Source organism: Ranitomeya imitator, chromosome 1 (assembly GCF_032444005.1).
Source record: "Ranitomeya imitator isolate aRanImi1 chromosome 1, aRanImi1.pri, whole genome shotgun sequence".
Classification (NCBI taxonomy): domain Eukaryota; kingdom Metazoa; phylum Chordata; class Amphibia; order Anura; family Dendrobatidae; genus Ranitomeya; species Ranitomeya imitator.
The window spans coordinates 176,549,469-176,621,557 of NC_091282.1; positions in this window are offsets into that span (position 1 = coordinate 176,549,469).

Below are 72,089 nucleotides of genomic sequence, written 5' to 3' on the forward strand. Positions count from 1 at the left end.
CACAAGCAGGGTGCAGCGGACCCAAACAAAATAGCAAGTGCACAGGTGCAATACCTAATGAAACAGCCAGCCTTCAATAAGGGTTTGGCCGTGTGGTACACCAATGCACTAAGATAAAATACTCTGTATGTGGCGTGTTCACACAAGGAATACAAAGCGTCTGGCTACAGCCTATTAATGACGCCATATGGCGGGCTGCCCAGTGCTAAAAATGCATCCCGTGCGAACAGAGGCCACAGTGTACAGAACAATTCGGGCCCAGCTGCACCCTGCAAAAAATATACGTGCAAAAAAACATATAAATATATGTAAGGTCTTAGTTGATATTAGGGCCATAATATGGAAGCTGGCAACCCACGCCAAGGGTCCTTACGTATTGCCAGTCCTACTCTAACATGAAAAACACCAAAAAAGGACACATTCAAGAAAAAACACCAAAAAACAGGCAAAGATGCTTACCTGTCTAAATAGGCCTCAATACAAATGCACAAGCAGGGTGCAGCGGACCCAAACAAAATAGCAAGTGCACAGGTGCAATACCTAATGAAACAGCCAGCCTTCAATAAGGGTTTGGCCGTGTGGTACACCAATGCACTAAGATAAAATACTCTGTATGTGGCGTGTTCACACAAGGAATACAAAGCGTCTGGCTACAGCCTATTAATGACGCCATATGGCGGGCTGCCCAGTGCTAAAAATGCATCCCGTGCGAACAGAGGCCACAGTGTACAGAACAATTCGGGCCCAGCTGCACCCTGCAAAAAATATACGTGCAAAAAAACATATAAATATATGTAAGGTCTTAGTTGATATTAGGGCCATAATATGGAAGCTGGCAACCCACGCCAAGGGTCCTTACGTATTGCCAGTCCTACTCTAACATGAAAAACACCAAAAAAGGACACATTCAAGAAAAAACACCAAAAAACAGGCAAAGATGCTTACCTGTCTAAATAGGCCTCAATACAAATGCACAAGCAGGGTGCAGCGGACCCAAACAAAATAGCAAGTGCACAGGTGCAATACCTAATGAAACAGCCAGCCTTCAATAAGGGTTTGGCCGTGTGGTACACCAATGCACTAAGATAAAATACTCTGTATGTGGCGTGTTCACACAAGGAATACAAAGCGTCTGGCTACAGCCTATTAATGACGCCATATGGCGGGCTGCCCAGTGCTAAAAATGCATCCCGTGCGAACAGAGGCCACAGTGTACAGAACAATTCGGGCCCAGCTGCACCCTGCAAAAAATATACGTGCAAAAAAACATATAAATATATGTAAGGTCTTAGTTGATATTAGGGCCATAATATGGAAGCTGGCAACCCACGCCAAGGGTCCTTACGTATTGCCAGTCCTACTCTAACATGAAAAACACCAAAAAAGGACACATTCAAGAAAAAACACCAAAAAACAGGCAAAGATGCTTACCTGTCTAAATAGGCCTCAATACAAATGCACAAGCAGGGTGCAGCGGACCCAAACAAAATAGCAAGTGCACAGGTGCAATACCTAATGAAACAGCCAGCCTTCAATAAGGGTTTGGCCGTGTGGTACACCAATGCACTAAGATAAAATACTCTGTATGTGGCGTGTTCACACAAGGAATACAAAGCGTCTGGCTACAGCCTATTAATGACGCCATATGGCGGGCTGCCCAGTGCTAAAAATGCATCCCGTGCGAACAGAGGCCACAGTGTACAGAACAATTCGGGCCCAGCTGCACCCTGCAAAAAATATACGTGCAAAAAAACATATAAATATATGTAAGGTCTTAGTTGATATTAGGGCCATAATATGGAAGCTGGCAACCCACGCCAAGGGTCCTTACGTATTGCCAGTCCTACTCTAACATGAAAAACACCAAAAAAGGACACATTCAAGAAAAAACACCAAAAAACAGGCAAAGATGCTTACCTGTCTAAATAGGCCTCAATACAAATGCACAAGCAGGGTGCAGCGGACCCAAACAAAATAGCAAGTGCACAGGTGCAATACCTAATGAAACAGCCAGCCTTCAATAAGGGTTTGGCCGTGTGGTACACCAATGCACTAAGATAAAATACTCTGTATGTGGCGTGTTCACACAAGGAATACAAAGCGTCTGGCTACAGCCTATTAATGACGCCATATGGCGGGCTGCCCAGTGCTAAAAATGCATCCCGTGCGAACAGAGGCCACAGTGTACAGAACAATTCGGGCCCAGCTGCACCCTGCAAAAAATATACGTGCAAAAAAACATATAAATATATGTAAGGTCTTAGTTGATATTAGGGCCATAATATGGAAGCTGGCAACCCACGCCAAGGGTCCTTACGTATTGCCAGTCCTACTCTAACATGAAAAACACCAAAAAAGGACACATTCAAGAAAAAACACCAAAAAACAGGCAAAGATGCTTACCTGTCTAAATAGGCCTCAATACAAATGCACAAGCAGGGTGCAGCGGACCCAAACAAAATAGCAAGTGCACAGGTGCAATACCTAATGAAACAGCCAGCCTTCAATAAGGGTTTGGCCGTGTGGTACACCAATGCACTAAGATAAAATACTCTGTATGTGGCGTGTTCACACAAGGAATACAAAGCGTCTGGCTACAGCCTATTAATGACGCCATATGGCGGGCTGCCCAGTGCTAAAAATGCATCCCGTGCGAACAGAGGCCACAGTGTACAGAACAATTCGGGCCCAGCTGCACCCTGCAAAAAATATACGTGCAAAAAAACATATAAATATATGTAAGGTCTTAGTTGATATTAGGGCCATAATATGGAAGCTGGCAACCCACGCCAAGGGTCCTTACGTATTGCCAGTCCTACTCTAACATGAAAAACACCAAAAAAGGACACATTCAAGAAAAAACACCAAAAAACAGGCAAAGATGCTTACCTGTCTAAATAGGCCTCAATACAAATGCACAAGCAGGGTGCAGCGGACCCAAACAAAATAGCAAGTGCACAGGTGCAATACCTAATGAAACAGCCAGCCTTCAATAAGGGTTTGGCCGTGTGGTACACCAATGCACTAAGATAAAATACTCTGTATGTGGCGTGTTCACACAAGGAATACAAAGCGTCTGGCTACAGCCTATTAATGACGCCATATGGCGGGCTGCCCAGTGCTAAAAATGCATCCCGTGCGAACAGAGGCCACAGTGTACAGAACAATTCGGGCCCAGCTGCACCCTGCAAAAAATATACGTGCAAAAAAACATATAAATATATGTAAGGTCTTAGTTGATATTAGGGCCATAATATGGAAGCTGGCAACCCACGCCAAGGGTCCTTACGTATTGCCAGTCCTACTCTAACATGAAAAACACCAAAAAAGGACACATTCAAGAAAAAACACCAAAAAACAGGCAAAGATGCTTACCTGTCTAAATAGGCCTCAATACAAATGCACAAGCAGGGTGCAGCGGACCCAAACAAAATTGCAAGTGCACAGGTGCAATACCTAATGAAACAGCCAGCCTTCAATAAGGGTTTGGCCGTGTGGTACACCAATGCACTAAGATAAAATACTCTGTATGTGGCGTGTTCACACAAGGAATACAAAGCGTCTGGCTACAGCCTATTAATGACGCCATATGGCGGGCTGCCCAGTGCTAAAAATGCATCCCGTGCTTGTGCATTTGTATTGAGGCCTATTTAGACAGGTAAGCATCATTGCCTGTTTTTTAGAATCTTATTGTGCCCTATTCTTCTCAATGCACAGTGATAATGCGCTCACTTGATTGTCTGATGAGAATTGATGAGCCAACAAAACAGTGCACTGTCAGTGCACATTGTAAGGAGAGAACGACTGAGCAGAGACCAACACCACCCCTGAAAGTAACATATAAGTAATTTGTTATCTCTTTATAATGTGCATTAAGAGTGGACTTTCTCGCCTGTTCGTCACTTCATATCAGAGTCGACAAGTGAGCACATTGGAATTGTGCATATTACATAGTGACAACATTATACTTACCATACACCGGAATTGACAACAGTAGAGCAGGGACTAGCCCAGTTTCTGAAGCGGACGTCACTGATGATGCTTCAGTTCAGGGTGGGGGCAGGGGCTGTGGCTCTGACCCCTGATAATGACTCATTTGAGCATCAGGCATGCACTTGGATCCTCAAACAAAGCATCAGTAAACAGAATATAGTAAAAAAAAAAAAGCTGTTAGGTAGCGCAGAGAGTGAATGATAGGGACTTTTTAATTAAAGTGTATTAGAAGAAAAATAATAGATTATGACATTAAATAGATTAATAACATTTAAGATAAAATAAATTACAGGCGCTTCTGACAAAATTAGAATATCATCAAAAAGTTAATTTACTTCAGTTTTTCAATACAAAAAGTGGAACTCATATATTATATAGAGTAATTACAAACAGAGTGATCTATTTCAAGTGTTTATTTCTGTTAATGTTGATGATTATGGCTTAAAGCCAATGGAAGCCCAAGAGTCATTATCTCAGTAAATTAGAATACTCTATAACACCAGCTTGAAAATTGATTTTAAAATTCAAAATGTTGGCCTACTGAAATATATGTTCAGTAAATGCACTCAATACTTGTTCAGGGCTCCTTTTGCATCAAATACTGCATCAATGCAGCGTGGCATGGAGGAGATCAGCCTGTGGCACTGCTGAGGTGTTATGGACCCAGGTTGCTTTGATAGCAGCCTTCAGCTCATCTGCATTGCTGGGTCTGGTGTCTCTCATCTTACTCTTGACAATACCCCATAGATTCTCTATGGGGTTAAGGGCAGGCGAGGTTGCTGGCCAATCAAGCACAGTGATACTGTTGTTTTACAACCAAGTATTGGTACTTTTGGCAGTGGGGACAGGTGCCAAGTCCTACTGGAGAATTAAATTTACATCTCTAAATAGCTTGTTGGCAGAGAGAAACATGAAATGCTCTAAAATTTCCTGGTAGACGGCTGTGCTGACTTTGGTCTTGAAATAACACAGTGGACCTACACCAGCAGGTGACATGGCTCCCCAAACCATCATTGATTTTAGAAACTTCACACTGGACCTCAAGCAGCTTGGAGTGTGTGTCTCTCCACTCTTTCTCCAGACTCTGGGACCTTGATTTCCAAATGAAATGTAAAATTTCCTTTCATCATAAAACAACACCTTGGCCCAGGTAAGACGCTTCTGGCGTTGTCTATTGGTTATGAGTGGCTTGACACAATGAATGCGACATTTGGTGCCCATGTCCTGTATGTGTGTGATGGCTCTTGAAGCAATGACTCCAGCAACAGTCCACTCCTTGCATATCTCCCCCCCCCAAGTTTTTGAATGGCCTTTTCTTAACAATCCTTTCAAGACTGCGTTTATCCCAGTTGCTTGTGTAACTTTTTTATGTGCTTGGATACAGAACTTTGTGAAGAGCCAGCTTCTTTAGCAATGACCTTTTGTGGCTTACCCCCCTTGTGGAGTGGATCAATGACTGCCTTCTGGACATCTGTCAAGTAAGCAGTCTTCCCCATGATTGTGGAGCCTACGGAAACAGACTAAGGGTCCTTTTTAAATGCTTAGAAAGCCTTTGCAGGTGTTTTTTGTTATTCTAATTTACTGAGATAATGACTTTGGGTTTTCATTGGTTGTAAGCCATAATCATCAACATTAAGGGTATGTGCACACTTTCAGGATTGCATCAGGATTTGGTCAGGATTTTTCATCAGGATTTGTAGCCAAAACCAGGAGTGGGTGATAAATACAGAAGTGGTGCATATGTTTCTATTATACTTTTCCTCTAATTGTTCCACTCCTGGTTTTGGCTTACAAATCCTGATGAAAAATCCTGACCAAATCCTGATGCAATCCTGACGTGTGCACATACCCTAAGAGTAATAAACACTTGAAATAGATCACTCTGTGATCAATGACTCTATATAATATGAGTTTCACTTTTTTATTGAAGAACTGAAATAAATTAACTTTTTGGTGGTATTCTAATTTTGTGAGAAGCACCTGTATAGCTTCAGACTGCCCATTTACGATTTTAAGGAAAGCAAGTCAATAATAGCTATAATGTTCGCTTTATATAAGGACCACCTTCACACATCCTGATTTTCCGGGTTTTGGAAAAACCAGTACCGGTGATATCTGTGTCCACATATGACATACGTATACCATCCGTGTGTATGTGTATGCCATTCTTGTGCATCATCTACATGCTGTATGTGTGACACATACCAGAATAGAGTGCAGAATAGAAATTTCAGATATTTAGTGGTTAAAGATGTGCAAATAGGTAAATAGATATCCTTGATATGTTAGTGCTTCGCATGTGTAGCTTACTGTAAATGGATAACCTAATAAATTAACAAATAAAGAAAAAAATCACATGGGATCCCCCTTATTTTTGATAACCAGCAATGGTAAAGAAGACAGCTGTAAGCTGATATTAATCCCTTCCCGACCTTGGACGTACTCAGTATGTCCTGGTTGGGAAGTACTTCCTGGCCTTGGACATACTGAGTACGTCCAGGTGATTTTGCATGCACAAGAGCTGAGTGATCAGCTGATATCACAGATGACACCCGATACTCACTGTCAGGAGAGGTGTCTGCACCGTATCCAGCAGTTTAACCCCCTACATGCCAAGAATGATAGCAATCGCAGTATTTAAAAGGAAGGAAGAGGGAGGGAATGTCCTCTGCCTTCCGATCCGCACCTCTGCAACGTCATCATGACAACATCCGGGTAACCAGGCTATGGTGAAACCTTCAGACCATGTGCAGAGCATGGTCTAGGGGACTTGTGTCGGTGCAGAACTGACAGTTATAAAAAAAAAAGTTCACCATTCTCAAAATCAGCACATTCGGATTCCTGAGCATTTTACCCCGAATTCGGCAAAATTTGGCCAAAGTTCAGTAAATGATTGAGTTTACACTAATGCTTTTGTTAGGACTTTGGCTAGGATAGTGGTGCTGTATGATGAGCGGGGTGGGGGACATGTTTGATGAGGGGTAAGGGTGAGGAGAGGTCAGAGGAGCAGTGGACTGTTATTCTTTTTTTAATTAGAGTAATGTGTGGAGATTCCAGCAGCCAATCAGGGCATAGAAACTATCCACAACATCCAGACACAAGGCGGCCCTACATCGGGGCAACTTCACACACATTCCTTGCATGGCTCACATAGAGTCTAAGGGGTAACGTTTCTCCTTATGGAGAGTGACATACCAGCTCTGGCTTGTCCAGGTAAGGAGGCTTATTCGCCGTGCAATGCTCCTCTGGGAATTTTAATATGCAAATTGCCGAAACACTGTGTCTGCGAATTGAGATACTGATTTGGCTTTTATCCTAAGTCATAATGCACGACTCGCTAAAGGGTTGATTGTGACTTGTAGGATCGCTACTTCCAACAGGTGGCACTATAGAGTTTAAGTTCTCTTTTTCTTGGAAGAGGCAATTTGCATATGGCTCACATACTCAGTCTGGTGGTACAGCAATTTTTCCACCACTATAACGGCGTGGATGTGCTTCTTCAGAAAGAATGGTCGCTTTGTACTCACTTTAGCCAATCACACCTGCAGGTAATTGACTTACAGAGGTCTTTCGTCCTACGTGTTAACCAGTTGATATGTGATATGCATTGGAATTTCACTCTGTGCATATTGCAGCAATTGTGGCAGCAACAATGAGCCCTGGTGAAGTATGTCATTTTGCATAGCCTGGGCCAACACAGAACAGACGTGGTACAAATCATGTGCCACGATTCAACTGGCTAGTGACCTGGGACCAGGGGCATCTTAGCTCACCTTGTTCCCCGGGATACTTCAGAAGGTGAAGATGCTGGGGCCTTTGCCCTTGCCCTATCTCCTAGATTAGCCCTTCCTCTGTCTCCTTCCCCCACACAGGGAAGAGGGGGCACTACTGTACACCGCAGAACACCAACCCAACAGACAGGGTAACAAAGACAAGGGTAAACTGAAAACTACACACACACAAAATATACACTCACATATAACATAGGTATTCACGAGGGTATGTAGGGAAGGGAAAGAAAGCAAAACAGGGAAGGATAAGAAATTTCCAAGCATACAAACTAGGCAACAGCCGCTAATATATTCCTCCAGCACTTCTTTACAAAATCAACTTCTCCCACTCCTATGTCTTGTAGCAATTGCTAAGTCAGAGAAGGATTTGGTAATCAAGCCCAGATTATATAGGGGAAAGGAGTGGCTAATCGAGCACAGCTGAATGCAGGAATTTCCAACATGGCCGATTAACCCATGTTCTGCTGAAAGAAATAAACACGATTAACACACTGGAGAAGTGCTTCTTCTCAACATCAGAGTAGGAGCCACCAGATGCCGTGGTCTTCTAGCTACGCTCCATTGCTGTGATCCTGTGACATCATGCTTGCGGAGTGGGCACAGATGAAGGACCTCTTCACCAATCTGTACATGTTTCAAAATGGCTACTAAGATGGTAACCGCTGATGATGCCGTCATCAGCATCACTATTCCAGTCATGTACATGTTGGAGCACACCATAACCCCTTTACCCCCAAGGGTGGTTTGCATGTTAATGACCAGGCCAATTTTTACAATTCTGACCACTGTCCCTTTATGAGGTTATAACTCTGGAACGCTTTCATGGATCCCGGTGATTCTGAAACAGCTGTCTCATAACATATTGTAATTCATGATAGTGGTAACATTTCTTTGATATGACATATGATTTTCTGTAAAAAAAATGGAAATTTTACAAAAATTTTGAAAATTGTGCAATTTTCCGACTTTGAATATTCATGCCCTTAAATCACACAGATATGTCACACAAAATACTTAATAAGTAACATTTTCCACATGTATACTTTACATCAGCACAATTTTGGAACCAAAAATGTTTTTGTTAGGGTGTTATAAGGGTTAAAAGTTGACCAGTGATTTCTCATTTTTACAACACCATTTGTTTTTTAGGAACCACATCACATTTAAAGTCACTTTGAGGGGTCTATATGATACAAAATGCCAAAAAGTGACACCATTCTAAAAACTGCACCCCTCAGAGTGCTCAAAACCACATTCAAGAAGTTTATTAACCCTTCAGGTGCTTCACAGGAATCTTTGGAATGTTTAAAAAAAAATAACATTAAAACTTTTTTTCACAAAAAAAATAATTCAGATCCAATTTTTTATTTTCCCAATAGTAACAGGAGCAATTGGACCAGAAAAGTTATTGTGCAATTAGTCCTGAGTGTGATAGCCCATATATGGGGGGGAAACACTGTTTGGGCGCATGGGAAGGAGCGTCGTTTGACTTTTCAATGCAAAAATGGCTGGAATTGATATCGGATGCCATGTCGCGTTTGGAGAGGTCCTAATGTGCCTAAACAGTGGAAACCCCCACAATTGACACCATTTTGGGGAGTAGGCCCTCTAAGGAACTTATCAAGATGTGAGGTGAGCACTTTGAATCCCCAAGTGCTTCACAGAGGTTTATAATATAGAGCCATAAAAATAAAAATCATTTTTTTTTCACAAAAAGGATTTTTTCACCCCCAATTTTTTATTTTCCCCAGGGTAACAAGAGAAATTGGACCCCAAAAGTTGTTGTGCAATTTGTACTGAGTACGCTAATACCCCATATGTGGGGTAAACAACTGTTTGGGCACATGGCAGAGCTCGGGAAGAGAAGGAGCACTGTTTGACTTTTTCAATGCAGAATTGGCTGGAATTGAGATCAGATGCCATTTATTTAGAGGAAATTGGTGCGTTCACAACCCGGGATCCACCGTACAGGAAAGCACCTGCAGCTAGATATGGCGGTACTATATATTGGTATAAACAGACTCTGTTACTTCACAGAGCCTGTTAGCAAAGACAACGCTGTGCCCTGTTTGGCTCACAGAGGCACACAGCTACTTAGTAGAGCAGATGGTGGTCATGCAGTCAAATGCAAACATAAAACTGCTCGCTGGAGGTGCCAACATTCTAGGGGCTTATTTCAGCTGGGTCCCTGACTGCATACAAAACATGACCACACTGGCGCTGAGCTCATACATAAATTGACACTAGCGCATGGCTGTGCGGTCATGAGAACCCTTTATAGCTATAGCTATAGCACCTCCAGGACCTTCCAAGAAGGACCAATGGAAGGCTGCCACAGAACTTGATCAGGTACAGGGCCTTCCTGGAGGACCAATGGAAGTTGCTGCAGTACCTGAGCATGTGGTATTGGGATGGAGTAAATCCTGTGAGGGTAGATGTCAGAGGGAGTGCGTTCAGGTTGCTACAACAGAGGTACCCGCAGATCTTTCCTCTCTCCCAAAGCACTATTGGCCCTATGCGGACGTGTTCTCCAAATGGGCTGCGGAGACCCTTCTGCCTCACCGCCCCTATGACTGTCCTATTGACCTCTTGCCTGGTGCTGAGCCTCCCCGGGGTCGAGTCTATCCATTATCTCTCCCGGAGACAGAGGCAATGTCTCAGTACATCCAAGAGAATCTGGCAAGAGGATTCATTAGGATGTCAGTGTCACCTGCAGGGGCTGGGTTCTTCTTCGTGCAGAAAAAGAGTGGAGACTTACGTCCATGCATAGACTACAGGGGTCTTAACGTCATCACCGTTAAGAACAAGTACCCATTACCCCTGATATCTGAGCTTTTTGATAGGCTACGGGGAGCAAGGGTATTTACTAAATTAGATCTGCGGGGTGCTTACAACCTGATTCGCATCCGTGAGGGGGACGAATGGAAGACGGCTTTTAACACCAGGGATGGGCACTATGAATATCTGGTGATGCCCTTCGGGCTCTGTAATGCCCCAGCCATTTTCCAAGACTTTGTGAACGACATCTTCCGGGATATGCTCACCACCTCGGTCGTAGTCTATCTGGATGATATTCTCATCTACTCTCTAGATATTGACTCCCATCGGAGAGATGTTCGCAAAGTCTTCGACCTCTTACGTGCAAACTCCCTCTACGCCAAGTTGGAGAAGTGTGTGCTTGAGCAGGAGTCCTTGCCTTTCCTTGATTATATCATCTCTGCCCAGGGTTTGGCTATGGATCCTGCCAAGCTACAGGCTGTGATGGACTGGCAGGAACCCCATTCACTTAAAGCGGTGCAGCGCTTTATGGGGTTCATTAATTACTATCGTCAGTTCATCCCTCACTTCTCAACTTTGGTAGCTCCCTTGGTTGCCCTCACCAAGAAGGGAGCAAATCCCAAGTTGTGGTCGGAGGATGTCTCCAAAACCTTCCTCTCGGTTAAGTCACACTTCACTAGCGCTCCCATTCTACATCGCCCCGATGTAGATAAGCCATTTATCATGGAGGTGGATGCCTCATCTGTTGGTGCTGGAGCAGTCCTTTTCCAAAAGGATGCTCAAGGTCAGAAGCATCCTTGCTTCTTCTTCTCCAAGACCTTCACACCAGCGGAGAGGAATTATTCCATCGGGGACATGGAGTTGTTAGCCATGAAGTTGGCTTTCTCAGAGTGGAGACACCTCTTGGAGGGAGCTCGCTTTCCCTTCCTGGTATTCACTGACCACAAGAACTTGGTATATCAACAGACGGCCCAGTGGCTGAATTCTCGCCAGGCTAGATGGTCCCTGTTCTTCTCCCGGTTTCATTTTACTCTTCATTTTCTCTCCGGGGAGAAGAACATTCGCGCCGATGCTCTCTCCCGCTCCGTAGTGTCATCTGAGGAGGAGGAGGAGCCTCGGCTTATTGTCCCTTCTGAGAGCCTGAGAACTGTAGCTCTGGTTTCGCTAGAGTCTGTGCCCTCGGGCAAGACTTTCGTGCCAGCGAATTTGCAACTGGAGGTTCTCGCTTGGGCTCACTCGTCCAGAGTGGGGGGGCATTTTGGGACCAAAAGGACATCTGAGCTTTTGGCGAGAATGTACTGGTGGCCGCATATAGCCCGTGATGTCGGGGACTATATTCGGGCGTGCGTTTCCTGCGCCCAGAATCGGTCTCCTTGGCAACGGCCTGCTGGGCTACTATACCCCCTACCGGTGGCACACAGGCCCTGGGAAATGGTCGGGATGGACTTCATGGTGGGCTTATCCAAGTCTCGTAGCTGCACCGTTATCTGGGTTGTCACCGATCATTTCTCTAAAATGGTGCACTTGGTGCCTCTTCCACGGTTACCTTCTGCACGGGCCTTGGCGGCGTTGTTCATAAAGCATATTTTCCGTTTGCATGAAATGCCTGATAAAATTGTCAGCGACCGGGGTCCCCAGTTCGCGTCTCGGTTTTGGAGAGAGCTTTGCCGTTTACTCAGCATAGAGTTGAATCTCTCTTCTGCATAACATCCCGAGATGAATCAGTTGGTAGAGAGGACCAACCAGACTCTGGTGACAAACTTGCGGCATTTTGTCTCTGCTAGGCAGGATGACTGGGCATCTTTGCTACCTTGGGCGGAATTTGCCTTGAACTGGGAAGACTCTTTTTCTCCTTAATTACGGCCAGCATCCGCGTGTCCCTGTGCCCATGCCCGTGTCATCCACCGATTCTAGGGTGGCAGACTGGGCGGTGGAGGCTCGTGATATTTGGGACCACACACAGGATGCCATCTGGGCCTCCAAGGAGAGAATGAGGGTTTCTGCTGATACACACCGGCGCCCCGCTCCGACCTTTGCTCCTGGCGACTTAGTGTGGCTCTCCGAACGTAACATCAGGCTGTGAGTTGAGTCCACTAAGTTTGCGCATCGCTATTCCTCCACGCCTTGGTATCACCAACACTTTTCACGTTTCCCTCTTAAAGCCCGTTCATATGTCCCGGTTTTCCGAGTCATCTGCTGGGACATCAGGTTCTTCCACGGATGAGTTTGAGGTGAATGCTATCGTGGGGTGCAAGGTGGTATGTAGCAAGAAATTTTATCTGGTGGACTGGAAGTGTCACGGTCCAGAAGATAGAACCTGGGAACCTGTGGAGCACATTCGGGCTCCGCTGCTCATTGCAGCTTTTGAGCGTAGCGAGGCTCAAGGAGGGGGGCCCTAGGAGGCGGTGATGTTAGGAGTCAAGTTCCCGCCGCTGCACAGGGGGAATCTCGAACCATGTCTGCTGTGGTCTCTCATTCTGCATCGGCCGCTGTGGAGCCTGCTCAGCGGAGACATCGGTCCCAGCGTCTCACTGAATCTGATACTGTGCAAAGGGTTACTGCTGCCTCTCCAGGCTTTACCATTGTACCCTGCACTGGTCTGCGGCGAGCAGGCTGTTCTGGGACTAAGTCCTGCTTTGCACATACTGAGCATGCCCAGGGCAAGATCTCTCAATTGAGATCAAACACCACATGCTCAGTGAAAATAAAAAAAATCCTTTTTTTTCACAAAAATGATCTTTTAGCCCACAATTTTTTATTTTCCCCAGGGTATCTGCAGAAATTGGACCCCAAAAGTTGTTGTGCAATTTGTGCTGAGTACGCTGACATCCCATATGTGTGTGGAACCACCGTTTGGGCGCATGGCAGAGCTCAGAAGTGAAGGAGCACCGTTTTGGAATGCAGACTTTGATGGAATGGTCTGCAGGCATCACGTTGCGTTTGCAGAGCCCTTGATGTACCTAAACAGAAGAAACTCCCCACAAATGACCCCATATTGGAAACTAGACCCCCCAAGGAACTTATCTAGATGTGTTGTGAGAACTTTTAACCCCCAAGTGTTTCACTAAAGTTTATAAAGCAGAGCCGTGAAAATAAAAAATCTTTTTTTTTCCAGAAAAATGATTTTTTAGCCCTAATTTTGTATTTTCACAAGGTTAACAGGAGAAATTGGACCCCAAAAGTTGTTGTGCAATTTGTCCTGAGTATGCTGATACCCTTCATGTGGGAGAAAACTACTGTTTGGGCACACGTTGGGGCTCGGAAGGGAAGTAGTGAAGTATTGGAATGCAGACGTTTATAACGCAGGGCCGTGGAAATAAAAAGTAATTTTTTTCCCACAAAAATGCATTATAGCCCCCAAATTTTTATTTTCACAAGGGTAACAGGAGAAATTGGACCACCAAAGTTGTTGTCCTATTTAACCTGAGTACACTGATGCTCCATATGTGGGGGTAAACCAATATTTGGGTGCATGGCAGAGCTCGGAAGGGAAGGAGCAATGTTTGACTTTTTCAATACAGAATTGGCTGGAATTGAGATCGGATGCCATGTTGCGTTTGGAGAGCCCCTGATGTGTCTAAACAGTGGAAAACCCCAATTCTAACTCCAACCCTAACCCCAGCACACCCCTAACCCTAATCCCAACCATAACCCTAACTACACCCCTAACAGGAAAACACCCCTAATAGTGATGAGCGAGTGTACTCGTTGGTCGGGTTTTCCTCCGAGTATTTGTTATTGCTCGGAGATATAGTTTTCATTGCCTCACTTGCATGATTTGCGGCTTCCAGATAAGCTGAATACATGTGAGGAATGCCTGTTTGTTAGGGAATTCCCACATGTTTTCAGCATATCTGGAAGCCGTAAATCATGCAACTGAAGGGATGAAAACTGAAAACTCATGCAACTGAGGCGATGATTTGTTATCTCCGAGCAATAACAAATACTCAGAGGTCACCCGAGCGTGCTCAGGAAAACCAAAGCAACGAGTATACTCGCTCATCACTAACTCCTAATCCCAACCCTAAGCCCATCACACCCCTAACCCCCACACACCCCTAACCCTAATCTCAACCCTAACCATAACCCTAACCACACCTCTAACCCTGACACACCCCTAATCCTAATCCCAACCCTAACCCTAATCCCAACCGTAAGCGTAATCCAAACCCTAATTTTAGCCCCAACCCTAACCTTAACTTTAGCCCCAACCCTAATCCTAACTTTTGCCTCAATAGTAACCCTAATTTTAGCCCCAACCCTGACCCTAACTTTAGCCCCAACTGTAACCTTAGTGGGAAAAAGGAAATAAATAAATTTTTTAATTTTACTATTTTTCCCTAACTAAGGAGGTGATAAAGGGGGGGTTGATTTACTATTTATAGTGGGTTTTTATGTTTGGCAGCTGTCACACGCTAAAAGACTCTTTTTTTGCAAAAAAAATAGTTATTGCATCACCACATTTTGAGAGCTATAATTTTTCCATATTTTAGCCCACAGAGTCATTGTGAGGTCTTGATTTTTGTGGGACGAGTTGACGTTTTATTGGTACCATTTTTGGGCACATGACATTTTTGATCGCTTTTTATTACAATTTTTGAGAGGCAGAATGAACAAAAAACAGCAATTCATGAATTTCATTTTGGTGGGGCATTTATAACATTGCGCATGTGGTAAAATTGATAAGGTAGTATTATTCTTTGAGTCAGTACAATTACAGCAATACCGCATTTATATTTTTTTATGTTTTGGTGCTTTTATACAATAAAAACTATTCTATATAAAAAATAATTGATTTTGCATCACTTTATTCTGAGAGCTAGAACTTTTTATTTTCTTGCTATATGGTGGCACACTTTTTGTGGGACAAGATGACGTTTTCAGCGGTACCATGTTTATTTACAGTTAGGGCCAGAAATATTTGGACAGTGACACAAGCTTTGTTATTTTAGCTGTTTACAAAAACATGTTCAGAAATACAATTATATATATAATATGGGCTGAAAGTGCACACTCCCAGCTGCAATATGATAGTTTCCACATCCAAATCGGAGAAAGGGTTTAGGAATCATAGCTCTGTAATGCATAGCATCCTCTTTTTCAAGGGACCAAAAGTAATTGGACAATGGACTCTAAGGGCTGCAATTAACTCTGAAGGCGTCTCCCTCGTTAACCTGTAATCAATGAAGTAGTTAAAAGGTCAAGGGTGGATTCCAGGTGTGTGGTTTTGCATTTGGAAGCTGTTGCTGTGAGCAGACAACATGCGGTCAAAGGAACTCTCAATTGAGGTGAAGCAGAACATCCTGAGGCTGAAAAAAAAGAAAAAATCCATCAGAGAGATAGCAGACATGCTTGCAGTAGCAAAATCAACAGTTGGGTACATTCTGAGAAAAAAGGAATTGACTGGTGAGCTTGGGAACTCAAAAAGGCCTGGGTGTCCACGGATGACAACAGTGGTGGATGATCGCCGCATACTTAATTTGGTGAAGAAGAACCCGTTCACAACATCAACTGAAGTCCAGAACACTCTCAGTGAAGTAGGTGTATCTGTCTCTAAGTCAACAGTAAAGAGAAGACTCCATGACAGTAAATACAAAGGGTTCACATCTAGATGCAAACCATTCATCAATACCAAAAATAGACAGGCCAGAGTTAAATTTGCAGAAAAACACCTCAAGAAGCCAGCTCAGTTCTGGAAAAGTATTCTATGGACAGATGAGACAAAGATCAACCTGTACCAGAATGATGGGAAGAAAAAAGTTTGGAGAAGAAAGGGAACGGCACATGATCCAAGGCACACCACATCCTCTGTAAAACATGGTGGAGGCAACGTGATGGCATGGGCATGCATGGCTTTCAATGGCACTGGGTCACTTGTGTTTATTGATGACATAAGAGCAGACAAGAGTAGCCGGATGAATTCTGAAGTGTACCGGGATATACTTTCAGCCCAGATTCAGCCAAATGCTGCAAAGTTGATTGGACGGCGCTTCATAGTACAGATGGACAATGACCCCAAGCATACAGCCAAAGCTACCCAGGAGTTCATGAGTGCCAAAAAGTGGAACATTCTGCAATGGCCAAGTCAATCTCCAGATCTAAACCCAATTGAGCATGCATTTCACTTGCTCAAATCCAGACTTAAGACGGAAAGACCCACAAACAAGCAAGACCTGAAGGCTGCGGCTGTAAAGGCCTGGCAAAGCATTAAGAAGGAGGAAACCCAGCGTTTGGTGATGTCCATGGGTTCCAGACTTAAGGCAGTGATTGCCTCCAAAGGATTTGCAACAAAATATTGAAAATAAAAATATTTTGTTTGGGTTATGTTTATTTGTCCAATTACTTTTGACCTCCTAAAATGTGGAGTGTTTGTAAAGAAATGTGTACAATTCCTACATTTTCTATCAGATATTTTTGTTCAACCCTTCAAATTAAACGTTACAATCTGCACTTGAATTCTGTTGTAGAGGTTTCATTTCAAATCCAATGTGGTGGCATGCAGAGCCCAACTCGCGAAAATTGTGTCACTGTCCAAATATTTCTGGCCCTAACTGTATATCCGTCTTTTTGATCGCGTGTTATTCCACTTTTTGTTCGGAGGTATGATAATAAAGCATTGTTTTTTGCCTCGTTTTCTATTTATTTTTTTACGGTGTTTACTGAAGGGGATAACTAGTGGGACAGTTTTATAGGTCGGGTCATTACGGAAGCATCGATATTAAATATGTGTACTTTTATTGTTTTTTTTTATTTGCATAAAGAAATGTATTTATTAGTACAATATTTTTTTTCTTTATATAGGGATTTAAAAAAATATATTTTTATACAGTATGTTTTTTTTCTACTTTTGTACATTGTCCCAGGGTAGGATATCACTGTATAAAGTCAGATTGCTGATCTGACACTTTGCACAGCACTGTGTCAGATCAGCAATGTGACAGGCAGTGAAGAAGACTTCTCAGGTCCTGCTCTTAGCAGGCACTGAGTAAGCCACCACCCTGCAGGACCAGGTAAGACCCCGTGGCCATCTTGGATCCGGGGGCCTGCAGGGAGGAGACCCTCAGAACAATGAGATCACATCACGTTGTTCTGAGGGTCTCGTGGAAGCTTCTCTATGCCACCAAAATGCTGCAATCTTGTTTTATCGCAGTGTTCTGGGGGTTAAAGTGCCAGGAACGGTCCATGACTGCTCCTGGCTCTTAGTACCTGGTGTTAGCTGTGATAATCAGCTGACACCTGGCCGCAATCGGCCACGCTCCCCCCCCCCCCTGAGAGTGCGGCTGATCGCATGTGACGTACTATTCCATCCATGGGAATTAGGGCCCAGGTCACATGGATGGAATAGTACGTCGGATGGCAGAAATGGGTTAGATAGTCTGCAGGTTGAAGATGAGAAAGCAGGGAAGGATGCAAAATGGATAATAGAATATGTAATATCTCAAAGTTCCGGACTGTCGTTGCACAGGTGTGTGTCATGGTTGGGTGGGTTACAGCGATTGAGGGAGGCTCATGGAACCAGACAAACTGTTAGTGAAAGTGCATCAGGAGAACAAGGAGGAAGAATTGATGGTCTCCGCAACAGTCAGGAGATGAAGAGGATAATGATCCTCTCTCTGCTGTCTGTGATTGGTGCGAGGGGTGGAGGAAGAAAGTGAGTGTTACCCGGCCACCAAACACACCATGGACTTGGACCTCATAGAAGCACCCAACACATGAGGGACTTCTTGCTTTCTGCAACATGATGCCCACATTGTTAGGATTAGAAATAGTGCTGACTACTGGGTTGCCACTCTTTTAGATCCTTGGTACAAGAGTAAATTTTAAATTTTGCTGGATGCTTTCCCCTTTGGAAAGTGATGCGCATGCTGGAGTATCGAAACACGCTTGTAGACAATCTTAAGCATGGATTTCCCCAAGACAGCAGAAAGGCACACAGTATGCATCTCAGTCATAGACTCCAACGTCATGAACGTCGAGTTGTCAACTTTAAAATATTAGCAGCGGCAGCAGTGTAAGTGGCAGAAGCAATTTCTGTGAGTTGTTGCACACATATTTTATTTATGCCTATGCACCAGCAGAACAGAGTACAAGTCTGGCTTGCCTGTCAAGCCTTGGAGGTTTTGTCATGCCCGGTAGCCAGGGTTCTCTCAGAACGAGTCTTGAGCGCTGCTGGTCGTGTCCTGACTGATAAGCGCATCGGCTGTCCCCTGAAGGTGTAGACTGCCTAACTTTTATCAAGATGAACAAGTCATGGTTCTCCAATGACTTTTGCAACCCTGTGGCAGACTAAGCAGACTAGGAAAGGTGTAGTATTTAGAGTGCTGCATTGATATTTCTTTATTGCAGTCTGTGACACCTTTGTCATGGCTGCTGTTGCTACTGCTGCTGATGTTACTAACAATTTTATGAAATTTGGAGACTCCAAGTTGTGTCTCTATCTGTTGGGTTTCCTGTAGTGGAAGGGGTGTCATAGCTCCATTATAAAACTTCTACTGTAGGTCAATTGAAAAAACTTTTCCTGGTGTATGTCCCTAATTTTTGAAAATGTTTGGACTCCAAGTTGGGTATCCTGCATGTGTGTTGCTTATAGCATTTGGGCTCCCAGAATTTTTCCAACAATAGTAGTCTACGAAGCTGATATTTACACAACCTGAGTGTGGCTGAGTAGAAAAACAGTTTGAGCTGTTACATGAGGGATCAGGTTTCCCAGTAGAGCAGGCCTACACCTGTCCCTCATCCACATCTTAATTTGAACTGAAATTCAAAGCTGTAAATGCTGGCCCAGACCCTATCTGATGCATGGCCCATGCCTGACTGCTGCTGTGCCATTATAAAATGTATACTGTGGGTCAATGTATGCCACTTTTCCTTGTGACAGCCCCTAATTTGAGCTGTTTTGAAAACTTTTGGGACCCCCTGAAGGTGTTGTCTGTGTGTTTGGCTTTGCCTCCCATTGAATTCAATGGGGCCTGGTTATTTTCGGCGAACTGTTCGGGAAGTTCGCTGCTCCAAACTACACCGAACCTTGAAAGTTTCGCACATCTCTAGTTGTAAGCCATTACACCTGTGGGGGTCAAGGTGCTCACCACAAATTTAGATAAAATCCTTGAGGGATATTTCCAAAATCTGGTCAATTGTGGAGGTTTTCCACTATTTAGGCACATCAAGGTTTCTGCAAACCTGATATGGTTTCCGCTTTTGATTCCAGCCAATTTTCCGTTCAAAAAGTCAAATAGTGCTCCTACCCTTCTGAGCCCTGCGATAAGTCCAAACAGATCTTTTCCCCCCACATATGGCATATTGGCGTGCTCTGGAGAAATTGTACAACAAATTTTGGTGTCTATTTTTTTCCTGCTTCCATTGGGAAAATAAAGAAATTTGGGTCTAAAGTAAAATTTTTGTGAAAAAAAAGTAAATGTTCATTTTTGAAAAAATCCTGTGAATCACCTGAAGGATTGATAAATCTCAGAATGTGATTTTGAATACTTTGATAGGTCCAGTTTTTAGAATGGTGTCACTTTTGGATATTTCCTGTAATATAGGACCATCAAAGTCTTCAAATATTATGTGGTTTCTAAAAAAAATGGTTTAGTAAATTTTTGGGGAAAAATGAGAAATTGCTGGTCAACTTTTAACCCTTCTAACTTACTATAAAAGAAAATTGTTTAAAAAATTGTGCTTACATAAAGTTTACATATGGGAAATGTTATTTATTAACTATTTTGTGTGGCATACCTCTGATTCAAAGGCATAAAAATTAAAAGTTTGAAAATTTCAATTTCTGTTTTTTTCACAAATAAACACAAGTCATATTGAAGAATGGTTACTACTGTCATGAAGTATAATATATAACAAAGAAAATTATCTCAGAATCACTGAAATTATCTCAGAAACCAGGGATTCAAGCTTCAGGAGGCTAATTTGCATATTCCAGGTGCCTTCTGGGAGAAGCGAAGTCTCCCTAAGCTAGAAGATCGTTGGGTACAGCCGGGACCAGCTGCTTCGAAAGCATCACCAAACCAGGGATTCAAGCTTCAGGAGGCTAATTTGCATATTCCAGGTGCCTTCTGGGAGAAGCGAAGTCTCCCTAAGCTAGAAGATCGTTGGGTACAGCCGGGACCAGCTGCTTCGAAAGCATCACCAAACCAGGGATTCAAGCTTCAGGAGGCTAATTTGCATATTCCAGGTGCCTTCTGGGAGAAGCGAAGTCTCCCTAAGCTAGAAGATCGTTGGGTACAGCCGGGACCAGCTGCTTCGAAAGCATCACCAAACCAGGGATTCAAGCTTCAGGAGGCTAATTTGCATATTCCAGGTGCCTTCTGGGAGAAGCGAAGTCTCCCTAAGCTAGAAGATCGTTGGGTACAGCCGGGACCAGCTGCTTCGAAAGCATCACCAAACCAGGGATTCAAGCTTCAGGAGGCTAATTTGCATATTCCAGGTGCCTTCTGGGAGAAGCGAAGTCTCCCTAAGCTAGAAGATCGTTGGGTACAGCCGGGACCAGCTGCTTCGAAAGCATCACCAAACCAGGGATTCAAGCTTCAGGAGGCTAATTTGCATATTCCAGGTGCCTTCTGGGAGAAGCGAAGTCTCCCTAAGCTAGAAGATCGTTGGGTACAGCCGGGACCAGCTGCTTCGAAAGCATCACCAAACCAGGGATTCAAGCTTCAGGAGGCTAATTTGCATATTCCAGGTGCCTTCTGGGAGAAGCGAAGTCTCCCTAAGCTAGAAGATCTTTGGGTACAGCCGGGACCAGCTGCTTCGAAAGCATCACCAAACCGCGCGCCTTACGGCGCGCAAATTTTTGCCTGTAGGACATTATTGCAAGAGAGCTTGGCTGAGTAGATTACACAAGAAGGAAAACACACAGCAAGTCAGCAGGATCTAGGAGCAACATGGCAGATGTGACAACCTACATGGTGAGCTGCAGCATGTGCTACATGTTCACAGATCGACCAGAAGAAGAATCCAATTTCACCTGTCAGAAGTGTAGACTAGTGGCCCTTTTAGAAGAAAAGGTGCGGGGTCTGGAAGAAAGAATAGCAACTTTGAAACTCATCAAAGAGAATGAAGACTTTCTAGACAGAACAGAAGCATCTCTACTGGTCACAGAAGGTGCAAAAAGTGTCAGAGAACCTCCAAAAGCAGATGAGTGGAAGCATGTGACCAAAAGAAGCAAGAAGACCATGGAGAAATCACCAACCACACAACTGAAGAACCGATATCAAATCTTTGTAGAGGATGAAGATGGCACACCTAAGAATGAAGCAATACCAGCAAGCAAAAAAGAAAAGGGCATACAGCAACAAGTGACAGCAAAAAGTACAGCCAAGAAGCAACGAAGAGTGGTGGTGGTGGGAGACTCACTACTGAGAGGCACCGAAGCAGCCATCTGCAGACCGGACATAACTGCAAGAGAAGTATGCTGCCTTCCAGGTGCGATGATCAAGGATGTGACCGATAGGATACCAAAGCTCTTCAGCTCCAAGGACGTCCACCCATTTCTTCTGATACATGTTGGCACCAATGACACGGCAAGGAAGGACCTACCGACAATCTGCAAGGACTTTGAAGAGTTGGGGAAGAAAGTAAAGGAACTGGATGCACAGGTAGTTTTTTCTTCTATCCTTCCAGTAGACGGGCATGGCACCAGGAGATGGAACAGGATCCTTGATGCAAACAACTGGCTAAGACGATGGTGCAGACAACAAGGATTTGGATTCCTGGACCACGGTGTGAATTACTGGTATGATGGACTCCTCGCCAGAGACGGATTACACCTCAACAAACCTGGGAAACACACATTCGCCAGAAGACTCGCTACACTCATCAGGAGGGCGTTAAACTAGAAGAAGAGGGGACGGGAAGAAAAACATTAGACTCGAACAAAGACGACCCAGGAAAACATACTCAGAAGGGAGGTAAGAACATTTCTAAAACAATCCACAGTGAGGAGATTGGAACAAAACAAAATCCTCTAAACTGCATGCTCGCAAATGCCAGAAGCCTGACAAACAAGATGGAAGAACTAGAAGCAGAAATATCTACAGGTAACTTTGACATAGTGGGAATAACCGAGACATGGTTAGATGAAAGCTATGACTGGGCAGTTAACTTACAGGGTTACAGTCTGTTTAGAAAGGATCGTAAAAATCGGAGAGGAGGAGGGGTTTGTCTCTATGTAAAGTCTTGTCTAAAGTCCACTTTAAGGGAGGATATTAGCGAAGGGAATGAGGATGTCGAGTCCATATGGGTTGAAATTCATGGAGGGAAAAATGGTAACAAAATTCTCATTGGGGTCTGTTACAAACCCCCAAATATAACAGAAAGCATGGAAAGTCTACTTCTAAAGCAGATAGATGAAGCTGCAACCCATAATGAGGTCCTGGTTATGGGGGACTTTAACTACCCGGATATTAACTGGGAAACAGAAACCTGTGAAACCCATAAAGGCAACAGGTTTCTGCTAATAACCAAGAAAAATTATCTTTCACAATTGGTGCAGAATCCAACCAGAGGAGCAGCACTTTTAGACCTAATACTATCTAATAGACCTGACAGAATAACAAATCTGCAGGTGGTTGGGCATTTAGGAAATAGCGACCACAATATTGTGCAGTTTCACCTGTCTTTCACTAGGGGGACTTGTCAGGGAGTCACAAAAACATTGAACTTTAGGAAGGCAAAGTTTGACCAGCTTAGAGATGCCCTTAATCTGGTAGACTGGGACAATATCCTCAGAAATGAGAATACAGATAATAAATGGGAAATGTTTAAGAACATCCTAAATAGGCAGTGTAAGCGGTTTATACCTTGTGGGAATAAAAGGACTAGAAATAGGAAAAACCCAATGTGGCTAAACAAAGAAGTAAGACAGGCAATTAACAGTAAAAAGAAAGCATTTGCACTACTAAAGCAGGATGGCACCATTGAAGCTCTAAAAAACTATAGGGAGAAAAATACTTTATCTAAAAAACTAATTAAAGCTGCCAAAAAGGAAACAGAGAAGCACATTGCTAAGGAGAGTAAAACTAATCCCAAACTGTTCTTCAACTATATCAATAGTAAAAGAATAAAAACTGAAAATGTAGGCCCCTTAAAAAATAGTGAGGAAAGAATGGTTGTAGATGACGAGGAAAAAGCTAACATATTAAACACCTTCTTCTCCACGGTATTCACGGTGGAAAATGAAATGCTAGGTGAAATCCCAAGAAACAATGAAAACCCTATATTAAGGGTCACCAATCTAACCCAAGAAGAGGTGCGAAACCGGCTAAATAAGATTAAAATAGATAAATCTCCGGGTCCGGATGGCATACACCCACGAGTACTAAGAGAACTAAGTAATGTAATAGATAAACCATTATTTCTTATTTTTAGTGACTCTATAGCGACAGGGTCTGTTCCGCAGGACTGGCGCATAGCAAATGTGGTGCCAATATTCAAAAAGGGCTCTAAAAGTGAACCTGGAAATTATAGGCCAGTAAGTCTAACCTCTATTGTTGGTAAAATATTTGAAGGGTTTCTGAGGGATGTTATTCTGGATTATCTCAATGAGAATAACTGTTTAACTCCATATCAGCATGGGTTTATGAGAAATCGCTCCTGTCAAACCAATCTAATCAGTTTTTATGAAGAGGTAAGCTATAGACTGGACCACGGTGAGTCATTGGACGTGGTATATCTCGATTTTTCCAAAGCGTTTGATACCGTGCCGCACAAGAGGTTGGTACACAAAATGAGAATGCTTGGTCTGGGGGAAAATGTGTGTAAATGGGTTAGTAACTGGCTTAGTGATAGAAAGCAGAGGGTGGTTATAAATGGTATAGTCTCTAACTGGGTCGCTGTGACCAGTGGGGTACCGCAGGGGTCAGTATTGGGACCTGTTCTCTTCAACATATTCATTAATGATCTGGTAGAAGGTTTACACAGTAAAATATCGATATTTGCAGATGATACAAAACTATGTAAAGCAGTTAATACAAGAGAAGATAGTATTCTGCTACAGATGGATCTGGATAAGTTGGAAACTTGGGCTGAAAGGTGGCAGATGAGGTTTAACAATGATAAATGTAAGGTTATACACATGGGAAGAGGGAATCAATATCACCATTACACACTGAACGGGAAACCACTGGGTAAATCTGACAGGGAGAAGGACTTGGGGATCCTAGTTAATGATAAACTTACCTGGAGCAGCCAGTGCCAGGCAGCAGCTGCCAAGGCAAACAGGATCATGGGGTGCATTAAAAGAGGTCTGGATACACATGATGAGAGCATTATACTGCCTCTGTACAAATCCCTAGTTAGACCGCACATGGAGTACTGTGTCCAGTTTTGGGCACCAGTGCTCAGGAAGGATATAATGGAACTAGAGAGAGTACAAAGGAGGGCAACAAAATTAATAAAGGGGATGGGAGAACTACAATACCCAGATAGATTAGCGAAATTAGGATTATTTAGTCTAGAAAAAAGACGACTGAGGGGCGATCTAATAACCATGTATAAGTATATAAGGGGACAATACAAATATCTCGCTGAGGATCTGTTTATACCAAGGAAGGTGACGGGCACAAGGGGGCATTCTTTGCGTCTGGAGGAGAGAAGGTTTTTCCACCAACATAGAAGAGGATTCTTTACTGTTAGGGCAGTGAGAATCTGGAATTGCTTGCCTGAGGAGGTGGTGATGGCGAACTCAGTCGAGGGGTTCAAGAGAGGCCTGGATGTCTTCCTGGAGCAGAACAATATTGTATCATACAATTATTAGGTTCTGTAGAAGGACGTAGATCTGGGTATTTATTATGATGGAATATAGGCTGAACTGGATGGACAAATGTCTTTTTTCGGCCTTACTAACTATGTTACTATGTTACTATGTTACTGGTATCCGTTAAAGTGTTCCAGAGTTATTGCCTCATAAAGCTACACTGGTCAGAATTGTAAACTTTGGCCTGGTCACGAAGGTGAAAACTGTCTTGGCAGGCAAAGGGGTAAATAGGCTGGGAATGTCCATGGATATTTGGCCCTTATAAACCTAAAAATGCCAGCCCACAGCAGCCCCAGAAGTGGCTCATCACATTAGATGCGCGCATACTGGCCTACGCCTGGCTTTTCCCAACTGCCCTGGTGCGGTGGCAATTGGGCAATGGGGCTTGGGGTTGATGTCAGCTGCTAATTGTCAAAAAATTCAGCTGGCATCAAGCCCTGGTGTTTGTAATGCAGAGCTGTCTATCAAATTCAGTCCAGGGAATCCAAAATAGTGAGTCTTCTTCACAGTCACCAGGTCTCTCTGAGCACAGTGCGAGCCGACGACTCTGATGAGCAGTGACATCAGTATCCAGTGACTGTGAAGAGTGGTACTTATGTCAGTAAGGTTACTACTATTCACAGTCACTGAGAGCAGCGTAAGCCAGATGCAGGGAGCATCGTGGGAAGCACTGGACCTGCATGGTAACTTTTTTTTACAATAAATTAGTAAACGAGGGACAATGTCTCTTTTGTATTTCTCTTTTTCATGTTTCTCAGGTTTGCATTTGTGGACAACATCGGATTCCTTGGACTATGTCAGGCTGGCATTTTGTGCGGACGGCAGGTGCATCAAAATGATGCATCCGCATACATCCGCATGTCCTGCGTACCCAATGTTAAAGATAGGTACGCAGGACACATGCAGAAGCATGCTGAAGTACAGTACCTTGCGAAAGTATTCGGCGACCTGGAACTTTTCAATCTTTTCCCACATATCATGCTTCAAACATAAAGATATCAAATGTAAATTTTTGGTGGAGAATCAACAGGTGGAAAACAATTGTGAAGTTGAACGAAATTTATTGGTTATTTTAAATTTTTGTGTAAATTCAAAAACTGAAAAGTGGGGTGTGCAATATTATTCATCCCCTTTACTTTCAGTGCAGCAAACTCACTCCAGAAGTTCATTGTGGATCTCTGAATGATCCAATGTTGTCCTAAATGCCTAATGATGATAAATATAATCCACCTGTGTGTAATCAAGTCTCCGTATAAATGCACCTGCTCTGTGATAGTCTCAGGGTTCTATTTGAAGCACAGAGAGCATCATGAAGACCAAGGAACACAACATGCAGGTCTATGATACTGTTGTGGAGAAGTTTAAAGCCGGATTTGGATACAAAATGATTTCCAAAACTTTAAACATCCCAAGGAGCACTGTGCAAGCGATCATATTGAAATGGAAGGAGTATCATATCACTGCAAATCTACCAAGACCAGGCCGTCCCTCTAAACTTTCATCTCAAACAAGGAGAAGACTGATCTGAGATGCAGCCAAGAGGCCCATGATCACTCTGGATGAACTGCAGAGATCTACAGCTGAGGTGGGACAGTCTGTCCTTAGGACAACAATCAGTCATACTCTGCACAAATCTGGCCTTTATGGAAGAGTGGCAAGAAGAAAGCCATTTCTCAAAGATATCCATAAAAAGTGTTGTTTAAAGTTTGTAACAAGTCACCTGGGAAACACACCAAACATGTGGAAGAAGGTGCTCTGGTCACATAAAACCAAAAATCAAACTTTTTGGTAACAATGCCAAACGAAATGTTTGGCGTAAAGGCAGCACAGCTTATCACCCTGAACACACCATCCCCACTGTCAAACATGGTGGTGGCAGCATCATGGTATGGGCCTGCTTTTCTTCAGCAGGGACAGGGAAGATGGTTAAAATTGATGGGAAGATGGATGGAGCCAAATACAGGACCATTCTTGAAGAAAACCCGTTGGAGTCTGCAAAAGACCTGAGACTGGGACAGAGATTTGTCTTCCAACAAGACAATGATCCCAAACATAAAACAAAATCTACAATGGAATGGTTTACAAATAAATATATCCAGGTGTTAGAATGGCCAAGTCAAAGTCCAGACCTCAATCCAATCGAGAATTTGTGGAAAGAGCAGAAAACTGCTGTTCACAAACGATCGCCATCAAACCTCACTGAGATTGAGCTGTTTGTCAAGGAAGAATGGCCAAGAATTTCAGTCTCTCAATATACAAAACTGACAGAGACATACCTGTTATGACCTGGTGGTTAGGAGCACCCGACCTGATAGTTAAACTCATACAGGACGAGCTCTGGGATGTGGGAGCTCTGCTGACCGCAAGCCCTAATCCTATCGCACACACTAAAAATAGCCGTGGAGCGCTCCTGACGCTCCATAGGCGCCTCTTCACAGCCTCAGAGCTAGCTAGCCCTAGAGATAGAAAATAAAGCCTACCTTGCCTCAGAGAAATTCCCCAAAGGAATAGGCAGCCCCCCACATATAATGACTGTGAGTAAAGATGAAAGTCACAAACGCAGAAATGAAATAGGTTTCAGCAAAGGGAGGCCAGACTTACTAAATAGACAGAGGATAGGAAAGGAATCTTTGCGGTCAGCACAAAAACCTACAAAAGACCACGCAGAGTGTGTAAAAGGGTCCTCCGCACCGACTCACGGTGCAGGGGGTGCCACTCTGCATCCCAGAGCTTCCAGCTAGCAAGACAAAATCAGGATAACCAGCTGGACAAAGAAACAATGAGCAAAAATAACAATAAGGAACTTAGCTTCTGCAGGAGAAGACAGGTCACCAGGCAGATCCAGGAGCGAACTGAACCAATGCTAAAACATTGACAGCTGGCATGGAGTAACGATCTGAGTGGAGTTAAATAGAGAAGCCTACCAAAGGATAAACCACGTCACCTGTGTAAGGAACTTCAGAAGCAGCAGCTTCACTCGGAGCCACCAGAGGGAGCCCATAGACAGAATTCGCCGAAGTACCATTCACGACCACAGGAGGGAGTTCGACAACAGAATTCACAACAGTACCCCCCCTTGAGGAGGGGTCACCGAACCCTCACCAAAGCCCCCAGGCCGATCAGGATGAGCCAAATGAAAGGCACGAACAAGATCGGCAGCATGAACATCAGAGGCAAAAACCCAGGAATTATCTTCTTGACCATAACCCTTCCACTTGACCAGGTACTGGAGTTTCCATCTCGAAACACGAGAATCCAAAATCTTCTCCACCACATACTCCAACTCCCCCTCGACCAACACTGGGGCAGGAGGATCAACGGAGGGAACCATAGGCGCCACGTATCTCCACAACAACGACCTATGGAACACATTATGGATGGCAAAAGAAGCTGGAAGGTCCAAACGAAATGACACAGGATTAAGAACCTCAGAAATCTTATATGGTCCAATGAAACGAGGCTTAAACTTAGGAGAGGAAACCTTCATAGGAACGTGACGAGATGACAACTAAACCAAAGCCCCAACACGAAGTCGGGGACCAACACAACGCCGATGGTTAGCGAAACGTTGAACCTTCTCCTGGGACAATGTCAAATTGTCCACCACATGAGTCCAAATCTGCTGCAACCTGTCCACCACTGCATCCACACCAGGACAGTCCGAAGGCTCAACCTGCCCTGAAGAGAAACGAGGATGGAAACCAGAATTGCAGAAAAAAGGAGAAACTAAAGTAGCCGGGCTGGCCCGATTATTAAGGGCGAACTCAGCCAAAGGCAAGAAGGACACCCAATCATCCTGATCAGCAGAAACAAAGCATCTCAGATATGTCTCCAAAGTCTGATTAGTTTGTTCGGTTTGGCCATTAGTCTGAGGATGGAAAGCCGAAGAAAAAGACAAATCAATGCCCATCTTAGCGCAAAAGGACCGCCAAAACCTCGAAACAAACTGGGAACCTCTGTCCGAGACGATGTTCTCCGGAATGCCATGCAAACGAACCACATGCTGGAAAAACAATGGCACCAAATCAGAGGAGGAAGGCAGTTTAGATAAGGGTACCAAATGGACCATCTTAGAGAAGCGATCACAAACCACCCAAATGACAGACATCTTTTGAGAAACAGGGAGATCAGAAATAAAATCCATGGAAATATGCATCCAGAGCCTCTTCGGAATCGGCAAGTGCAAAAGCAACCCACGGCACGAGAACAGCAGGGCTTAGCCCGAGCACAAATCCCACAGGACTGCACAAAAGAACGCACATCCCATGACAAAGAAGGCCACCAAAATGATCTAGCCACCAAATCTCTGGTACCAAAGATTCCAGGATGACCAGCCAATACTGAACAATGAATCTCCGAGATAACTCTACCAATCCATCTATCAGGGACAAACAGTTTCTCCGTAGGACAACGCTCAGGTCTATCAGCCTGAAACTTTTGCAGCACACGCCGCAAATCAGGGGAAATGGCAGACAAAATTACCCCTTCTTTAAGAATACCCGCCGGCTCTGGAACACCCGGAGAGTCAGGCACAAAACTCCTTGACAGGGCATCAGCCTTCACATTCTTAGATCCCGGAAGGTATGAAACCACAAAATCAAAACGGGAGAAAAAGAGCGACCATCGAGCCTGTCTAGGATTCAACCGTTTGGCAGACTCGAGATAAGTCAAATTCTTGTGATCCGTCAAGACCACCACGCGATGTTTAGCTCCTTCAAGCCAATGTCGCCACTCCTCGAATGCCTACTTCATGGCCAACAACTCCCGATTGCCCACATCATAATTGCACTCAGCAGGTGAGAATTTTCTAGAAAAGAAGGCACAGGGTTTCATCACCGAGCCACCAAAACTTCTTTGCGACAAAACAGCCCCTGCTCCAATTTCAGAAGCATCAACCTCCACCTGAAAAGGGAGCGAAACATCTGGCTGCCACAACACAGGGGCAGAAGCAAAACGACGCTTCAACTCCTGAAAAGCCGCTACAGCCGCAGAGGACCAATTGACCACATCAGCACCTTTCTTGGTCAAATCAGTCAACGGTTTAGCAATACTGGAAAAATTAGCGATGAAGCGATGATAAAAATTAGCAAAGCCCAGGAACTTCTGCAAGCTCTTCACAGATGTCGGCTGAGTCCAATCGTAAATGGCCTGAACTTTAACAGGGTCCATCTCGATAGTAGAAGGGGAAAAAATGAAACCCAAAAATGAAACCTTCTGAACTCCAAAGAGACACTTTGACCCCTTCCCAAACAAGGAATTCGCACGAAGGACCTGGAACACCATTCTGACCTGCTTCACATGAGACTCCCAATCATCCGAAAAGACCAAAATGTCATCCAAATATACAATCATAAATCTATCCAGGTACCCTTGGAAGATGTCATGCATAAAGGACTGAAACACAGATGGACCATTAGAAAGCCCGAATGGCATAACCAGGTACTCAAAATGGCCCTCGGGCGTATTAAATGCTGTTTTCCATTCATCACCCTGTTTAATTCGCACAAGATTATACGCCCCTCGAAGATCTATCTTGGTGAACCAACTAGCCCCCTTAATCCGAGCAAATAAATCAGACAGCAGCGGCAAAGGATACTGAAATTTGACTGTGATCTTATTAAGAAGGCGGTAATCAATACAAGGTCTCAAAGAACCATCCTTCTTGGCCACAAAAAAGAACCCTGCTCCCAATGGTGATGACGACGGACGAATATGACCCTTCTCCAAGGATTCCTTTATATAACTCTGCATAGCGGCGTGCTCTGGCACAGATAAATTAAACAGACGGCCCTTAGGAAACTTACTACCAGGAATCAAATTAATAGCACAGTCGCAATCCCTATGAGGAGGTAGGGCACCAGATTTGGGCTCTTCAAATACATCCCGGTAATCTGATAAAAACTCAGGGACTTCAGAAGGAGTGGAAGGCGAAATTGACAGCAATGGAACATCACCATGTACCCCCTGACAACCCCAGCTGGACACAGACATAGATTTCCAATCCAACACTGGATTATGGACCTGTAGCCATGGCAACCCCAAAACGACCACATCATGCAGATTATGCAACACCAAAAAGCGAATATCCTCCTGATGTGCAGGAGCCATGCACATGGTCAATTGAGTCCAGTACTGAGGCTTATTCTTGGCCAAAGGCGTAGCATCAATTCCTCTCAATGGAATAGGATACTGCAAGGGCTCCAAGAAAAAAACCACAGCGCCTGGCAAACTCTAAGTCCATCAAATTCAGGGCAGCGCCTGAATCCACAAATGCCATTACAGAATAGGACGACAGAGAGCAAATCAGAGTAACGGACAAAAGAAATTTAGACTGTACCGTACCAATGGTGGCAGACCTAGCGAACCGCTTAGTGCGCTTAGGACAATCGGAGATAGCATGAGTGGATTCACCACAGTAAAAACACAGCCCATTCCGACGTCTGTGTTCTTGCCGTTCAGCTCTAGTCAAAGTCCTATCACATTGCATAGGCTCAGGCCTATGCTCAGAGAATACCGCCAGATGGTGCACAGCATTGCGCTCACGCATGCGCCGATCGATCTGAATTGCCAAGGACATAGACTCATTCAGACCAGCAGGCGTGGGAAATCCCACCATGACATCCTTAAGGGCTTCAGAAAGACCCTTTCTGAAAATTGCCGCCAGGGCACATTCATTCCACTGAGTAAGCACAGACCACTTTCTAAACTTCTGACAGTACACCTCCGCTTCATCCTGACCCTGACACAAAGCCAGCAAGATTTTCTCTGCCTGAGCCACTGAATTTGGTTCATCATAAAGCAATCCAAGCGCCAGAAAAAACGCATCTACATCTCGCAATGCAGGATCTCCTGGCGCAAGGGAAAATGCCCAGTCTTGAGGGTCACCACGCAAAAAAGAAATTATGATTTTTACTTGTTGAACGGGGTCACCAGAGGAGCGGGGTTTCAAAGCTAGAAACAGTTTACAATTATTTTTGAAATTCAAGAATCTAGATCTATCCCCAGAAAATAAATCAGGAATAGGAATTCTAGGCTCTAACATAGGATTCTGAACCACAAAATCTTGAATGTTTTGTTCCCTTGCAGTATCTCACTGCAAGGGTACAAAACATTCAAGATTTTGTGGTTCAGAATCCTATGTTCATCTCGATCCACACAAGAGGATAGACCCTGAAAGTCCATCTCTACACCTGTGTCCTGAACCACCCAAAGGTCTAGGGGAAAAGAAAGACAAAACACAGTGCAAAGAAAAAAAAATGGTCTCAGAAGTCCTTTTATCCCTCTATTGAGATGCATTAATACTTTTGGCCAGCTGTACTGTTATGACCTGGTGGTTAGGAGCACCCGACCTGATAGTTAAACTCATACAGGACGAGCTCTGGGATGTGGGAGCTCTGCTGACCGCAAGCCCTAATCCTATCGCACACACTAAAAATAGCCGTGGAGCGCTCCTGACGCTCCCTAGGCGCCTCGTCACAGCCTCAGAGCTAGCTAGCCCTAGAGATAGAAAATAAAGCCTACCTTGCCTCAGAAAAATTCCCCAAAGGAATAGGCAGCCCCCCACATATAATGACTGAGTAAAGATGAAAGTCACGGGGCGTGGCCTGAGAGTCCATGTGAGCGGACGTGCGGCTGTGAGCTCCCGCCGCTGTATATTGTAAAATCCTGCAGAGCCGCTGCTGTTTGGTCCCTGCGGGGGCTTACTGGCTGCGGGGAGACTTGGAGAGGCCGGCGGTGCTGTTCGGTAGCGCTGGAACCGACGAACATGACCAGGAGACGGCAGAAGGACGCGGGAGCCGGGGATGCAGGCGCAATCCAAGATGGCGCCGACTTGAGGGAAAAGGCAGACAAGGAGAACGCCGCATGCAGAAAGCGTATGGAGGTAGCGGCAAAGCTCCAGCAGTTTGCGAGAGCGGAAGCCGCAGAGGAGGGAGCCGGAGCTGATACCGAAGAGGAGGAGGAGGAGGAGAGCCCAGCAGGAGAACATGAGGTACAACAGGGGAGAAAGGAGAGTAAAATGGCGGTGGCAGAAGGGGGACCCGAGGAAATGGCGCCAGAAGCTGAGCCTACCCTAAGAGACGTTTTTGCGCTAGTCTCTTCATGTAAACAATCTCTGACCATACAGATACAGGAGGTTAAGGGGGACACAGCCCAGATAAACGCAGCCATGCAGAAGATTGACAAACGTGTGGGGGAGGTAGAGGAGAGAGTGAGCACTGCAGAAGACCATATAGTGCAGCTGCAAAAAGCAGAGAAAAAGTTCACTCAAGCAATTGCTGAATTGGCTGCGAAAAATGAGGACCTTGAGAACAGGTCCAGAAGAAATAATATTCGCATAGTGGGCATCCCTGAAAAAGCTGAAGGGAGGAATCCAACGGAATATATTGAAAAATGGCTGTTAGAGACATTTGGAGATATGGCGCTAACAAAAGTGTTCGCGGTAGAAAGAGCGCATAGGGTCCCGCCGAAACCACCTGTCCCTGGAGCGAATCCCCGTACCATGCTCGCCAAAATTCTAAACTATAGAGACAGAGACATTATCCTGAGGAAGGCCAGAGACATGACGGATCTGACAGTTGAAGGTCAAAAGATTGCTATATACCCAGACTATTCTACTCTGGTGCAGAAACAACGGATGATGTTCACGGGTATCAAGAGACGGCTGAGGGAATTGGGTGTGCAGTATTCCATGATGTTCCCAGCAAGACTGAGGGTGGTGGCGTTTGATAAAATTCATTTTTTCCAGAAGCCGGAGGACGCTACCCAGTGGATCGATATTAATGCTAAAAAGCTTAAACGAAAAGGAGACTGAAACTGTGGGAAGAGTCTGAAGTTGTTTACTTATCTGTCAGTTGGAAAAGAGTCATGTGATTGACAAGCCAAGGGGTATGGGGGGGGAAGAAGGGAGCTGGATTATATCCAGTTAAAGTTAAAGGGATGGTGTAATGGTTGCTGGGAAAGGGGGAGGAAGGGTTTGCGACATATTTTAAGTGTATGCAGGCTTCTTGCGTGTGCAAATAATTCTAAGTTAAAATGTTTTGAGAACGTTATTTTTCAAAATGTCTGAAATCCTGTTATGTACAGTGGTGGGAGGAGGGTTGGGATGGTAATGCCAAACGGAGTGTTCGCTATGGGCGATGATGCCCCACTCTTGGAAAGAGGTGGAATGGTTAGATGTGAGGGGGGAAGGGTGGGAGGGGGAGTTGGGAGGGGGGAGGGGGGGAGGGTAGTTAGACAGCCTGAGCTCAAAATTGATGATACTTATAGTGAAGATGAGCCAAGTGATGGGGACCCGTTTTAAGATTTTGTGCTGGAATGTGAGAGGCCTAGGGGAGAAATCTAGACGTGCTGCGTGTTTGCAATATGCAAGAGACCAAAGGGCCTCAATGATATGCTTGCTGGAGACGCATTTGGTAAGGGAAAAAGTGGATGTTTTGAATAGACGATGGATCCAGAGGGGATATCATTCTACCTTCTCCACGTATGCAAGAGGAGTCTCAATCTTGGTTCCAGCGGGAGTTCAGTATGAGGAGGTGAAGGTATATGTGGACGTGGAGGGACAGTATGTACTATTACGGTGTATACTGTATGGAGTGATGCTGTGTGTTGCCGCAATGTATATTCCGCCTCCCTACTCTAGCAGGAAGATTAGAGAAGTAATGGAGCGAGTGGAAAAATGGGGACCGACACCGTTAATAATTATCGGAGATCTAAATAACATCTGTGATGAATATTGGGATAAAAATAAAAATACTCAGAATAGGTCGGAGGGACACATAACAACATTTGGCACCTATATACAGGAGATAGGTTTGATTGATCTGTGGAGGGTTAGACATGTGGGGGAGAGAGGGTACTCATGTTATTCACCGGCACATACCACACTCTCTAGGATTGATATGGCTCTGGGTAACAGGATTTTGGACACACTGGTTGGGGAGGTGAGATATCTGCCAAGGGCCTTGTCGGACCATAGTCCAATTGAAGTAGAGGTTAGATTGGAGGGGGCTCGCTCGCTAAGTGGGAGAGAATGGAAGATCCATCCTAATTGGTTACAGAGTATTGAGTTGGAAAGTATAGGACGGGAGGTGGCGGAATTCTTTCTCTTAAATGATGGAAGCGCCGACGCTCTTACAATTTGGGATGCAATGAAGGCGTACCTGAGGGGACTACTGTTTAGGGACATTAGTAGGTGTAAGCGGAGGACGAGAGAGGTAGAAAAAGCGGCAGTTGAGGAGTTGAAGGAAGCAGAGGATGGGATGGCCACACTGGGAACCCCTGAGGCAGAGAGAAGAATGAAAAACGCACAAAATCATTTGGAAAAAATTCTGCTAGGCAAAGCTGAGAGGAAACGAGATTTCCAAAGGGTATTGTTCTATCAGGAGGGAGAAACAGTGGGACATATGCTGTCGGTAGTGGCTGCTGCTCAGAGAGGTTCTTCATATATACACTCTTTGGAATCTGCTAGTGGAGGTAAAATAACGGAAACACCTGAAATTTTGAGAGCCTTTGCGGACTTCTATGCAGATTTGTATTCCTCTCGGGTTGGTGAATCGGTCGAGGATGCACTGACTTTCTTGGAAGGTCTGGATTTGCCGAGACTGAGTGAGGCAGATAGGGAGAGCCTTGAGGCCCCTATCACTGAGGAGGAATTGAGTCGGGCATTGATGTCTATGGCCAATGGGAAGGCGCCTGGGGTCGATGGGTTACCCGCTGAGATCTATAAAGGGTTGGCAGAAGTGTTGATTCCTAGATTAAAAATGGTATTGGAGGAAGCTAGGTCTTGTGGGCGCTTGCCAGCCTCTATGAGAGAGGCCATAATAGTGGTCATTCCAAAGGAGGATAAGGACTTGGGGAAACCGGAGTCGTACCGCCCAATTTCTTTACTAACAATTGATGTCAAGCTTCTGGCCAAGGTGTTGGCTCTCCGCCTCTCTAGTGTTATTGCGAGTCTGGTGCATTCGGACCAATCTGGCTTTATGCCGGATAGATCAACGGCGATCAATTTGCGGAGGTTATATGTAAATTTGCAGGTAGAGTCTGATAACTGTGGTCGAAGAGTGATTGTATCGCTAGATGCACACAAGGCGTTTGACAGCGTCGAATGGGGGTACCTCTGGCAGGTGTTGGAATGTATGGGGTTTGGCCCGCAGTTTGTGGCCTGGATACAGCTGTTGTACTCATTACCATCCGCTAGAATTAGAGTAAATGGGGAGCTATCTCGTCCTATAGGGCTGGCTAGGGGTACTAGGCAGGGATGCCCGCTGTCACCCCTCCTGTTCGCGTTGGCTGTAGAACCTCTTGCTGCTAAGATTCGGCAGTCGGATGGGGTCCCTGGGTTTAGGTATGGCAAAGTAGAGGAAAAAATAGCGTTATATGCGGATGATGTTTTGCTGTTCCTGGAGGATCCAGACAATTCACTAAGAGGGGCCGTTGAAATTGTTGAGAGATTTGGTACTGTGTCGGGACTAACAATTAATTGGGATAAGACGGTTCTTTTTAGAGTGGATGACGTAGGAGAGAATGTGAGTGAGGATGTTGGGGATGAGAGGCTGAAGGTGGTTTCCCAATTTAAATATCTTGGAATATGGATCTCGGTGCCGGTGGCGGAGTTTCTGCAAAGAAATTTGACTCCTGTTATGGGGGTACTCAAGGCAAAGGTAGACGCCTGGAATAAGCTACATCTATCGGTCGTCGGTAGGGTAAACCTTATTAAAATGGTCCTTATGCCTAAAATTCTTTATGTTATGCATAACGCACCAATTTGGATCCCTCGGGGGAAGTTCAGGCAGATTAATGCCCTCTTTAGAAGTTTGATATGGGGTAGACAATATCCACGTATTAGCTTGGAGACGCTTCAACGACCCAAGGAAGATGGTGGTTTGGCTTTGCCCAACCCGGAAATATACTTCCTTGCGGCCCAGAGCCAGCATTTGAAGGGCTGGGCGCGAGGGGCGTCATCCAGCGCAGTACAACAGCTATTGGAAGAGGTGACGGACCGACGACCGATGGCCAGGTGTTTGGAGGATGGCTCATTGGGCGCGCTGGGGAAAATATACCCAACCCTGTTCCTGATTCGTAAATTATGGAATAGACTAAGGCAGATTCGTGGGGTTACAGGGTTGACTAAATTCACACCGATATGGTCTAACCACAACTTAAAGGATTTTGAGGCCCTGGGAGGATTGATGGAATGGCAGAATAAGGGAATTTGCTTTGTTCACCAGATAATCCAGCAGCAGGAGCTGAAGTCATTTTCCCAATTGCAGGAAGAATTTGGTTTGCGATCCACAGGGGAATATCAGTATGCGCAGATGAGACATGCCTTTAGAGCTCAGAATAAGAAGGCTGATATCAGGGTTCAAGATGATATAGTGTTGGAGTATGTGTGTGGTGAGGGTACTACAAGGGGAGTTATTTCCACTCTGTATAAGGACCTTATGCACACATTTCTGCTAGATTTCCCTATAAAGGCGAGAGCTAAGTGGGAGAGAGAAGTGGGGCCGATGGAAAATGAAACCTGGGAATCGGTGATGGAGTGGGTTCCGCGACTATCCTTGAGTGAACCATATAGGCTCTCGCAGCTATACATTCTGCATAGGGTATATAAATCTCCGGAAGTGCTATACAAAGCGGGATTGCGTGCCAATTCTGAGTGTCCGAGGTGTGCGAGTGAGAAGGCAGGAATATATCACATGATGTGGACGTGTCCGAGACTGGCTGCCTTTTGGGTGGTGGTTTTGAGCCGGGTTGAAGCAGCATATAAGTGCAGAGTTGTTAGAGACCCGATAGTATGTGTGCTGGGATATGTGGAAGAAATTGGAGTTGACAATACTTGGAAGATTGCAATCGCTAGGCTACTCTACATGGCCAGGAAAGTAATAGCACGAAACTGGATAAACGCGGAACCACCTGTGAGAAGGGAATTTCTCCAATATGTTCAACATGGTCTAAAATTGGAAAAGGGGGTGTACAGTAAAAGGGGGAAAATAGAACTCTTTAATAAAATATGGTCTCCTTGGCTTGATTTGGATTGATGAGTATAGGCGTCGTGTTTCCTAAGACCTGGAAGAGGATAAATTACAAGAGGCAGATAATGCCTCGGTGGGGTGGAGATTGAGACTGAGCTGTCTTATGGGGGAGGGGGGTAGTTGGGGTAAGGATGGGGTTTATTAAAGTAAGAAAATGTGTATCTGATATAATGCAATGTAAATGGCATTCTGTTGTTCTCTTTTTTATATATTGTTAATAAAAATCTATTTAAATAAAAAAAAAAAAAGATGAAAGTCACAAACGCAGAAATGAAATAGGTTTCAGCAAAGGGAGGCCAGACTTACTAAATAGACAGAGGATAGGAAAGGAATCTTTGCGGTCAGCACAAAAACCTACAAAAGACCATGCAGAGTGTGCAAAAGGGTCCTCCGCACCAACTCACGGTGCGGGGGGTGCCACTCTGCATCCCAGAGCTTCCAGCTAGCAAGACAAAATCAGGATAACCAGCTGGACAAAGAAACAATGAGCAAAAATAACAATAAGGAACTTAGCTTCTGCAGGAGAAGACAGGTCACCAGGCAGATCCAGGAGCGAACTGAACCAATGCTAAAACATTGACAGCTGGCATGGAGTAACGATCTTAGTGGAGTTAAATAGAGAAGCCTACCAAAGGATAAACCACGTCACCTGTGTAAGGAACCTCAGAAGCAGCAGCTTCACTCATAGCCACCAGAGGGAGCCCATAGACAGAACTCGCCGAAGTACCATTCACGACCACAGGAGGGAGTTCGACAACAGAATTCACAACACATACCCCAAGTGACTTGCAGCTGTAATCACAGCAAAGGTGGCGCAACAAAGTATTAAGTTAAAAGGGCCGAATAATATTGCACGCCCCACTTTTCAGTTTTTGAATTTCCACAAAAATTTAAAATAACAAATAAATTTCGTTCAACTGTGTTCCAGTTGTTGGTGATTCTTCACCAAAAATTTACATTTGGTATCTCTATGTTTGAATCATGAAATGTGGGAAAAGGTTGAAAAGTTCCAGGGGGCCGAATACCTTCGCAAGGCACTGTAGGTGGGGCATAACGGAGGACGTACGCAGCCCTCCGCAAAGCCCACGGACGCAAATGTAAACCCGGCCTATTAAGTCCGGTTGATCAAACTGTGAATCCCTCGAAGCACTGGTCAACTGATATGCCTAATTGATCAACGTTTTCCTGCAATGTTAAGTGTTTGCATGCCCACATTTTCACTTTTTAGTCCCTTATCCTGTACTATTACTGTGCTTCCAACAAAGCGAGATGATTTAATTCTTCTTACTTTTTCTCTTATGAAATTTACCATTAAAAAAATGAGCTTCAACCCCATTACTGTTATTGAATTTGGCAGTGAGTGATCATGTGATCTCAAGTACTTTACCTGAATTTGGCATTCCCGGCTGTTCAAACAACAGTAAACACTGCAGCAGCTAAGAGGTAAAAAGAAGAGCAAACCTCAGTGACAGGGAGACAGTGTCTGATGTCTGGATGAATTGATTGAGAAACTGCATGATTTTGTAAGCTGGATGTTTGTGATATCCTGATACTCAGTAGGTATGGAGCAATGAAGGTAGGAATGATATTTCTGAAACAGAATATTTTGCACGTTCAACATATTCTCTGAATGGTTCAATAAACTTAAAGTACTGAAAACACTGTAGGCTTATTTATAGTTCAAAATGCGGCAAATTTTGCCAGGTTAGTGTTGCTGACACTTTCTCATGTTTCGTGATTTAAAAAAAGCAGTTTAATAGATTGTAAATTATCCAGAATGATTCACTGTTTACAAATCTAGTCTAATTCTAAGCTGTCGAAATTTCAGATTGTATTAATTAATCTGTCCCATTATAACTACTTTAACATGCCTCCCAGTGTTCATACTTCAACCTCGGTTCATGCATGATTGTCTTGTCTTTACCTAAGGCTGTATGACGCAGAATGACTACTTGAACCTGTCATGAAGCAAATGCCATCCAGTCTGCTGGCAGCATGTAATAGAGCAGGAACAGAGGAGCAGATTGTTATATAGTTTTGTGAGAAAAAAAATCAGTAAAACCTGTTTGTTTATCATTTAAACATCTGAGATTTCTAATTTTTTTTGTTTAGTGGGCAGTCATAACAATGACTGACAGTTTTCACTGCATGCACTTTTATACAATGAAATGTGTCAATCACTGAATGGACCGCCCACTTATCCGAAAATCCCTAAATGAGCAGAGGATTAAATGATGAAAATACAGGTTATACTGAGACATTACTCAAAACTGTATATCAATTTGCTCGGCTCTGTAACATGGCGCCTGCAGATTGGACTACAGTTTCATGGTGGCAGGTTCCCTTTAAACTTAGCAAGATATGCACTTCACAGCTCAACAGTTGACTTCTAGAAAAGGCCCACCACAGGACTACAAAGCAGTGGAGGAGTCAAAGGGAGCTAAATGGAATGCACTAGGTAGGGTAACCATACATGGCATATGTATAGACACTTTTTAGTGCCAAAGTAGAGGGCACTGGAAATAAAATGCAAAGGTTTATCTTGAACAATTTGCATGATTAGATGATTGGGTCATTGAAGCTATAAATGCTGTAGAATGGTGCACCCGCAATTGCTGCTTGCCTGCACCATTAGACAATTGTTTTCATTTGGACTTTCTATAGTTCTCATACCAATACTAGCACCTCCTGTTGAACTTTGCAAAATACTTGTCGAGGTGTGTTTTGTGAGAAAGAGTTGGTCATAGGCTTTGGGCTCATTCAGATGCCACATTCTCTTGTATGAAGGCAATCCATGTTTTTCACTGATAGCACTCTGTGAAAGATGACAGCCAGAGGGGAGTCACGCTGAACCACCTCGATGTAACCTTTTTGTCATGAACAGCCCTATACTTATTTAGATTGTGAGCCCCATCTGGGACAGCGATGATAATGTGTGCAAAAAATGTAAAGCGCTGCGGAATATGTTAGCGCTATATAAAAATAAAGATTATTATTATTATTATTATTATTACTTTCTCCTACGCAATTGACCGGGGATTAACGGAGGAGGACACAGACTGTTTCCACTAATAGACTGTTTATTGGAGAACTAACAGTGAATGTATGATATTTACACGTCTGATTTCAATGATTCCTGGCAAAAATTAAGAGATCACTGCAAAATGTTCAGTTTGTCTGATTTTTCTCTTTATAGGTACAGTATATTTTTGAGTAAAATGTAAATTGTTCTTTTATTCTATAAACTTCTGACAACATGTCTCCAAATTTCCAAGCAATACATTTTGTATTTTTTTTCAGATGACGAAAAATGGTCAAAATAAAAAAAACAGTGCTTACAGAGCTCAATTAATGCAAAGAAAACAAGTTAATAATCATTTAGAAATAACACTACTAATGTTTTAACTCAGGAAGAGTTCGGAAATCAGTATTTTGTGGAATAACCATGATTTTTTATCACACTGCTTTTGGCGCAAAAATTTAAGCAGTTCTTTGTTTGATGGCTTGTGACTATCCATCATCCTCTTGATTACATTCCAGAGGTTTTCAATTGGGTTCAGGTCTGGAAATTGGGCTGCCCATGACAGGGTTTTGATGTGGTGGTCTCTTAATTTTTGCCAGAGCTGTATACCCTGGTATGGTCATTGCCAGCTCCACAATGGCCCAACAAACATTATTAGCTGCCACCACCAATCATTTATATAGGCATTGGACATCCGGCAGGTAGCGTATGGCTTCAGGGGGCTTCAGTACAAAAGAAAGAGAACTATTAAATTTTATGTTTAATCCAGAAAGATAAGCAGTGTATATAAAAAATATACAAAAGATTTTAAATGGTGACAAAACAATATAGCATATACAATTTAATAAAGTACAAAGGATTAACAAAGAAATGTACTAAATCAGGTCATGAAAATGGCTTTAGATTTATGGAGGGAAGTGATCCTAGTAAAAATGTCCATAATCGTGGATTAAGCCTACCCGGCGATGTATCTTCCAGCATTGAACACAAATCATAATTTGACTTGTCTTTTTGTCAGAACTTAAGTTACACCCACCAACTCCCCTTTATGACTATCAGGGCCACTCAAGAGATGTGGCTTTAGTTTCAGAAAATTATGAGATTCACAATATCTTCACTCTTAAAGATCATAGGCACTTGATATCGACGTCATATTTTTTATCTTGATTTTACCTTTTCAAAGGGTTTGGCACCTTCAGTCACTAAACAGGTAAGTCTAGACAGGGCATCTGCATTTTCGTGTAGTTTCCAGGGCCTATGCTTCACATTAAAGTAGTAGTCTTGGAGCGCTAGAAGTCACCTAGTCACACGTGCACTCTTCTTCTTCCTTTCTCTATTTCATCTCAGGGGTGCATGGTCTGGCACTAGCCTCAACTTTCTGCCAAGCAGGTAGTACCTCAGGTAGTCAATTATCCATTTGATGACCAAGCATTCATTCTACACAATAGCAAAATTATTTTCACAAGAGGAGAGTTTCCTAAATAGGTATAGGATTGGATGTTCCTCACCATTTATTTCATGGGACAACACCTCGCCAAACTCAACCTCTGAGGCATTTCCACTTTAGAAGACCAGTTGGCTATCGGCATCTTTGTTCCCATAAGGAGGTAGGTCAGGGGTGCGGCAATCATGGTGAAATTCAGGATAAACTGCTGATAGTATCCCACAATTCCCTTAAACACCCTAACTTGTTATTTCAAGATCAGTTGCTGCCAAGTTTGGATCGTCTCTACCTTATTCACTTGAAGCTTTATTTTGCCCCTCTCAAGAATATAGCCTAAGTGTTTGGCCTTACTCTACCCATGGTGCACTTCTTTGGGTTAATGGTAAAATCCGCCTTCCTCAGCACATCTCGTACATCGAGGATCTTCTGTAAATGACTTCCCTAATCCGGGCTGAAGATCACAATATTATTCAGATAAACTGTGGCGTACTTCTTGTAAGGGACTAGGATCCAGTCCATGACCCTCTGGAAGGTGACTAATTTCTGCATCTTGACGGGCACTCTTATGTACTGGAAGAAACCATCAGGTTTAAAGAGGGCCATCTAGTCAATGAGTTAATCGCCCCGGCACTGAATACGCATCAAACTTGGACACCCCAGTCAGCCTCTTATAATCATTACAAAAGCGTCATTCTCAATTGGGCTTCAGCACAAGGACAATGACTCTGGACCAGTCGCTTCTTAACTCCTCAATGTCACCCAGACTCAACATTCTCCTCACATCCTTCGAAATTACATCGCGGTGGGCTTTGGGAATGTGATATGGCTTTAGGCTTTCACGCACATGCGGTTCTGTCAGGATTTCGTGCTCAACAACCTGCATAAATCTTGGCAACCACAAAAACATTTCTCAGTTCTGCTGAAACAGACACTGTTGTTTCTGGGCCAGTGATAGTGTCTCTGCCTCTGTGACATCTTAAACCTTAGCTTCGGGATTGGCCCCCAGGCATGTGGCTTCCACCAGCTCCCTGTCTCACCATGGCTTAAGCAGGTTGATGTGGTACACACCTGGAATGGTTTTCTTTTCCCTGGGTGATGGACTGTCACGCTCAGACACGGGAAAGTCTGGCGGATGACACAGCATAAAAATATGATGGGATGGAAAAGGGGAGAGGAAGGCTCTAATGGTAGGAACCAATGGAATGCCCTATGTGGGTCCTTCCCCCACTGCTGTCACATGCCTAGTCCCTGATTGTCTCCTCAATGTACCCTGGCTAGTGCACTGGCCCTCAAGGATGCTAGCCTCACCTCTGCAGATGGTAAAACACAGGGAAAGAGACAACCACAGGACAGACAAAGAAAAAGGGATATCTAGTGTGGTATTACTATCTGGATTAAAGGGATAATCACTCAAAGTTTGCAAATTACTAATTTTTTTGAAATTTTTGTAAAATTTCTCATACTTTTGTAAATTAATGCAGAAAATATTGACATAAAATTACCATTATCATAAAGTACCATGTGTCACAAAAAATAATCTCAAAATCAATGAGATATGTTGAAGCGTTCTAGAGTTATTACCACATAAAGTGACACTGGTCAGATTTCAAACATTTGGCCAGGTCACTAAGGGGTTAAAAATCTACTGTATAAACCAGTGCAAAATTAAGTAAATATACACATCCCTTCTGGCATAACAAAAACAAAACAACATACAGTACAGTCTGTATGGCTGCGGGGATCTGCCCGCTCAGGAGAAAACATACGGGTAAGTTCTCTTTATACAAGATTCACTGATAGAGGACCTTGAAACTCACAATTATAAATCCACCAAAACAAATAATAAATTCACTGACTGTGGTAGATTAGAATAATATTAAGATATAACCTTTAATTAGTTATTAATAAAATGTTAAACCTTATCAACCATGCTTTTTGCAGTCTATCCACTATGCCATAATAGATAAATAGGGCATAGATAAATATCAGGATCATATCATGGAAACTAATAAAGATAAATTTGACAAGTATGTGCCTTTTAACCCCTTTCCGACATTGGGCATAATAGTACGCCGATTTTGGACTCCCTCCTTTCGATGTGGGCTCCAGTACTGAGCCCACATCTTTTCCGGCACATGTCAGCTGTTTTGAACAGCTGACATGGGCCTATAACAGCTGCAGGATCAAATCATGATCCACCCACGGTTGTTAACTAGTTAAATGCCACTATCAAACTCTGACAGTGGTATTTAACATGGGCTTCTGGCAAGAGCACAGGAAATCCCACCCATCGGCGCCCGAGTTACATGACTGCGGGTCGCAGATGGGTTGGCATGACAACCAGAGGTCTCCAGCAGACCTCTATGCGCCCAGTGGCCACCAGTATGTCTTTTTACTGACCTGAGGTATTAGAAACTAGCATCCACGGATAGGTGACAATCCTGTAGCTGTCCGCTGTATACTATATCTGACAACTTGCTGCATCAATTATGATCAGTTTTAGTGCCGACTATGGCCGTTTAAATGCTGTTTTCAATAGTGTCATCTAGATGGTTAATAGAGTATTGGGGCTTCTTCTTTAACCCCATTGGCATACTGAGATCTTGATTGTGTGGTCCTAATGTTTTCCATGGCAATTCATAGCCATATAACAGCCTTAGAGTCTGCAGGCTATAGCGGCCTGTTCAGAAGTTATTAAAATTTAGGTGGTAAAAATGAACTTTTTAATTTCTGTCATGCCACTTTACATGAATTCCTGAAAACTACCTGAAGGGTTAATTAACTAGCTGAAAGCAATTTTCAATATGTTTAGGAGTGTGATTTTTTAAATGGTATCACTTTTGGGGGTTTCCAATATATAGGACCCCAATAGTCACTTTAAAACTAAAAAGGTCCTAAAAATAAGTTTTGTAAGTTTCCTTGAAAAAAATGAAAAATGACTACTACATTTTTAAACCTTCTAAAATGCTAACAAAATAAAAGAGCATTTAACAGATGTTAAGCAGAGATGAGGGAAATGCTACTTATTATTCTTTTTGGGTGGCATGACTATTGAGATTAAAGGGATAATCATTCACAATTGCAATTTTTTAACATTTGTCAAATTTTGCATATTTTTATAAATAAACGCAAAACATATCAACTTCAGTTTACCATTATCATAAACTGTGATGTCTCACAAAAAAGTCTCAAAATCAATGGGATATGTTGAAGCATTCCTGAGTTATTACCACATAAAGTGACACATATCAGATTTCATAAAATTGGTATGGTAACTAAAGAGTCAACCGTTTATAATTCGGTACCAGTCCCTTCTTTAACTTACAAGATGCAGCATATTAATGTATAATTAAAACCGACCTGAGTTGACCATAATATCATGGGGGGGAAACCATACTTTACATAGGGGTAAATCACTAGATATTTCATCATTCCTGGTTATCCACCATATCTACAATTACCTTCCCATTGAGAATTTAAAGGCACATATAACACTAATATCAATATTTCTCTTTTAAGGCTATATGACACCACTGATACCAATATTTCTCATGGCTTGAGAATGTTTGTTTGTTCACAATCACAATGTTGCCACCCCAGATGGGCGATGCTTATTTAAAGTAATTGCTGCATTTTGGTCTTGTGGGATTAATGTATTTTATTGTTCATTGTACTATAAAAATATAACTAATCAGATTATTTTAGTTGATGAGAGTCATAACACATTAGATGGAGACATCTTGTTCTGAAGCCATCAGTTGTGGCAATCCACTGATCTTTTTCTTTAAATATTAAATACATGTTTTATTCTGATTTAAATTCAAATGGTTTATATGAGAATGAATGAAGTAATTCAATAAACGACATATTTGAGGGAAATACATACCATCTGGTTCTTTTCTTTGATAAATGTGATGCAATGCTCTTCGCTAAATCTTCAAAGGAATTGCATAGAACTAATAAAGAATTTGCAAGAAATTAAATAAAGTATCAAGTAAAATGTGTGATCAAGCAAACATTTTCAGCAAAATTGAACAGTTAGAGAATAAAAGCTCCCTCATTTTACAATATTAGCTGTTTTCAGACTGTCTTTCTACTAATGAGAGGCAATATCATACTATAATAGTGAAGATTTATTTAAATCATTTATAAGAAGAGAGAAGTTATTCCCCTTGTCAATCAGATTCTCACAAAATTGGAATATCATGAAAAGTTAATTTCTTTCCATTCTTTACTACAAAAAGTGAAACTCCTATATTATATAGAGTCATAACAAATTGAGTGATCTATTTCAAGTGTTTATTTCTGTTAATGTTGATGATTATGGCTTACAGCTAATAAAAACCCAAAAGTCATTATCGCAATAAATTAGAATACTTTGTAACACCAGCTTGAAAAATTATTTTAAAATCTGAATTGTTGGCCTACTGAACTGTGTGTTAAGTAAATGCACTCAATACTTGGTTGGGGCTCCTTTTGCATCAATTACTAAAATAATGGCATGCGTGGCATGGAGGCAATCAGCCCGTGGCACTGCTGAGGTGTTATGGAAGCGAAGGGTGGTTTAATAGCAGCTTTCAGCTCATCTGCATTGTTGGGTCTGGTGTCTCTCATCTTCCTCTTGGAAATACTCCATAGATTCTCAATGGGGTTAAGGTCAGACGAGTTTGCTGGCCAATCAAGCACTGTGATGCTGTTGTTTTTAAACCAGGTATTGGTACTTTTGGTAGTGCCAAGTCCTGCAAGAGAATGAAATTTCCATCTCCAAAAAACTTGTTGTCAGAGGGAAGCATAAATTGCTCTAAAATTTCCAGGTAGACGGCTGCGCTGACTTTGGTCTTGATAAAACATAGTGGACCTACTCCACCAGATGACATGGCTCTCCAAACCATCACTGACTGTGGAAATTTCACACTAGACCTCAAGCAGCTTGGATTGTGTGTCTCTCCACTCTTCCTCCAAACTCTGGGACCTTAATTTCCAAATGAAATGCAAAATTTACTTTTATCTGAAAACAACACCTTGTACCACTGAGCAACAGTCCAGTTCTTTTTCTCTTTGGCCCAGGTAAGACGCTTCTGGCATTGTCTATTGGTCATGAGTAGCTTGACACAAGGAATGCGACACTTGTAGCCCATGTCCTGGATAGGTCTGTGTGTGGTGGCTTTTGAAGTAAAGACTCCAGCAGCAGTCCACTCCTTGTGAATCTACCCAAAATTTTTGAATGGTCTTTTCTTAACAATACTTTTGAGGCTGCAGTTATCCGGTTGCATGTGCACCTTTTTCTACCAAAATTTTTCCTCCCACTCAACTTTCCATTAATATGCTTGGATACAGCACTCTGTGAACAGCCAGCTTCTTTAGCAATGACCTTTTGTGGCTTACGCTCCTTGTGGAGTGCGTCAAGGACTTGACATCTGTCAAGTCAGCAGTCTCCCCCATGATTGTGGAGCCTACTGAAACAGGCTAAGAGAACCTTTTAAATGCTTAGGAAGTATTTACAGGTGTTTTTTGTTAATTATTCTAATTTACTGAGATAATGACTTCTGGGTTTTCATTGCCTGTAAGCCATAAACATCAACATTAACAGAAATAAACACTTGAAATAGATCACTCTGTTTGTAATGACTCTATATAATATATGAGATTAACTTTTTGCATTGAAGAACTGAAATAAATTAACTTTTTGATGATATTCTAATTTTATGAGAAACACATGTATATGCAACTGCTTCATTTTGCCTTTTAGTTTTGATGTTTCCCAAGTATCGGTTACTGTGTGCAAAGCAGGCTAGACTTTATTATCATTCAATAGTGTTAAGGTGTTGTAACTATTAGGACAGATGTATTAACCCTATCCAAAGTACAACACATTTATTTTAAACCACACCCCTCTGGACAGCCATACATTATAAATGAGAAAATGTGAAAAAATTATTATGCAACTTCGGCCCAAAATTTCAATTCAAATCTAATTGTTTTACACACAAATTGAATGAATTCCAATTACCCTATATGTCATCAAGTTTTTGCCACCTAATCTGAAAGCAGCATATTACTGAGACCTAGACCCTAATTCCAGTGATATGTCACTTACTTTATCATCAGGAGATTAACACTGCAGAATCAGCAAACCTGCTGACACAGTCCTCCATGATTATGAGCTCTGTAAAACCCGTCCCCACCACTGATTGACAGCACTCTGTGTACACTGTACATCAACGGAAAACTGTCAATCATTAATAGGATCAAGGTTCAACATTCAGAGAAATGATAGATTTACAGGGAAGAAAACAATGATTATATCAAAACTAGATGGTGGCCCGATTCTAATGCATCGGGTATTCTAGAATATGTATGTATATAGCAGCCACATACTATATAGCACAGGCCATATAGGAGCCATGTAGTATATATCATACAAATAGTACGTGGCCTGTGCTATATAGTATGTGGCTGCTATATACATACATACATATTGTAGAATACCCGATGCGTTGTATATAACACAGCCCATGCAGTATCTAACACAGGCCACGTAGTATACAGCAGCCATGTAGTATATAACACTGCCCACGTAGTATATAGCATCCATGTAGTATATAGTACTGCCCACGTAGTATATAGCAGCCATGTAGTATATAGTACTGTCCACTTAGTATATAGCAGCCATGTAGTATATAGTACTGTCCACGTAGTATATAGCAGCCATGTAGTATATAGTACTGCCCACGTAGTATATAGCAGCCATGTAGTATATAGTATTGTCCACATAGTATATAGCAGCCATGTAGTATATAGTACTGTCCACATAGTATATAGCAGCCATGTAGTATATAGTACTGCCCACGTAGTATATAGCAGCCATGTAGTATACAGTACTTCCCACGTAGTATATAGCAGCCATGTAGTATATAGTACTGTCCACGTAGTATATAGCAGCCATGTAGTATATAGTACTGCCCATGTAGTATATAGCAGCCATGTAGTTTACAGTACTACCCACGTAGTATATAGCAGCCATGTAGTATATAGTACTGTCCACATAGTATATAGCAGCCATGTAGTATATAGTACTGTCCACGTAGTATATAGCAGCCATGTAGTATATAGTACTGTCCACGTAGTATATAGCAGCCATGTAGTATATAGTACTGCCCACTAGTATATAGCAGCCATGTAGTATATAGTATTGTCCACATAGTATATAGCAGCCATGTAGTATATAGTACTGTCCACGTAGTACATAGCAGCCATGTAGTATATAGTACTGCCCACGTAGTATATAGCAGCCATGTAGTATATAGTATTGTCCACATAGTATATAGCAGCCATGTAGTATATAGTACTGTCCACATAGTATATAGCAGCCATGTAGTATATAGTACTGTCCACGTAGTATATAGCAGCCATGTAGTATATAGTACTGTCCACGTAGTATATAGCATCCATGTAGTATATAGTACTGCCCACGTAGTATATAGCAGCCATGTAGTATATAGTACTGCCCACCTAGTATATAGCAGCCATGTAGTATATAGTACTGCCCACGTAGTATATAGCAGCCATGTAGTATACAGTACTTCCCACGTAGTATATAGCAGCCATGTAGTATATAGTACTGTCCACGTAGTATATAGCTGCCATGTAGTATATAGTACTGCCCATGTAGTATATAGCAGCCATGTAGTTTACAGTACTACCCACGTAGTATATAGCAGCCATGTAGTATATAGTACTGTCCACATAGTATATAGCAGCCATGTAGTATATAGTACTGTCCACGTAGTATATAGCAGCCATGTAGTATATAGTACTGCCCACGTAGTATATAGCAGCCATGTAGTATATAGTATTGTCCACATAGTATATAGCAGCCATGTAGTATATAGTACTGTCCACGTAGTACATAGCAGCCATGTAGTATATAGTACTGTCCACATAGTATATAGCAGCCATGTAGCCCACGCAGTATTTAGCAGTGTGGGCACATATCCCTGTTAAAACAAAGAATTAAAATAAAAAATAGTTACATACTCACCCCTGGGATCCAACGGCGCTGTGGTGATGGGCGCGCAGCTGCCGCCATCTTCCATTCTCAGGATGCATTGCGAAATTACCTAGAAGGCTTAGTGGTCTCGCAATGTATCTCTGGGACTGGAAGCTGGCGGAAGGTGCGAGCGCATCGTCGGACTACGGAGGGTGAGTATAGCAGGTTTTTTTTATTATTATTATTATTTTTAACATTAGATTTTTTTACTATTGACGCTGCATAGGCAGCATCAATAGTAAAACGTTGGGGACACACAGGGTTAATAGCAGCGGTAAAGGAGTGCGTAACCCGCGGCATAATGCGGTCCGTCACCGCAGGCATTAACCCTGTGTGAGTGGTGAGCAGAGTGCATGATTTAAATCCCGCTTCCCTGATTGGTCGCACCCAGCCGGAGCGACCAATCAGCGACATTGGCGCAGGATTTAAAACACGAAGCACGATTTAAATCCCGTGGCAATGTCGCTGTTTGGTCGCGCCGGCTGGCCTCGACCAATCAGCGACATTGCCATGAAATTTAATTCCCGCTTCCCTGATTGGTCGCGCCCAGCCGCCGCAACCAATCAGCGACATTGGCGCGGGATTTAAATCACGAAGCCCAATTTAAATCCTGTGGCAATGTCACTAATTGGTCGCGCTGGCTGGGTGCGACCAATCAGGGAAGCGGGATTTAAATCCCGCGGCAATGTCGCTGATTGGTCGCGCCGGCTGGGAGCGACCAATCCGGGAAGCGGGATTTAAATCATGAACTCTGGGAGTGACCGGCCCTGCAGCTCGCGATGCTCCGGTCCCACCGCTTCGCTGATTGGTTGCGCCGGGTGGCCTCAACCAATCAGCGTCATTGCTGCGGGATTTAAATCCCGCTTCCCTGATTGGTCGCGCCCAGCCGGGGAGACCAATGAGCGACATTGGCGCGGGATTTAAATTACAAAGCGCGATTTAAATCCCGCAGCAATGTCGCTAATTGGGCGCGACCAATCAGTGAAGCGGGATTTAAATCCAGTGGCAATGTCACTGATTGGGCACGCCGGCTGAGCATGACCAATCAGGGAAGCGGGATTTAAATTCTGCGCCAATGTCGCTGATTAGTTGCGCCGGCTGGGCGCGACCAATCAGGGAAGCGGGATTTAAATCCCGCACCAATGTTGCTGATTGGTCACGCCGGCTGGGTGTGACCAATCAGAGAAGCGGGATTTAAATCCCACGCCGATGTTGCTGATTGGTAGCGCCAGCTGGGCGCAACCAAGCGGGATTTAAATCCCACGCCAATGTCACTGATTTGTCGCGCCGGCTGGGCGTGACCAATCAGGGAAGCGGGATTTAAATCCCGCGGCAATGTCGCTGATTGGTCACGCCGGCTGGGCACAACCAATCAGGGAAGCGGGATTTAAATCATGAACTCTGGGAGTGACCGGCCCTGCAGCTCGCGATGCTCCGGTCCCACCGCTTCGCTGATTGGTCGCGCCGGGTGGCCTCAACCAATCAGCGTCATTGCTGCGGGATTTAAATCCCGCTTCCCTGATTGGTCGCGCCCAGCCGGGGAGACCAATGAGCGACATTGGCGCGGGATTTAAATTACAAAGCGCGATTTAAATCCCGCAGCAATGTCGCTAATTGGGCGCGACCAATCAGTGAAGCGGGATTTAAATCCAGTGGCAATGTCACTGATTGGGCACGCCGGCTGAGCATGACCAGTCAGGGAAGCGGGATTTAAATTCTGCGCCAATGTCGCTGATTAGTTGCGCCGGCTGGGCGCGACCAATCAGGGAAGCGGGATTTAAATCCCGCACCAATGTTGCTGATTGGTCACGCCGGCTGGGCGTGACCAATCAGAGAAGCGGGATTTAAATCCCACGCCGATGTTGCTGATTGGTAGCGCCAGCTGGGCGCAACCAAGCGGGATTTAAATCCCACGCCAATGTCACTGATTTGTCGCGCCGGCTGGGCGTGACCAATCAGGGAAGCGGGATTTAAATCCCGCGGCAATGTCGCTGATTGGTCACGCCGGCTGGGCACAACCAATCAGGGAAGCGGGATTTAAATCCCGCACCAATGTTGCTGATTGGTCACGCCGGCTGGGCGTGACCAATCAGAGAAGCGGGATTTAAATCCCACGCCGATGTTGCTGATTGGTAGCGCCAGCTGGGCGCAACCAAGCGGGATTTAAATCCCACGCCAATGTCACTGATTTGTCGCGCCGGCTGGGCGTGACCAATCAGGGAAGCGGGATTTAAATCCCGCGGCAATGTCGCTGATTGGTCACGCCGGCTGGGCACAACCAATCAGGGAAGCGGGATTTAAATCCCGCACTAATGTCGCTGATTGGTCACGCCGGCTGGGCGTGACCAATCAGAGAAGCGGGATTTAAATCCCATGCCAATGTTGCTGATTGGTAGCACCAGCTGGGCGCAACCAAGCGGGATTTAAATCCCACGCCAATGTCGCTGATTTGTCGCACCAGCTGGGCGTGACCAATCAGGGAAGCAGGATTTAAATCCCGTGGCAATGTCGCTGATTGGGCACACCGGCTGGGCGTGACAAATCAGGGAAGCGGGATTTAAATCCCACGCCAATGTCGCTGATTGGTCGCGCCGGCTGGGCGTGACCAATCAGGGAAGCGGGATTTAAATCCCATGGCAATGTCGCTGATTGGTCGCGCCAGCTGGGCATAACCAATCAGGGAACCAGGATTTAAATCCCGCGGCAATGTTGCTGATTGGTCGCACCGGCTGGGCGCGACAAATCAGGGAAGCGGGATTTAAATTCCACGCCAATGTCGCTGATTGGTCGCGCCGGCTGGGCGCAACCAATCATCGAAGCGTGATTTAAATCCCGCGCTTTAATGCAGCGGTGTAACGCAGTCAGTTTAACGGACTGCTAAAACGATATGTGGGTGGTGCGGCGCTCACTGGGGGGAGTGTGGAGGAGGCACTGACTGCAGGGGAGTAGGGAGCAGCTGGACTGTGTCGGTCACTCCCAAGAGTGCATTGCGGTCTCACGAGATGATGACATGGCAGTCTCGCGAGACCACACGTCATCATCTCGCGAGACCGCAATTGAATCTGGGGAAAAATGGAAGAATTGAGGGTTAACAATAAAGGTTTATAACCGCAGAAACAGCAATTTAATTGTTGCTACCTGCTGATAAAACTAATAAACAGTTGACATTTATTAGCTGAAACACTTTGGCAGATAGATGAAAGCACTATACAATTAAAGATACAGAGAGAAAAAACATTTACAGTATTTCATGATAGATTCCCTTCAGTCAAATTGAATGTTTCTTCTAAGTACATTTTTTGCAGAGCAGAAAAATAACTTATGTCTGAATTAGGTCTTAGTATGATATTGTATTCTATTTTCACCTCTTCCTGGCCCATCGTAATCCCCCCAAAAAGCCACAGATTCATCACACTCTCAATAGTAATTATGCCACATTAACAACTGTACTTGAATCATTTTGTTCTCATAATAAAGACTGCAGAGCAAAGCAGTATGTCAATATAAAATTACAGTGGTACATGTGCCACTTTTCCCAAAACAGCAGACCTTTATTGAGGAATACAGTATGTAGCAGCAACTGAACTACTCCAGGTGGTTGTAACATCTGTGCTGGATTCTGTCCCCTCTGTTTCTGCTTTGGCCACTCGGCGGGGCCACACTTTTGTTGTAAGTAATGGTTGACAGCGGCTGTCCTGTTTTATTCCTTGGTCTTTTGGTGCCGCTAGATCAGGAAGCAGCAAAGGCTAATTGTTTGGCTTTGATTACTCCTTTCTGAGATCCCTTGGTGGGGCTGTCTGCTATTTAAACCCATGGGTCTCTGACTTCCACTGCCAGTCAATGAGTTCTGCTTACCTAGCTTGTAACTCCAATCCTTGCTCCTGTGTGGTCTTCCCTGATTTCTCCCATTTTCTAACCTCGCCTTGTGTTTTGACACTAAAAAAGAGCAAAAGAAACCAAGCGAGTGTATAAATGTTCAATAAAAAAAAATTTCATTTTAACAAAGATAAACATAATTATATTAGGCGCTCTTTTTATTCCCTACAATGTGAACTGTTATCACTCTGTATACTATTTGTTGCAGTCCCTGCTTTTTGGTTAGCAGCCAACTTGTCACTACTTGTTATACCATATAAACATTTTTATCCTTGTTACAATAACAAGTGTTTTTATTGCGCATCATATACTCTCTTGGTTTCTTTTGCTCTTTTTTGTGTGCTAAATTATCAAGTTTTTGCCTTTTCCCCATATTAGGTTAATGGATACCTTGTTGTAGCTATTTTCGCCTTGTATTTTAATTATTCGTAACAAGGAATATATTTTGCAATATTTGTACCTGCGCTTATCCTAGCAGAATACTCTAGTATATATACACAGTGGGTGGTCACCTTATTGGTAGAAGGGTAGTTGTGAGTCCGTCTATTGGCGTATGTGGCAAATCTGGAAGAGCTTGTGTGAAGGGACTGGAATGGTAAGCGGTACACAAATAAATAACAGTATAAAATAATATAAATAAGATCACAAGTACTGAGCCCCTAGAATTGGAATGGTATCAATAAAAGCAATAAAATGAGCTATACGGGACTGGTAAGTACCTATATAGTAAATCACCAATAAAGAACTATAAAAGCGGGGGGCTAGTGAACTAACACCCCGGGGAGTGCATAGCCTGAAATAAGAAAAAAAGAGAGTCACTAATATATATCTATGACTCTGGTTAGTGCACTAGATACAAAACAAGTGGGGATCCGGTACCTGTCCTGTTACTACTCATAAGAAGAAACCCGGCGAAGTTGCGCTTAGAATGTCCGTGCACTCTTAGCGGTACTGGCAGGCAAAGTCGTTGTACTTAGCTTGGGTAGGCACTGTCTTTAGAAGTCCTCAGGCAGCTAGTATAGGCGCCGTCCCGGCTGGTGACGGACGCCCGCGCGGCCTGTGTTGAATCCTGTGCGATGCTGTGCAGGACCTGCGGTGACGTTCGGGTCACGTGCTCGTAAGTCACGTGGTGCCCCTAGTGATGCTACGGTGCGCTGTGGGAGCCAAAACCAACGCGTTTCGGAAATGCTTCGGTTTCCTTCATCCATTTCCGAAACGCGTTGGTTTTGGCTCCCACAGCGTCATAGATTGGCTCCCAACCAAAATCATAGATATATATTAGTGGCTCTCTTTTTTTCTTATTTCAGGCTATGCTAGTTCACTAGCCCCCCGCTTTTATAGCTCTTTATTGGTGATTTACTATATAGGTACTTACCAGTCCCGTATAGCTCATTTTATTGCTTTTATTGATACCATTCCATTTCTAGGGGCTCAGTACTTGTGATCTTATTTATATTATTTTATACTAAACAGAGTCATAGATATATATTAGTGACTCTCTTTTTTTCTTATTTCAGGCTATGCACTCCCCGGGTGTTAGTTCACTAGCCCCCCGCTTTTATAGTTCTTTATTGGTGATTTACTATATAGGTACTTACCAGTCCCGTATAGCTCATTTTATTGCTTTTATTGATACCATTCCATTTCTAGGGGCTCAGTACTTGTGATCTTATTTATATTATTTTATACTGTTATTTATTTCTGTACCGCTTACCATTCCAGTCCCTGCACACAAGCTCTTCCAGATTTGCCACATACGCAAATAGACGGACTCACAACTACCCTTCTACCAATAAGGTAACCACCCACTGTGTATATATACTAGAGTATTCTGCTAGGATAAGCGCAGGTACAAATAGTGCAAAATATATTCCTTGTTATCTATAGCTTTCTTCTCTCCTCTGTGTGGTGAGGAGCAGTACCCGCAGCTATCCCCATCTATCCCACGAGCGCCGCTTATTCATATATTAGCGTATTTTAATTATTCACTTGCTTTCCGAGTTATTCCTTGATGTGACCTCTTGGCATTGACCCACTAGGCGACCCTTCTTGTTTTCAGCTGGCTGCAGTAGTCAACAGCAACTTTGTGGCCTCACCCCATGGGCTCCTGTGTAACTCCAGATCCCTGTACAGGGGTTAAATGGTGATGACCAGGCAACCTTTGGGAGAAGGTGAATCCAAGTTGCTTGCACTAACTCTGTCAATGCATGCTCTATTAACAGCTGCTAAGCTTCACAAGATTTTAACACTGGGGATCATAAGTCAGTAACGTTGTTCTAAGCTCTGTGGTCCTTCAGCTTTAAGTCCTGGGATCCAGTTTCCAAATTAAAGGGGTTGTCAAGTTAAAACAAGTTATCTCCTATCCACAGGATGCATGATAGCTAACTGATTGATGGTTGTCCACCAGTTTGACCTTCACAATTTGGCAGCTGGGGGAATTTTTATCCCTGTTAAAAGATAGCAAGGCAATGCAGATGTTCAATCATGAGTCCATTCATTCTTTATGTCGCTGCAGGAAAAACTTAGTGCCGCACTCAGCAGCCTCACAGGGAATGGAGCACAGGTTGAGTATGCACACTGCCACTTCATTAAAATGGTGATAAATGTTCCCCGTTCTTTCGATCAGTGCAGGTAAAAGTGGTTGGACCTCCAAACATTTAACAAATGAATAGGTGATCCTAATATCCCATCTATATGGCTCATGGAATCCAGAGTACTGCCAGATTTTCATGTAAGGCACATACAATGGACTAAGTGGGTAAAAATGTAATAATGCTAACATAATAATAAGTAACAAAATTCAACATTAACATTCCTATATTGGAATTTGTGAACATTGGTCTCTGTGATCATTACTTACTCATGAAAATGTACTCAATTGGTGAAAGAATTTAAGGTTCATACTTTGTTTTCACTATAGTTACTATTTCCTGTATTTAATTCAGTTCAAAATGATTAGATATTTACATTGATGTTAGACAGTACATTTTTAACAGTAAAACAAGTAAGTTCAAGATATTTTTTTTTGCATTTTACATCAAAAGACACAGAACAAAAGATTTCCAGTAAGGTCATTTCAAGACAGCCTTGCTTGGCTTTTCCGAAACCACCATGACACTAATCATTAGAAAACCAAGGCTGGACATGCAAGCAATTTTTCATCCTGTAAAACTATTCTCTGGATGATTTGAAATCACTAGATACATGCAGTGATCTATGTACTCAAGAGAAGGAAGAAAAAGAAATGTAAGAAAGTCATTGTGCTGCTTTTCCTTCTGTGTTGGATACTAATTTAATTGGAAATAGATATTGTATTTAACCCTAACCACTGTATCAAGATATCACGCAAAAATAGGCCACATTGTGAGCACATTTTTAGCATCTAGAATGGTGTAACCATTGCACTGCTGACCATGACTGGAAACAAAAAAAAACACTATACCTGCACAACCGTTCAGTTTGCTTCATCCAACCACTGACAATATCTCTGTTCCATTAGTGTAATATGTTAAGTTATTCTAACTTATTCGCCATAGCAGAAGGGTCGGTTTTAGACAAAGTGGGGCCCTGAGCAAAAGTTTAAAGTGGGGCCCCAAATGCTCACATATTGCACCATTACACAGAAACATTTCGGTTGTATTTACATTGGCTGAGTTCAGGCTGTTAAACAAGCATGATTGACAATATTGTAGTCGTTCGGTGCTTGTTCCTGAGTTTCTTTACACCGGCTGAGGAAGACTGATGGGGACAAATAGTCTTTGATACAGTATAATGCAGGTCCCATATATTACATATAGTATAATGTGCTCCCCATGGTCATTGATAAAGTATACTGCAGACCAATTCAGTGTATACTGCAGCCCCATCAGAATATACTGCAGCCCCCTCAGAGTATACTGCAGCCCCCTCAGAGTATAATGCAGCCCCCCACACACAGTATAATGCAGCACCACACACAGTATAATGCAGCTCCCCAGAGTATAATGCAGCCCCAGAGTATAATGCAGCCAATCAGAGAATGATGCATCCCTCTCAGAGTATACTGCAGTCCCCTCAGAATATAATGCAGCCTTCCTCAGAGTATAATGCAGCCTTCTTATAGTTCAATGCAACCCCCTCAGAGTACAATGTAGCCCCACACACAGTATAATGCAGCCCCTTCAGAGTACAATGCAGCCCCACACACAGTATAATGCAGCCCCCAAGAGTCTAATGCAGCCCCCTCAGACTATACTGCAGCCCCCTCAGAGTGTACTGCAGCTCCTTAAGAGTATACAGCAGCCCCCTCAGAGTATAATGCAGCCCACTTATAGAGTGTAATGTGGCGCCCACAGGGCAGTGGGGTACTCAGTACCGGGTCCTGTGTTCAGAGGGGGACGTCATGGTGGCTGCGACCCGGTCCGTGGCCCTGGGCATCAACATTAAAAGGGAAAGGTCTTTAAAGGGAATAAAGTTTATGTTCGTGATGCGCACCTGTGGTATTCGGTCAGTGAAGACCGACGCTGCTTTAGAGGTCCTCTCGGGTGATGTTATGGCAGCTAGATGGTATAACTTCCCACCGATGAAGTATATCCCCAGGGCTCCCGATGTGAAGATGGAAGATGGTGAATGCTGCAGTAAAGAACAATGACACAGGTTTGCAGCCTCTTTACCTTGTTTACTGAAGACTTCAGGTAGCCACAGTCCAGGGCACCAGATCACAGGGCAGGCAGGGTCCAGCCGGCTTGGAGGCAAGTTAGGAAGTCCCCTTATCCAGGTGAAAATCAAAGCCTTCCTCTAGCGCCATGGCATTGTAGTCCCTTACTGCCTATGGCTTCAGATAAGGTCCTCACAGATGTTCTCTCTCTGTGTTCCCCGTATAGGATAGGATATAACCCGTATGACTGGTGACTTGAGTCTGTTTATAGGGAATCTAGCACGCCCCGGGCTCTAAAGGTGTCACCGTGTCTACTGGGTATTAAGGCGGACAGGTAACGTGAAGTTCAGCTGTCCTGCCGGTCTCTGCCGTAAGTCGTAGAGGGCCTTACAACATCGGTGTTCCAGCTACTGGTCTCTGCACCTCAGAAGGAGGCAACCTGTTCGTGGCTGGTCTCCCACTGGTATCCTCTCCTGTGCTTTGCTCTCCTACATGCTCACTGCAATGTATTCGGCTTTCTGTATGTCTCTTTCCAGGAGCGGTAGCACTGTGGCCACACAGCTCCGTAAACCCTCTTCTGCCTCAGACTGATCCAGTCTGTTTCCTGGCAAGAACTGTCCTGAATGATGTTCTTTCCTCCTCAGTTTCCTCTTTCTGCCAGGAGCTGCAGACCCCCACTTCTGCTCAGCTATTCTCCTATCATACCAGCTTCGCCTCTGCTGATGTTCCACGACAAGTTTCCTTCTGGCAATCTCCCTCTCTAGCACATCTTTCTGCTTCCTTCCCCTCTGTCTCTCTGACAGGAACTGACTAATTTTCCCTCCAAAACTACCATATATATGGAGAGTCATCTTGTAAATAGGATCAAAAGCTCCCCCTGGTGGCCCGGAATGTGAATGTGTTGCATGCTTGTGTTTACCTGGTGACAGTTATCCCTTCTTGCCTCCAAACGTAACATCATCTCCCCGTGAGGAAAGCAATGCTACTGTGGCGACCAGGACCCTGGGGCACCACACCCTCATAGAGCATAATGCAGCCGTCTCAGAGTATAATGTAGCTCCCTAAGAATGCAATGCAACCCCCTCAGAGTACAATACAGCCACACACACCCAGTATAATGCAGCCTCTCACACAGTATAATGCAGCCTCCCAGAGTATAATGCAGTCCCCGACACACATAGCATAATGCAGCCACCTCAGAGAATAATGCAAGCCCCCACATACACAGCATAATGCATACACACACACACACAGGATAATACACACATTAACGCAGACACTCAAACTACTTTCCTTTCCCGTTCCACCACTGCTCCAGGCTCTGCTCTATGATGCCGATAAGTTGAATGCGCGCTGCTGGGGCTGGTGCTGTGCTCCTCTTACTGGCCTGATAGCGGCACTGAAACACAGTATTTGCAAATTGAGATTCTGGTTTGGCTTTTATCCTAAGTCATGTGACAAGGCTCATTAAAGGGTCGACATTGACTGTTAGGAATGCTACTTCAAATAGGTAACACTAGAGTTCTAGTCCTCTTCCTCTCTGAAGAAACAATTTGCATATTTCCCAGAGGAGCACTGCGGCTTTAAGTCTCGTCATCTAGACATGCTTAACATATCACTCTCCGCAATGAGAAACAATACTTCTTGGATTCCAGTCAGACGCCTCTCACTCAGCTAAACTAGATCTCCCCTTTGCACTGACGAGGGGCAGTACCCCGAAAAACAGTGTCTGCAAATTGAGATTCTGATTTGGCTTTTATCCTAAGTTATGTGACAAGGCTCGTTAAAGGGTTGACGTTGACTACTGATTGCTACTTCCAATAGGTGGCACTAGAGTTCTAGTCCTCTTCCTCTCTGAAGAGACAATTTGTACACTATGGCTACATTCTCATATCCATTTAAGACTATGTTTTTTCAGTCAGACTGCTGTCTGAGGAAAAAACTGTGAGCTCTCGGACTAATGTTATTCAATGAGAGTGTTGAGATGACAGGTTTTTTTTTTAAATCTAGACAGAATGTGCACGTGAAACAATTGCTACTTTTGCACACAAAAAACAATCTTTCACCAAAAACTGTTCTTTGTTGCCATATTCCAAGAGCTATACCTTTTAGAATTTTTTTTTCTGACAGAGCTGTATGAGGGCTTATTATTTGTGGGATGAGTGGAAGTTTTATTGGTAGCTTTTCTGCATCCATAATATTTTATAATCACATTTTATTCAAATGAGTTCTTTGCGAACTCAGACAATCAAGCAAAACAGAATTTTATATAAATACATATTATTTTCATGCATTTTATTTGACATTTTTTCAATTTTTATTTTCTTTTTTCTTACATTTTGATTTAGTTGTACAATGAGACATGAATATTTTTCACTCGGTTTTCGGGTCTCATACATTGCAATACGTCCGTATTAAAGTGAATTAGATCTGTCTATTTTACAATGACACCGCCTGTTAGACCCTGCTTATGGCAATGCCTAACAGATCACTGTAACATAAGACCATTATTTAACATCCGGTTGTCATGATCATGATAACTGCCAGTCCTCATCATTGCAGGGTTTCCCTAAGGTTAAAGAGGAAGCCTTCTCATTTTCTTAACTACATTGATAGTAACATAGTAACATAGTATTTAAGGTTGAAGGAAGACTTTAAGTCAATCTAGTTCATCCCATATCCTAACCTAACATGCCCTAATATGTTGATCCAGAGGAAGGCAAACAAAAACCATGTGGTAAGCAGCAAGCTCCACATTGGGGAAAAAAATTCCTTCCTGACTCAACATATGGCAATCAGACTATTTCCCTGGATCAATGCCCTATCAAGGAATCTAGTGTATATAATCTGTAACATTATACTTTTCAAGAAAGGCATCCAGTCCCTCTTTAAATTTTAGTAATTAATCACTCATTACAACATCATACGGCAGAAAGTTCCATAGTCTCACTGCTCTTGCAGTAAAGAATCTGTGATTATGATTAAACCTTCTTTTCTCCACACATAGTGGAGGCCCCCTTGTCCCCATCTCAGGTTTACGAGTAAAAAGAGTGCACCAGAGAGCTAAATGGCGCACTTCATGTCAGTGTCATTTTCCAAACTTCTTTTTATTTTGTTAACCCCTTCCCACAGCGGCCCTTTTTCGTTTTTGTGTTTTTGTTTTTCGCTCCCCTCCTTTCTAGAGCCATAACTTTTTTATTTTTCCGTCAATATGGTCAGGTGGGGCTTATTTTTTGTGGGACGAGTTGTACTTTTGAACGACATCATTGATTTTACCATGTCTTGTACTAGAAAACGGGAAAAAAATTCCAAGTACGGTGATATTGCAAAAAAAGTGCAATACCACATTTGTTTTTTGATTGGCTGTTTAGCTAGCTTCACTAAATGCTAAAACTGACCTACCATTATGATTCTCCAGGTCATTACGAGTTCATAGACACCTAACATGTCTAGGTTTTTTTATCTAAGTGGTGAAAAAAAATTCCAAACTTTGCTTAACCCCTTCATGACCCAGCCTATTTTGACCTTAAAGACCTTGCCGTTTTTTGCAATTCTGACCAGTGTCCCTTTATGAGGTAATAACTCAGGAACGCTTCAACGGATCCTAGCGGTTCTGAGATTGTTTTTTCGTGACATATTGGGCTTCATGTTAGTGGTAAATTTAGGTCAATAAATTCTGCGTTTATTTGTGATAAAAACGGAAATTTGGCAAAAATTTTGAAAATTTCGCAATTTTCACATTTTGAATTTTTATTCTGTTAAACCAGAGAGTTATGTGACACAAAATAGTTAATAAATAACATTTCCCACATGTTTACTTTACATCAGCACAATTTTGGAAACAAAATTTTTTTTTGCTAGGAAGTTGTAAGGGTTAAAATTTGACCAGCGATTTCTCATTTTTACAACGAAATTTACAAAACCATTTTTTTTAGGGACAACCTCACATTTGAAGTCAGTTTGAGGGGTCTATATGGCTGAAAATACCCAAAAGTGACACCATTCTAAAAACTGCACCCCTCAAGGTATTCAAAACCACATTCAAGAAGTTTATTAACCTTTCAGGTGCCTCACAGCAGCAGAAGCAACATGGAAGGAAAAAATGAACATTTAACTTTTTAGTCAAAAAAATTGTTGCTAAAAGATCATTTTTGTATTTTCCCAATGGTAAAAGGAGAAACTGAACCACGAAAGTTGTTGTCCAATTTGTCCTGAGTACGCTGATACCTCATATGTGGGGGTAAACCACTGTTTGGGCGCACGGCAGGGCTTGGAAGGGAAGGAGCGGCATTTGACTTTTTGAATCAAAAATTGGCTCCACTCTTTAGCGGACACCATGTCACGTTTGGAGAGCACCCGTGTGCCTAAAAATTGGAGCTCCCCCACAAGTGACCCCATTTTGGAAACTAGACGCCCCTAGGAACTTATCTAGATGCATAGTGAGCACTTTGAACCCCCAGGTGCTTCACAAATTGATCCGTAAAAATGAAAAAGTACTTTTTTTTCACAAAAAAATTCTTTTCGCCTCAATTTTTTCATTTTCACATGGGCAACAGGATAAAATGGATCCTAAAATTTGTTGGGCAATTTCTCCTGAGTACACTGATACCTCATATGTGGGGGTAAACCACTGTTTGGGCACATGGTAAGGCTCGGAAGGGAAGGAGCGCCATTTGACTTTTTGAATGAAAAATTATCTCCATCGTTAGCGGACACCATGTCGCGTTTGGAGAGCTCCTGTGTGCCTAAACATTGGCGCTCCCCCACAAGTGACCCCATTTTGGAAACTAGACCCCCCAAGGAACTTATTTAGATGCCTAGTGAGCACTTTAAACCCTCAGGTGCTTCACAAATTGATCTGTAAAAATTAGAAAGTACTTTTTTTTCACAAAAAAATTCTTTTCGCCTCAATTTTTTCATTTTCACATGGGCAATAGGATAAAATGGATCATAAAAGTTGTTGGGCAATTTCTTCCGAGTACGCCGATACCTCATATGTGGGGCTAAACCACTGTTTGGGCACTCGGCAGGGCTCAGAAGGGAAGGCGCGCCATTTGGCTTTTTGAATGGAAAATTAGCTCCAATTGTTAGCGGACACCATGTCGCGTTTGGAGAGCCCCTGTGTGCCTAAAAATTGGAGCTCCCCCACGAGTGACCCCATTTTGGAAACTAGACCCCCCAAGGAACTTATCTAGATGCATATTGAGCACTTTAAACCCCCAGGTGCTTCACAGAAGTTTATAACGCAGAGCCATGGAAATAAAAAATAATTTTTCTTTCCTCAAAAATGATTTTTTAGCCTGGAATTTCCTATTTTGCCAAGGGTAATAGGAGAAATTGGACCCCAAATGTTGTTGTCCAGTTTGTCCTGAGTACGCTGATACCCCATATGTGGGGGTAAACCACTGTTTGGGCGCACAGCAGGGCTCGGAAGGGAAGGCACGCCATTTGGCTTTTTAAATGGAAAATTAGCTCCAATCATTAGCGGACACCATGTCACGTTTGGAGAGCCCCTGTGTGCCTAAACATTGGAGATCCCCCAGAAATGACCCCATTTTGGAAACTAGTCCACCAAAGGAACTAATCTAGATGTGTGGTGAGGACTTTGAACCCCCAAGTGCTTCACAGAAGTTTATAACGCAGAGCCATGAAAATAAAAAATATATATATTTTCTCAAAAATGATCTTTTAGCCTGCAATTTTTTATTTTCCCAAGGGTAACAGGAGAAATTTGACCCCAAAAGTTGTTGTCCAGTTTCTCCTGAGTACGCTGATACCCCATATGTGGGGGTAAACCACTGTTTGGGCACATGCCGGGGCTCGGAAGTGAAGTAGTGACGTTTTGAAATGCAGACTTTGATGGAATGCTCTGTGGGCGTCACGTTGCGTTTGCAGAGCCCCTGATGTGGCTTAACAGTAGAAACCCCCCACAAGTGACCCCATTTTGGAAACTAGACCCTGAAAGGAACTTATCTAGATGTGTGGTGAGCACTTTGATCCCCCAAGTGCTTCACAGAAGTTTATAATGCAGAGCCGTGAAAATAATAAATACGTTTTCTTTCCTCAAAAATAATTATTTAGCCCAGAATTTTTTAATTTTCCCAAGGGTAACAGGAGAAATTTGACCCCAATATTTGTTGTCCAGTTTCTCCTCAGTACGGTGATACCCCATATGTGGGGGTAAACTACTGTTTGGGTGCATGCTGGGGCTCGGAATTGAAGTAGTGACGTTTTGAAATGCAGACTTTGATGGAATGGTCTGCGGGCGTCACGTTGCGTTTGCAGAGCCCCTGGTGTGCCTAAACAGTAGAAACCCCCCACAAGTGACCCCATTTTAGAAACTAGACGCCCCAAGGAACTTATCTAGATATGTGGTGAGCACTTTGAACCCCCAAGTGCTTCAGAGACGTTTACAACGCAGAGCCGTGAAAATAAAAAATCATTTTTCTTTCCTCAAAAATGATGTTTTAGCAAGCATTTTTTTATTTTCACAAGGGTAACAGGAGAAATTGGACCCCAGTAATTGTTGCGCAGTTTATCCTGAGTATGCTGGTACCCCATATGTGGGGGTAAACCACTGTTTGGGCACACGTCAGGGCTCGGAATTGAGGGAGCACCATTTGACTTTTTGAATACGAGATTGGCTGGAATCAATGGTGGCGCCATGTTGCGTTTGGAGACCCCTGATGTGCCTAAACAGTGGAAACCCCTCAATTCTACCTCCAACACTAACCCCAACACACCCCTAACTCTAATCCCAACTGTAGCCATAACCCTAATCACAACCCTAACCACAACCCTAATTCCAACCCTAACCATAAGGCTATGTGCCCACGTTGCGGATTCGTGTGAGATTTTTCAGCATTATTTTTGAAAAATCCGCGGGTAAAAGGCACTGCGTTTTACCTGCGGATTTTCCGCGGATTTCCAGTGTTTTTGTGCGGATTTCACCTGCGGATTCCTATTGAGGAACAGGTGTAAAATGCTGCGGAATCCGCACAAAGAATTGACATGCTGCGGAAAATACAACGCAGCATTTCCGCGCGGTATTTTCCGCACCATGGGCACAGCGGATTTGGTTTCCATATGTTTACATGGTACTGTAAACGTGATGGAACACTGCTGCGGATCCGCAGCCAAATCCGCACCGTGTGCACATAGCCTAATTCTAAAGGTATGTGCACACGCTGCGGAAAACGCTGCGGATCCGCAGCAGTTTCCCATGAGTTTACAGTTCAATGTAAACCTATTGGAAACAAAAATCGCTGTACACATGCTGCGGAAAAACTGCACGGAAACGCAGCGGTTTACATTCCGCAGCATGTCACTTCTTTGTGCGGATTCCGCAGCGGTTTTACAACTGCTCAAATAGAAAATCGCAGTTGTAAAACCGCAGTGAAATGCGCAGAAAAAACGCGGTAAATCCGCCATAAATCCGCAGCGGTTTAGCACTGCAAATTTATCAAATCCGCAGCGGAAAAATCCGCTGAGGACCAGAATACGTGTGCACATACCGAAACCCTAACCCTAGCCCTAACCCTAACCCTAGCCCTAACCCTACCCCTAACCCTAACCCTAGCCCTAACCCTACCCCTAACCCTACCCCTAACCCTACCCCTAACCCTATTCTAACATTAATGGAAAAAAAAAATTTCTTTATTTTTTTATTGTCCCTACCTATGGGGGTGACAAAGGGGGGGGGGGGTCATTTATTATTTTTTTTTATTTTGATCACTGAGATATAATCTATCTCAGTGATCAAAATGCACTTTGGAACGAATCTGCCAGCCGGCAGATTCGGCGGGCGCACTGCGCATGCGCCCGCCGTTTTGGAAGATGGCGGCGCCTGGGGAGAAGACGGACGGACCCTGGCAGGATCGATAAGTATGATGGGGTGGGGGGGAGCACGGGGGGGGGATCGGAGCATGGGGGGGTGGATCGGAGTGCGGGAGGGGTGGAACAGAGCACGGGGGTGGAACGGAGCACGGGGGGTGGAACGGAGCACGGAGGGGGGTGGATCGGAGTGCAGGGGGGGTGATTGGAGCACGGGGAGGGTGATTGGAGCATGGGGGGAGCAGACAAGAGCACGGTGGGAGCGGAGCACAGGACGGAGGGTGTTGTGAATTCTGTGGCACAGCTCCCTCCTGTGGTCACAAGTGGTACTTCGGCTGATTCTCTCTGTAAGCTTCCGTTGGTGGAGGGAAGTGGTACTGCGGCTTCTGAGTTTCCTCCCTCAGGTGATGTGGTGAGGTCGTTAGGTGCTGCTCTACTTAACTCCACCTAGTGCTTTGATCCTGGCTTCCTGTCAATGTTCCAGTATTGGACTTGTTTTCCTCCTGGATCGTTTTTGTGGCCTGCTGCTCTGCATAGCTAAGTTTTCCTTTGCTATTTTGTTTGCTTTTCTTCTGTCCAGCTTATCTATTTGTTTGCTGGAAGCTCTGGGACGCAGAGGGTGTACCTCTGTGCCGTTAGTTCGGTACGGAGGGTCTTTTTACCCCCTTTGCGTGGTTTTTAGGGTTTTGTGTTGACCGCAAAGTTACCTTTCCTATCCTCGCTCTGTTCAGAAAGTCGGGCCTCACTTTGCTAAATCTATTTCATCTCTACGTTTGTCTTTTCATCTTACTCACAGTCATTATATGTGGGGGGCTGCCTTTTCCTTTGGGGCATTTCTCTGAGGCAAGGTAGGCTTATTTTCTATCTTCAGGCTAGCTAGTTTCTCAGGCTGTGCCGAGTTGCATAGGTAGCGTTAGGCGCAATCCACGGCTGCCTCTAGTGTTGTTGGATAGGATTAGGGATTGCGGTCAACAGAGTTCCCACGTCTCAGAGCTCGTTCTATGTTTTTGGATTATTGTCAGATCACTGTATGTGCTCTGACCTCTATGTTCACTGTGGTACTGAATTGCCTAATCATAACAGTACAGGAAGCCCAAGTACTAATGATTCTCAATAGAGGGAAAAAAGAAGTTCTGAGACCATTTTTTTTTCTCTGCACTGTGTTTTGCCTTTTTTTTCCCCTAGACATTTGGGTGGTTCAGGACACAGGTGTAGCAATGGACATTAGAAGTCTGTCTTCATGTGTGGATCAGCTCTCGGCAAGAGTACAAAAGATTCAAGACACTATTGATCAGCAATCTATGTTAGAACCAAGAATTCCTATTCCTGATTTGTTTTTTGGTGATAGAACTAAGTTTCTGAGTTTCAAAAATAATTGTAAACTATTTCTGGCTTTGAAACCTCGCTCCTCTGGTGATCCAGTTCAACAGGTTTTGATCATTATTTCTTTTTTGCGTGGCGAGCCTCAGGACTGGGCATTTTCTCTTGCGCCAGGAGATCTTGCATTAAGTAATATCGATGCGTTTTTCCTGGCGCTCGGATTGCTGTACGATGAGCCTAATTCTGTGGATCAGGCAGAAAAAAATTTGCTGGCTCTTTGTCAGGGTCAGGATGAGATAGAGTTATATTGTCAGAAATTTAGAAAGTGGTCCGTGCTCACTCAATGGAATGAATCTGCGCTGGCAGCTATGTTCAGAAAGGGTCTCTCTGAAGCCCTTAAGGATGTCATGGTGGGATTTCCTATGCCTGCTGGTTTGAATGAGTCTATGTCTTTGGCCATTCAGATTGGTCGACGCTTGCGTGAGCGTAAATCTGTGCACCATTTGGCGGTATTACCTGAGCTTAAACCTGAGCCTATGCAGTGCGATAGGACTTTGACCAGAGTTGAACGGCAAGAACACAGACGTCTGAATGGGCTGTGTTTCTACTGTGGTGATTCCACTCATGCTATCTCTGATTGTCCTAAGCGCACTAAGCGGTTCGCTAGGTTTGCCACCATTGGTACTGTACAGTCAAAATTTCTTCTGTCCGTTACCTTGATCTGCTCTTTGTCATCGTATTCTGTCATGGCATTTGTGGATTCAGGCGCTGCCCTGAATTTGATGGACTTGGAGTATGCTAAGCATTGTGGGTTTTTCTTGGAGCCCTTGCAGTGTCCTATTCCATTGAGAGGAAATGATGCTACGCCTTTGGCCAAGAATAAGCCTCAGTACTGGACCCAGCTGACCATGTGCATGGCTCCTGCACATCAGGAGGTTATTCGCTTTCTGGTGTTGCATAATCTGCATGATGTGGTCGTGTTGGGGTTGCCATGGCTACAAGTCCATAATCCAGTATTAGATTGGAAATCCATGTCGGTGTCCAGCTGGGGTTGTCAGGGGGTACATGGTGATGTTCCATTTCTGTCAATTTCGTCATCCACCCCTTCTGAGGTTCCAGAGTTCTTGTCTGATTACCGGGATGTATTTGATGAGCCCAAGTCCGATGCCCTACCTCCGCATAGGGATTGTGATTGTGCTATCAATTTGATTCCTGGTAGTAAGTTCCCAAAAGGCCGATTGTTTAATTTATCTGTGCCTGAGCACGCCGCTATGCGCAGTTATGTGAAGGAGTCCCTGGAGAAGGGGCATATTCGCCCGTCATCGTCGCCATTAGGAGCAGGGTTCTTTTTTGTAGCCAAGAAGGATGGTTCGCTGAGACCTTGTATAGATTACCGCCTTCTAAATAAGATCACGGTTAAATTTCAGTACCCCTTGCCGTTGTTATCTGATTTGTTTGCTCGGATTAAGGGGGCTAGTTGGTTCACCAAGATAGATCTTCGTGGTGCGTATAATCTTGTGCGAATTAAGCGAGGCGATGAATGGAAAACTGCATTTAATACGCCCGAGGGTCATTTCGAGTATCTAGTAATGCCATTCGGACTTGCCAATGCTCCATCAGTGTTTCAGTCCTTTATGCATGACATCTTCCGAGAGTACCTGGATAAATTCCTGATTGTGTACTTGGATGACATTTTGATCTTCTCGGATGATTGGGAGTCTCATGTGAAGCAGGTCAGAACGATTTTTCAGGTCCTGCGTGCTAATTCTTTGTTTGTGAAGGGATCAAAGTGTCTCTTTGGTGTGCAGAAGGTTTCATTTTTGGGGTTCATCTTTTCCCCTTCTACTATCGAGATGGATCCTGTTAAGGTCCAAGCCATCCATGATTGGACTCAGCCGACATCTCTGAAAAGTCTGCAAAAGTTCCTGGGCTTTGCTAATTTTTATCGTCGCTTCATCTGCAATTTTTCTAGTATTGCTAAACCATTGACCGATTTGAACAAGAAGGGTGCTGATGTGGTCAATTGGTCTTCTGCTGCTGTGGAAGCTTTTCAAGAGTTGAAGCGTCGTTTTTCTTCTGCCCCTGTGTTGTGTCAACCAGATGTTTCGCTTCCGTTCCAGGTCGAGGTTGATGCTTCTGAAATTGGAGCAGGGGCTGTTTTGTCGCAGAGAGGTTCTGATTGCTCAGTGATGAAACCGTGCGCCTTCTTTTCCAGGAAGTTTTCGCCTGCTGAGCGAAATTATGATGTGGGCAACCGAGAGTTGCTGGCCATGAAGTGGGCATTCGAGGAGTGGCGTCATTGGCTTGAAGGAGCTAAGCATCGCATGGTGGTCTTGACTGATCATAAGAACTTGACTTATCTCGAATCCGCCAAGCGGTTGAATCCTAGACAAGCTCGTTGGTCGTTGTTTTTTGCCCGTTTTGACTTTGTGATTTCATACCTTCCGGGCTCTAAAAATGTGAAGGCGGATGCTCTGTCTAGGAGTTTTGTGCCCGACTCTCCGGGTGTATCTGAGCCGGCGGGTATCCTCAAAGAGGGAGTAATTGTGTCTGCCATCTCCCCTGATTTGCGGCGAGTGCTGCAAAAATTTCAGGCTAATAAACCTGATCGTTGTCCAGCGGAGAAATTGTTTGTCCCTGATAGGTGGATGAATAAAGTTATCTCTGAGGTTCATTGTTCGGTCTTGGCTGGTCATCCTGGAATCTTTGGTACCAGAGAGTTAGTGGCTAGATCCTTTTGGTGGCCATCTCTGTCGCGGGATGTGCGTACTTTTGTGCAGTCCTGTGGGATTTGTGCTCGGGCTAAGCCCTGCTGTTCTCGTGCCAGTGGGTTGCTTTTGCCCTTGCCAGTCCCGAAGAGGCCTTGGACACATATCTCTATGGATTTTATTTCAGATCTTCCCGTTTCTCAAAAGATGTCAGTCATTTGGGTGGTCTGTGATCGCTTTTCTAAGATGGTCCATTTGGTACCCTTGTCTAAATTGCCTTCCTCCTCTGATTTGGTGCCATTGTTCTTCCAGCATGTGGTTCGTTTACATGGCATTCCAGAGAACATCGTTTCTGACAGAGGTTCCCAGTTTGTTTCGAGGTTTTGGTGAGCTTTTTGTGGTAGGATGGGCATTGACTTGTCTTTTTCCTCGGCTTTCCATCCTCAGACTAATGGCCAGACCGAACAACCAATCAGACCTTGGAAACATATCTGAGATGTTTTGTTTCTGCTGATCAGGATGACTGGGTGTCCTTTTTGCCTTTGGCTGAGTTCGCCCTTAATAATCGGGCTAGCTCGGCTACCTTGGTTTCGCCATTTTTCTGCAACTCTGGGTTCCATCCTCGTTTCTCGTCAGGACAGGTTGAGTCTTCGGACTGTCCTGGTGTGGATACTGTGGTGGACAGGTTGCAGCAGATTTGGACTCAGGTAGTGGACAATTTGACCTTGTCCCAGGAGAAGGCTCAACGTTTTGCTAATCGCAGACGCTGTGTGGGTCCCCGACTTCGTGTTGGGGATCTGGTTTGGTTATCTTCTCGTCATATTCCTATGAAGGTTTCCTCTC